Here is a 72,089-nt window from a genome sequence, read left to right on the forward strand (position 1 = left end):
TTAAATCTTGAGATGATCTTGAACCTTATGTTCGTGTGAGCAAATGATAACTCAAATGATTTTAAAAAATCTCGTGCTAAACATTGGGGCATGAATTTTTATTTCAATTGCATATGATGTTATATTACTTTATTCTATTCCATTGTTTAACAAGATTTTTTTTGTAAACTTTAACGGTTTTGTTCTGAGTCGAATATATTTTTAATAAATTTTATTTGATAATAGTAAAACGAATGTGATCCTTTTATTCACATAAGTTTCTTTATATTAATTAAATAAAATTATTTTAGTTTATTTCACATTTTTGTATGTTTTTCTTATTTATATTTATGTAGAATGTGTCACAATTATAATAATATTACCTTATGAAGAGACTCAATAAGAATCTTTTCGTCAAAAGACCAGCTGGTTGTGCGCTTCAAAGGAACTGAAGGGAGATTGAAAGATACAAGAAATCATGAGAGAGCATAACAGAAGGAATCTGAAAATTATTGTATGTACACTGTACTAGTTCTCACTCTAAAAGGTTTTGCATCTAATGTATAAAACCAATTCTAAAAGATACTGATTGTGACTCCAAATTAGAATGACTTCGATTTATGTATAAATTAACTAAACAACGTGTTTGATTCTGAAGCCGATTCAAGAAAACATGATGAAAATGTATCCCTCTTAAGTTTTGTCATTTTCTTAAATTAATGCTTCTGCCTTCTCCAGCAGAGTGTAAACAAGTAAATGAAAAATCAACAGTAATAATCATTTATCTTTGTAGATAGTTTCTTCAAGTGACCTGAATTGGTGGGATTGGTTTGCGAAGCAAGGCCACTAATATTTGAAGAGGAAGAAGCATTCCTATGGAGTGTTGGAGGATTTAAAGATACTTCAGCCCCCCTGCAAACCAAAAGCAATAATATAAAATAAACTGGAGAAAAATTTGTATTTGTTCTCACAGTCAGAACATAGTTCATCTACTCTACTTACATTGATTGGAGGTCCACTCCACTGCTAGGCCTGTTCATTTTGACTGCAAAAATACACCTAATCAGTGATGTAGTTTTTATCGCCACTTCCTTTTAATACATTGTCAACTATGGACTAGTGTCCCAATGTAGAGAATGAATGAACCACTAACCTAAATAGCAAACATGAAACAAGAAACAGTTAAAACTATGGGCATGCTATACCCTATCTAATCTTCTGCAGCATCTTTAATCAATTAAAGTAACCATTATTATTACTTCACTCCACATATAAAGTGAAACTTATTCTTGAAACCAAAACAAGGCTGAAAAACCTTGTATTAGTGATGGACCAAACTTTTGGTTGTTATGAATCTAGCTCTTATCCAAGTGTCATAAGATGTTAATCAATTTGTACCTTTAGGTTCCTCCCTTTGTGAAAAGATTGAAAATGACCCAAATAGATCAGATAGCCGCTCCAAAGTAGTCTCTGAAGTGGATCTTTTGAAAGACTACAATAAGAAGCAAAAGGAAAAAGAAAACATGCAGCTATAGGTCAAGAAAGAACAATCAATTTATCTATGTTGGTAAGCAGCAGTATTCTAGACAGGATACTGATGACAGAACACACAAGATAAATCAGGAATAGCTTACAGATTCTATGTTGGAAGAACCACCATATTTACTCTGAATCTGCACAAATGGCAAGCCAACCATTACGTAGATAAGTAAAGTAACTGAACAAAGTATAAACAAGTTATGCGAATAAAAACTTCTTACACTCACTCACCTTCAATGAAAAGTCAGTTAAATCTAACAGAAGCAACTTGGCCTCAAAGTAATGAGCTAAAGCCTTGGCAAGCATCTGTTGGTAAAGTTCTTTTAAGACATGAAAAGGGAGGTGTGTGAGATATAGTTAGCTTAATAGTAACAATAAAAACATCAAAGAATATGAAATCCCTTATCAATAGAAAATAGCAGATTCCAAGTAATTAACCTGCAGGCCCTGAAAGCAGAATAGTCCGGCTTGCAGGAGCAAGATTACGTGTATATTTAGAAACCTCAGCATGCTTTAAATGGACATAAGCCGCACTTGTCAGCAAAACCCGTGTTTGCTCACTGTTATCACATATAGGATGTGAAGAGTTATATCCCAACAGAGATTAAATTATAATATATAGTGACCACTGCAGATATATGGTCAAATCAGGCCTTCATCAAGTGAAACAATGAGGGCATCGAAAAGATCAGTATGTAATAAACCGTTTGTCAGCAACATGTTCACTTGAAGAATTTTCGAAACATTAAATATCATCGCCATATACAATATTACGTAAGGTTAATCTGGAAAATCATCTAACCTGTATGTGATATGCATGTAATTGGTCAGGAAATAGCCTTTCTAATTTGAGTTTTCGTAGTCATGTCAAATAGAAAGAAAATCACACAGATCAAATATTACGCATCCCACAAACCTCTTAGTTCTCATAAATTGTCAATTGATCTATCAAATTATGCTGATTTTCCATAATCACAGAAAAAGAAGCTAAGTTGCATACTATGAATGATTAAGTATATAATAAGACCATGCTGGTTTGCATCCACAAAACATTAGAAATTAAGGAGCAAAGGTTATTTGTGTTATGCCTGAGGTAATAAGGGAATTTGTCAAAAGTGACGTTGCTTTCTCTTCCATCAACAACTTGTCTGAGCATTTCCTGCTCCATCTTCTCAGCAGTAATAGCGTTTGAGGAGAAAGTGTTGGCTCCCCAGTTTCCAACGCTTTGTCCAGAGGCCAATCCAATCCCCACTCCCACTCCCACCCCAACACCCAAAGCCGATATCAGAATGCTTTTCTGTTCCATCACTATGAGCAAGTGAAGTTCCCAAGAAGAAGAAGAAGAAGAAGAAATAAAAATAAACTGAAGCTTATTTATAGAAAGACCGAAAGAGAAAAAGAACCCTCTCTTTTTTTCTCTCTGTCACAAACACTAAACTTATTGTTATTGGTGATGTTGTGTGTTTTGGGGTGTAACTATGTATTGTAAGTGTGATATATGGAGCAAGGGTGCAATAATAACTGATATATTGATGCAGTGTTGAATATTTCTTAAATTGTTGAAGTTTTTTGAGAGGGTGGGGTGGAAGTGGAATCTATCTATGAGTTCCCGCTTGTTTGTGATGCGGCCATGTCTTTGGAAGAGTTGAGGTTTTAAAGAACATTGGTGACTCATGTGTGTACTGTGTTACGTGTCCATGTTTGGCGGTTTCACAGTTTTGTTTATTATTTCTGCTTTGGATATACTTCTTCTTTCCTTTCTTCGTCACGAGGATCTTCTAAAATCTAACAAGAGTAATTTTCCACATATATCTATACTTTTTAACACCTAACTAACACTCATAATTTTTTTTCATTCTTCGTCTCAGATCATATTACCTATAATATTTATATTTTTTCCCTTTCTCTCACTAAATATATAATAACATATTAAGTATCCATAAATACTTTTTCATCTTAAAAATATAATAGTATGTTCAGTCTGATAAATATCAAAAAGCTAAAAGTAAAATGATATTTTTTTATGACTAGAAAAATTGTTTTTTAACCAAGTACGCCTAAATATTTTCAAATGAAATCCTTATTTTTAGTAATTAGAATACAAAACTGCCGTCCTATACATATATACATGTGTCTTGAAAATATCTCCTATAGTTATTATAAAAGTTGATAAGTTGCTGATTGAATATTAATATATAAAAAATTATTATATCAAAACATATATGATTTATCATTTAATTTTTACTTTTTAATTGTACTTTTCAGTTTTAATAATTAAAACTGATCATCAATGATATAAAAGTTTTACTGTTTAGATATTTTTCCTAGATATTTGAATACTTTTATTTCTGTCAAAATGATTGTTATTAATAGATGTAATCAAATATCAATATCATCAAGTTTTAATTTAAAGAACTATATCAAACAGTTTCTAGCTAGGCCAGCACAATTTTTGTGTTAGAAAGTCACTGGAGGCTCTTGTAATTCTGATATAATGGCTCAGTTTTTTTGGGATTATAATCTATTAATTTTTTAATATATGAAAAATAAAATTAAGATGTTTTCATTGTAAAGAACTATAATCAAACATTCTCTACTTGTATTTTAGTTAATTTTTCCATTTTAAGAACTAGTATTAGTCCCTTCTAATCTAATCTTCTTGTTGGTATTCAAATATTACCCTCTGATTACCTATTTGGATGTTTTAATTTGATTCTTTACTTTTAGCAAGTACTATATCTTTTTTTTTTCTAATCTTTTGAGCAATATGATGATTAAATATATTTAAATAATGCAGAGAAAACAGTTGCATTCATGGAAATACCATTTTGATAATAATGTAGTGAATCATAATTCAAAATTTTTGCTAATTAAAAGAGGTGTTTATATTTGTACTTACCAAAATTCAAATTTGGCTCACGTCAAGGTGGATGTGGTCAAAGTGGGCTCCTGGACTTCACACGTTAACTTTAAAAGTGACATTTTTTAAGAGGACAGAAGGGAGAACCTACAAAACAAAGAACTTCGATGCTAAGTAAATATATGAGTTAAGAGAGTAAGTATGTATATGCATATGTGGCATGTATGTGTAAGTGTAAGCTCAAGTGAGTGTCGAGAGAGTACGAGAAAACCTGATACTTATAGGATTGAGTGGGAGTTGCGGGTCCTTGTTTATAAGGGTTGTTACGACCCTTGTAGATAATAGTCTGTAGCTTATAGATAAATTTATAGATAATTACTGGCTTGTAGATAATAACTGGTAGCTTATAGATAATGTTAGAGATAATACATAGCTTAAAGATAAAAGCTAGTAGATAATTATATCTTATAGATAATGCATATCCTTGTAGATAATTGAATACCTGCTAAGTGATAAAGTGGTAACAATATATTCAAATATTAAGAGGTTAGAGATAACTTGTTAGTTGGGGAGCCCAGCTCAAAGTGCCACATAAGATGTCACATATATTTTGTGAACCCTGGATAGTACATAAGTCCCCCAAGCTCTAAGCCAACTTGTGGGCAAAAGAGATTGTTCAGTGCCGAAGGAGATTGTTCCATGTAGAGGGAGTTTTTCTGATGTCTGGGGTAGTAAGCTTGACAAGTAAGAGGGTGATGAATTTGTCGATCCCCCAAGCGTGGATGAGTGTTGTCCAGTATGGTACCCTCGGTTGATGTGGCTTGTCAAGCCCCCGAGCCTGGACAAGTGTTGTTTGGGCCGTTTCTATCAAGTTGTTTAAGATGGACATGCTTTTGGTTTTGTAGGCGAGGTCTGACATCTCAGGTGAGGGAAGTTTTTGAATTTAACAACTATGTCATTTTCTAACCATTGGAGAGTGCATTAAAAACAAATGGTACATTTTGTCTTTTGTTGCAGGTGAGTCTGGCACACGGGCAGTACTCTTGCATACATGTCACTCAAGGAGTGACATGTACTGGAGGCATGGTGCGTAAACCTATAGAACTCACCAAGGGCAGACCTTGGGTTTTACAAGCCTTTTGGAGAATTAACCAGAGAATTTTTCAACCTGGATTTTGGGTGCCATTCTCTTGCATACGTGTAACTTTGTGGAGTGACACGTACTGGAGATGTAGTGGAGTGTTCTTACATACGTGTCATCCGTGGAGTGGCACGTATTGGAGATGTGATGTCATGCTCTTGCATACATGTCACTTCGTGCAATGACATATACTAGAGACGTTATGGTGTACTCTTGTATACCTGCCACTTCATGGAGTGGCACGTACTGGAGATGTTGTGGTATGCTTTTGCATACGTGTCTCTCCACAAAGTGACACGTAGTATCGTGCTCTTGCATACGTGTCACTCGTGGAGTGACATGTACTGGAGACATAGTGTCTTGCTCTTGCATATGTGTCACTCGTGAAGTGACACGTACTGGAGATGTGGTGCATGAGCTTGTAAGACTCACCAAGGATGGACCTTGGGCTTGACGAGCTTATAAGCCTTATCAAGGGTGGACCTTCAGTTTGGGCAGCGCATGCTCTTGCATACGTGTCACTTCCTGAAGTGGCATGTATTGAAAACATAGTGCATGTGGGAGAGACTTGGATTATCTTGAGTGTTGATTGTGCATCGGGGGTGTGATTCCTTTAGAATGCCCTCTAGCAATGTATGAGCAGAGTGCTCGTTGCCCTGGGGGCTTCTGAAACGAGCCTCCAATTGATCATGGTTAGTCTTTATCTTTCTCAATTGCTCCTCATGGCGTCGCTCCATTTTCACAATGCAGTTTTGGAGTTGCTGGAAAGTACCGATGTCTAGCATGGCTACTGAAGGAGGATTGGAGCTTTTAAAAGGAATCTCGCTTCCGAGGCTAGATCATGTGCTAACTATGGGTGAAAGAGAGATATGGCAAGAGACTTCAGGGTATGTTTTATTGTGGCTCCACGGTAGGCATCAAATATACTTATCAAAATCCGAAGCTGGCTCAGGTCAAAAATGGTATTGTTAATAATCTTATAGGTACCGAAACCATTATAAGAATGCCTAATAATTTACTGGACACCGTACGAAGTCAGTTTAATTATAATAATTCTTTATAGTATTATTGTAATTATAATAATTCTTTTAGTGATCATTAACACTTAGCATAGGTGCATATCCGAGTCAGTTTAATTTATTTAACCCAATTTGTTTTGGTCCACATTTAAATGGACCAGACCATGTAATTCACTTATTAAATGGATCACATTTTTAATTAATTTGGGTTCTAATCACTAATTCTCTAAGTTAAAGGATTGGTTTTTGGGCACAATAATAAAATAATAATATTTTTGAAAAAATTATAGTATTAATTTTAGTCCGACTTAAATGTAATTTTGGTCCCCTATTTTAGTTTATCTATAATTTCGGTCTTCTATTTTTAAATTGAAACATTTGATCATCTAATTTTTTTTAAAAAAAAATTGTGATTTTAGTCTTTTTATTTCAAAATATAAACATTTAATCATTCTATTTTAGAAAATTCATAATTTTATCAAATTCTAAAATTTATCTATGTTTATTTTTCTTTTGCCTCAATTAAATCATAAACCTGACATATTATTCATTTAAAGTATCATCAAGAAATGATGTAATTAATTATAAGGTAAAAAAAATAAAAGAAATAAACATAGGCAAAATTAAAGATTAAACAAAAATTATGAATTTTTTAAAATATGAAAATCAAATTTGCAGATTTTATTTTAATGTGAGAACTAAATATTTGTATTTTGAAATAAAAAAAACAAAAATTACAAATTTCTTAAAATAAAAGGCCAAATGTATCAATTTTAAAATGAAAGGATTAAAATTACAATTCAAACAAAATAAACAACATTGCATTTAAGCCTGTTACTTAATGAAATTGTTAAATCCAAGGTTGTGTTTGGTTATAATAGTGATGAATTAAATAAAACAACAAATAGCAACAGTAATGGTTATAACAATGATAAATTAAATAAAAAGTTGTGATTATTATTAACCTTTAAATTAACTAAAAATATATAAATAGAATTTGATGTCTATTTAATTTGACCATTGACGTCATTTATTTAAAAATAAAGATAAAAAATAGAGATATCTGATGAAATAAAACAAATTTGATTGTGCTTTTATTTTTTGTTACTTTATTCCATTCAAACAATTATAACAAATATTCATTTCATTTTACTTTTCATATCTCTATCAAATCTAACATCTTCGAATACACTATTTTTCCTTAGAAGTCTCATTATGCACTTTATCATTCTTTAATTCAATTTTTCTTTATAAAATAATTCAATCATAATAACTAGTGACCATAAAAAGCAAATCCTCTGCAGTGTTCCGGAAAATCCCTTCAATAACTTTACATTAGCCTTAAAGGATGAGCCCATAAGGAATATATAATACAAACGTCCTTTAGCATCATGTTACCCAAAATGAATGTTCACAGGAAAAAAGGGAGGGGGAGTAACTCAAATTATACTACGTATTCATAGCATATATGGACAAATGAGGGGCACTGTTTTTTATAATGTACATTATAAGATTGCATCAGCTCATGTTACTCCTTCCTTGCACATACACTTGATCAGCGTACCTTAACGAGGTACTGTTCTATATGCATATGCATTTACTTCTGAAAATTGCTGATCCAAAGCACAAACCCGCATGCTAGTGCCTGAAATTCTACCTACACATTGGACTCTCTGCTTACTAGAGAACCACAACGTTCAAGAAGCTATTTCATCAAATCTAAGAAGACGAACCCATTCCAAAGACTATGCAACAGCATTGATGGCAGTAAATTCCTTGACCGTGTATATATCACACCCATCACCATCCCAAGAAATATAAGGGGCAGCATACTCTGTATGTTGAAATGTGCAAGTGCAAAGGCAATTGAACTTACCAGTATTGCACACCACACTGGCATGTATTTGGTGAGGGATGGGAGTAGAAAGCCACGGAAAACTATCTCCTCCCACACTGGAGCACAGACTGACACTACTGTTGCATACAAAAGCATTGCCACAGGATCCCTCGCCATTATTGACTGTTCAACACTTGAAAGGGTGACAGGTGTGGAGGGCAAAAGGGGTAGGAGGTCCAGGTTGAACTGTGAGAGCCGATTGACAAGTGGAAACATGAGACATCCCGTGATGACATCTAATTGCCAATACCCTTTCAGGCTAAACTTGAACCAGTCAGGTGGAAGGGGGCGAAATCGAGAAAGACAGCGAAGAAGAATTGCAACTCCAGCAAGTCCTTCTGTTACGTCAGTAACAAGGCTGAATAGTGCCTGCCCTCTAAATGTCAAAGATTCCTTGCTAAAGCCAGTTATGTGGGCGGCAAAAGGGATCATCCAAGATCCTATAAACCAAAATGCCGTCGTCCAAAGAAGCATAACCTGCATCGTATAATGTGTTGACCGTTTATTGTTTAGAATTTTAACTCTACTCAATTGGGTCAACGATAATTCTATCTCCATTCCTCTCACATCACATGTACAACAAATTTTTAACTGAGAGAAATTGATATATAAAAGAGAATTTATTCAGTCACATCTTGTTCGAAGTTTGGGAAACACTTACTTGTAATATAGTCATTGCATTCCATGGCACAACCCATCCATAACCAATTACCTTAAATACTTCATTTGCAGCCTGAAAAGAAATAAAGTATTTAGGTAAACAGATTGACACAAGATAACACTTAAAATATAAATTCTTATTTCATTGACAATATTGTATAATACTCTGTTGCCCATTTCAGTGATGCATGTTTGATGTTTCCACATGCAAAGAAAAGCTAAAGCTTCATATATTTTAAATAAGATTCCGATGCACTAAAATTAAGAAAGCGTAAGTTTACAGATGAAATCATTACAATTTTTAGTTCAGTTTCAAATTTAGGGCTAACTAATGTTATCAATGGCAGAAGGCCAAAATTCCGCCATATAAACATGCCATTGTGGCCTATTGCACCACCATAGCAGGCTTCCCTTCCCAAATTGAGTGTAGCGGTTGCAACGCAATTTAACAATGGTCAAATGGTGCTAACTGAATTATTTCATCACTTTACAAGAGCATAATCATTTAGGGGTATTTACTTAACAGTTTCAATTGTGAAGGTAATCTAGGAATTTTCATATTCCCCTAGTCTTCTGGGTTCAGATGCTGTTAGTTTTGTTTCATTGTTAATGTTTTTCTTGGTTTAGTAATCCTAGAGTCTATGGAATTTGGGTTTACTCCCATTTCTTACAGAAAAAGTTTGAGGTCTATGGAGGTCTATGCAAACAGTCTTGATGCTTTCTTAAATAGACTGATCATTTTTATGTATTATAAGCAGAAAACTACAATCTTCTTGGTTGTGAGATGCAACCAAACACTATAATTCCTAGGTATCTTTTCTGCTCATCTTCAGCCCTATCAGACATCATGACAGATTCACCACATCAAAATCTTAATTCATTCTTCCTTCAATTTTCCCTTAATTAAAAAAAAATAAAAATCCAGGTAATGCAGGTACCAGACACAGTGCTAAAGAAGTCACCATTCTGGACCCTAAAACCCACACTCAAGATTCTCTGTAAATTGCTCTTACCTCCATATACATCATCATTTCATTTAAAATCTACCATTAATCTTATTAAGCAGATATTCACCTAATAGTTAATACTTAATATATCACCCATCACATATTTCCATACCCAGTCACTTCCTCAGATTGACTACACGGCACTTGACTCTGTTCACATACTTACTAAAATACAGATACATGATGACAGAAGTATTTCTTTTAATAGACAGAAAGAACTAAACTGTGAACCAAACCTATTTCAGCCTTAGGGTCAAAGGATGATTGACACTAGAATGAAATGCATTAGGTATCATGAAATTACTAAAACTGCTTTTCGCAACAAGGGCTTACAACAGAACTTGAATACTTTTGGCAACAAATTTTGGGTACCTCTCCTGATCCTTCAAATTGAGAGGAAAGTTTACAACAATTGTTTGAGACAGGAAAGTGGTCATGACCCAGCTACACAAATTGCAACCGAGTGGGCCGTACCCAAGATCAATTTTATGTCCTTCATGGTCTTACTCCTTGATAAGAGTTAATTATGAATATATTTTGGAGTTAAATTATTAGGAATTTGTAATTTTTTCTCCTAATTATTCCTTTTTGATCAAATAATTGTTAAATTAACATCATTTAAGTTTTTGTGTAGAAAATATTAAAAGTGATGAGTTTAATATACCTAGTGAGTAAAATAAAGCAAAAAAAAAAACAGGATAGTTCAGGAAAGTAGGGTTAATTAAAAAAAGCAAGGCTAATTAAGGAAAACAGACTAATTTAAAAAAGTAAAGACGGACTTAGCGCAAGCCTGCTTAGCACTAATTTGCACCTATAAAAGAAGAAGACAGAAGAAGGAAAAAAACACACAGAAATTTCAAGAGAATACAATTCCTTATAGAAGGCAAAAGCCAGAAGAAAGAGAAGCAAGCATTGAAAGTCATTCATTCCCATCATTCTCTTTCTTATCTTCTTCCCTTTTATTAAATATTTCCCTCTTGTAATTGTAAAGTCTCAATGACAATGAGAGGTTAAACCCCCTTTTATTAAATATTTCCCTCTTGTAATTGTATACTCTTTATGTAATTTCTCTTCCTATCTATTTATGAATATTACATTTGCATTATCTTTACGAGTGAAGAAACAAAATTTAAGGTAAACTATTATAAATAATTTAGTGTGAGTGAATTTTACTTGAGATGTCATCACCATGAAACTTGATGGTAGGGATCATAAGTGCAGATTTCAATTTCGTTCAATGGCACACATTCATTTATATGATTACCAATCTTAACTTTGCCACACAACACATCAACATAGGAAATGGAAAGCCATTTGTGATAAGAGTAAACAATAGACATGTGACCTTCTGAATGGCTGATTTCCAGTCTCTTTTCGTGACACTGGAGTCATTGAATTCAGATTGCACCAATTCCTCATGAAGATAGTGCTCAATAACTTCAGGTTGGGGTGTTTCTGGATAATGATGGTCGTGCCTAAAGCACAGAATACTCAATCTCTGCAAGGAAAACCAAAAAAAATATAAAAAATGAAAACAGCAATGCAAAAAATGGTGCAGCCAATTACTCCAGGTACGCATAAAGCAATTAAGAACTTAATCTGAAATATCCCACTTGAGTAATTTAAACCCTCCACGAAACAATGAATTAAGAGGTCTCAGATTCTGAGGTTCATTTGGGTATAAAGGTAAGAACTTTTCCAAACCTTCTAGAAAAATAAATACAGTAAATAAAAATCCGTCAGAGATTTCCAACGGCAGAGTAAAAGGAGACAAGAGAAAAGAATCAGATAATGCTTACGTTCTTTGGAGACTTGGCATGAGATTCCAATATCCGAGGAAAAGGGCGAAGTGTAGCTGGTCGGGGAAAACCCTTAATTGGATTGGGGAGAAAGGAACGGGTGAAGACACAGTAAGAAGAGGTACTCAACATTTATAAACCCTAAGGCTAATAACCTAATCACCACCACCCTTCAAATTAGTTCCTTACATCAACAAAAAAAAAAAAGGTTTAATATTTGGGATTCGGTTACGAGGGTAGGGTATGTGAATGTGATTTGAAGCTTCTCTTGCCACTTCTAGTTTGTTCTATCCAGAGAGAGAGACAGCGACCAAGGTTAAGGTTGTTTTCTCGTTACAATTTTTTTTTACGTTGAAGCGCTGTCGTTGTTGTGTTCAATTCTGACCGAGAAAACTTGCTCACCAGATTTGATGTAGCATCTGGCAACAATAGCCAGTGGGAATAACTGACGAATATTAAATCTCAATGAGTTTTGGGTTAACGGTGTACAGAGCCACCAGACCTGGTGGTAGGTTTATGAGTGTCGTTCTATTCTATCACGGCATGGCATATGTATTTAATTTTTTTTTAAATAAAGATAAAAAAATATATTAGATAAGATAAAGATAAAAATAAAATATTCAAATTAAAAGATGATAAAGATAAAAAAAGGATAAGATAAAAAAAATAAAAGATTAAGATAAAAAAGATAAGTGATAATCGGCTAAAAATCTTCTTTTTTATATATTTTTTTGATCTTTTTCTTTATTAATTTATCATTTTCATATCTGAAAATCATAAATAATAAAAATATCAATTTTTATCATTTAAGCCAAAAATGATTGTTAAATAAATATTTTTAAATATATTTCAATATATTTTTATTATAAAAAATAGCTCATATCATGTTGTAGCAGGCTAAGAATATTTTTTCTCCTCACGTGTGCTTAACAAATATTGAACTAGGCTTCTTATTGACAATATATACTAAAAATTGGAAATATGCAGGGTAAATAATATGTAATAATTATTGTCTTTTAATCACTTAACTTGATTTTATTCTAATATTTATTATTATTTCGAGTTTTAGGTAAAGATGAAGATATGGAGATGGAGAAGGCTTAAGCTACTTTAAATATGAAATCATTTATTGTTGGAGATGTTTAAATTTCACATTTTAGATTTATTGCTTGGATTTTCTTTTGTTAAGACATTATTTATTTTATTGATGTAATTGACTAATTATTGAGATTTTATTTATATTTGTATTGAACTTAATTTGATTGTATTACATTTTTATTAAAATTAAAATTCTTTTAAAACTAGGTCCGCGGACCGGCCCGTTTGACCCTGTGATCCGCGGAGCGAGGACGAACCAATTTATTTGGTCCGTGTAAGAAGTGGAATGGATTGGACCAGTCCGCTACCAATACGGGTTTATGCGGACGGGCCTTACGGGCCTTACGCGGGGTGGGTCAGCCCGCTTACTCACCCCTACAAACAAATAATTATAAATCTGAACAATGGAATTAGTTTTTGCGTTATGGGATTTCTTTTAGTCTATATTATTAAAATGTAAATGTATAAATTTAAAATATTTAAAATTATAAATAAAAAATACATGTAATTGATTTAAATAGATAAAATATAAATATTTGGATTTATAAAAAAATAATAATGTAAACCAAAGGATTCGAGCAAATGTGTGGAATGGGCTAGTGTTTTGAATATTAGTTATCAACAACTACACAAGACTTGTAATATGGAACCAAATGTACAATAATAAGCTATCAACTGAATAAATATATTACCTAATTAAATTATACACCTGAAAATAATCTAACTTAATTTAAAATGTTCTTTTTTAGCTTAATTATTTTTTTAGGAATATTACCTTAATTATCTTAATTTAGAACACTAAAAAAATCTAATTTAACATTCTAATCAAATTAAGTACAATACACATTTGAGTTATTCTTTTGTTTTTTTCAAATAGTTATAACTCTTATCATATTGACAACATAATAATTTTGATGAAAAATTTATTTCTCAACCGAAATGTTATCAATACACATAATAAATTTAACTTTATTTTTTCTCAACTTCTTTCTTCATATCACACTACATCATCAATCAAATTAATTATTTATTTTTTCCTTTTTTTCAATTTCTCTCAAGTTCTAAACAATTCAAAATTATCCAACACACATAACAATTTTGATGAAAAATATACTGACCCTTCGAAATGATACCATAACAACAAAGTTAACTCTATTTTCTGTCAACCTCTTTCTTCATATCACATTACATCATCAATCAAATTAATCACTTATCTTTTTCTTTTTCATTTTTCTCTCAAGTTATAAACAACTCAAACTCAAGTTATCCAACAAACATTTTTCTTTATTTAATATATAATGGATGGTCTGATGGAAGAGATGAGAGTGAAAATGAATAATTCTTTCTTGATTCAAGCTGTACTGATTTTGCAAATATGTATCCATATTGTTAGGTTTGTAAACTAAATCTATAGTATTATTGGTTTGAACTAGTCCCGGCTTAATAATGAAGAAATGTAGATTGAACTTTTATAAAAATCTAAATGAACAAACTCCAACTAGCAAGTTGTCATGAATCAACCTTGTAGGCATTGGTGGATCTATATAGGAACAGGGTGGGGCCACGGCCGCCCAAAGTTTTTTAAAATTATAAACATATATGTCTATAATAATATGATTAATAAAAATTTAATTATTTTTAACACTTAGTTTTTTTTTACATTAACTCAATTAACGTACAATTTAGGATAAAAGTTATTTTTTTTCAACAAAAATTGAAAGTCCATCATTTGTTGCTTCTCTTTCGGTCTTTAACATTTTCAAGGATTTCTGATATTTTTTTTCTTAACACAAACATACAGATTAGTTATTTCTCTTTCTTTCTCATTTTTTATTCTCTGAACACCTAAGGTGTAGCTCAAAACACACCATGCGTTCAAACTCTTTCAAAAACTGCAGCTAGCTTCTTCTTCCCGCAATCGGTCCACGTCATGAACCTGGCGGCAGTGTAGGAAGAGCACATCATGGAGTCGAAGGGGTTCCACTCCGGCAACAGCACGAGGCGAGGCAAGTCCATATTGTCGGTGAATGTCATCGAATGGAATCGCATCGGAGGATGTGGAAGATGATTTTAAGAGTGCAGAGCGAATCCACGTCGGAAGTCGAGGGAAATATGTGTACCACAGAAGAGGAAGATGATCTTGCAAATTTGCGAAGCTTGCCATAGAACGAATCCACCCTTTGCTCTCTCATCGTAACAACTGAGTGTCTCAGTGTTGCGCACCCAGCAAGTAAATTATGAATTTTTGTAGTCTATCTTAAAATTTTCACTATTAGGCCAATCCTATCCTAATAGTATCAAAGAAAGTTATGAGTGTTTCTTATAACTGATCTAATCCGATAAATAATTCAAAAATATTGAAAAATATTTATTAGATCGAATCAAATTTTAAATATGATTTTACAATTTGAAAGAGTATATATTATTCACAACTTTTTTTTACGAAAATGTTATTTATAACTTAGTAATATTACTTATGCAAAGATAAACGGAAAGTAATTTAAAATGATTTGAAAGAAATTTTTTGGCCTGATTGTTAAATCAATTTGAATTTGAACTTAAATTTAAGATATACAATTGAAAGGAATAAAAATTAAAAATTAAATTAAATGATCAATATATATAAAATTAAGATAAAATGTGTTTTATTCATATCTCTGTTAACTTGAGAAGTCCGAGTATGGAATCCGTAATCTGAGAAGTGCGAGTGTCGAATCCACTGGAACGACTTTATTTATATTTAGATTAATGCAAACACAATTTACAAACAAGAGATAAGAAATTTAAAATAAAAAAAATAGGAGATAAGATAAAGATTTAAAGATAAAAAATAAAGATAAAGAAAGATAAATTCAATATATAATAATGGGACCTATTGTGTCTTATTTAACTAGATATATTGTTTTAGATTGTTTTTTTTTATAAATTTGGTAAATTTTTTTCTTACCCACCACAACTGTTAGAATACTTGTCCCTGGTGATAGACCTATTTTCTCTCACATGCCTTTAAGACTTACCAGATAAAATACATGAAGTTATAATTCTAGATGTTTGTTTTGGTGTTTGGGAATAATGTGTTTAGCAATGATTTTATTAAGATACATCTTCCTTTTAGTTTTATTAGAAGAAATTATCCTCTATAGAGCGACTAAGAAATTGATGATGCATGTAAGGTTGTATTTCTAGTAAGGATTACCCTTGTATCGAGCACCTAACCCCTAAAGATGATGCGATGAATAATACAGAAATTAAAATAAGAAAGGATAATAGAGGGGAAAAAACACTTGTTTGTATTGATAAATACAATACATCTTTTTATTTTTTAGGTCTCCCAGATCCTAACTAAGGGTTGACAGACCCTAACTAAGGATTTAACCTTTCATAACCATAAGGGGTCTTATACTTGAAAAGGGATTTAGAAACTGACTGATGGAAGGGATGTAAAAAGGACATAAAAAGAAAACTCCGAGTTTAGGATGTATTCATTAGAGAATTAAGTTTCTGGGGTGGTATATTTTTTCTCCTTGACTTGACTCCCTTTTAATAGTTGTTGAAGTGGATCGGCCTGATGCCAAAAATCTTTCTTATTCATATTTTTGTATTTTTTGGATCTTTTTCGCTTTTAATCCCTTCTTTTCTAAGTTATAAATAAGAAAAGTATTAATTCCTAACATTTAAGCAAAAAATAACTGCTAAATAAATATTTTTAAAGACATTTTCAATATATTTTTATTATAAAAAAGTAGAAGATAAGAAATTTAAAATAACACCTAAAGAAAGATACGAGATAAGATAAAGATTTGAAGATAAAAATAGAAGATAGAAAAGATAAACGATTTAAATTAAAAGATGATAAAGATGAAGATAAAAAAGATAAGATAAGAAAAATAAAAGATTAAGATTAATATAAAGAAAGATAAATTCAGTATGTGATGTTGTGACCTAGCCTACCTTATTTGCCTAAGATGTATTATTTTAGATTTTTCTCTATCAATTTAGTAAATTTTTTCCTACCCACATATGTTAGAATATTTGCCTATTATGTCTCACAATGACAAAAACCTATTTTACTTTTGTATCTTTTTGTATCTTTCAAATGCCTGTAAACTAGTGCATGTAAGACCTTTCTTGTATTTCTAAGAATTACCTATAAGAAAAATATCAATTTCTAACATTTAAGCAAAAAATAACTTCTAAATAAATATTTTTAAAGATATTTTTAATATATTTTTATTATAAAAAATAGCTCATATTTATTATTTATCAATCTCTAAATTGCATTTTAATAATAAAAAATTGACACCATAAAAAGATAATGGTTTGAGAAATTGTGAGAGAATTTTTTGATTAATTTCCAAAACATTGTGTGCAAGGCACATTTAAAAAGGATAAAAAAGAATATTTTGAAAACGTTAATGAAGCGAATAAGAAAAGTGGGAGTCTTGTAATTTTAAGTTGGTATTATAATTATAATATAAGAATAAACTAATTTAAGTCTATAAGATTAACCTTGTCAAAATCTTGGGAGTGTTTGCACTACATTGTAACATGTTTAATTTCTAGAACTATAAATAAATTACATAAGACAAAATAAATTTTATAGGATGAGTAATATCTTATTTTAAGATTTAAAACCTTTAAAATGAGGTAAGTAAAATGAGTTGATTCACGGTGTTTGATTAAGAAAATTTACGGCCTCATTATTATTATTATTATTATTATTATTATTATTATTATTAAAGTCAATGTTTTGTTCTTATTTAACCAATGATTTGTATCGTTGCAATTCTATACAGACATTTATAACTAAGATGTATACATTTATTATTTCTTTAATTTCTTCATAGACACTTATTGTTTCCATTTTTTCCCATTAATTATCTTAAACCTATTCTCATTTAGTTTCAAAGTTGAGTATTTATTGGAACTTGACATCTAGATAATTACAAAACACTGTTTGACAATACCAGGAAATATTCTTTTCCCAAATTGATACATGAAATTTATTTTTGTCGAATGGATCTGCCAAAATTCTTGTGTCAAACAAGATATAGATGCTTCAGAGTTTGAAATCCTGAGGAAATTAGCTTTAGATGAAGTAAAAGCAGCAAAGCAAAACTAACAAGAGAGATAAATTCACAGTAGCCAAAATTAATAAATAAATAGAAGAACTAAAATTCAAACTCGTCATCTGGACGTCGCCGAGAGACGTGACACGTTTTCAGTTCTAAATACAGTTCATTTCCTTGTTTTTTCCGAGGAAGATTGCAAGCAAAAAACAAAACAGAAGAAATTTTCGTACAAGTACCAAGGCAGCAATAGATGCTTACATACAAAGTATTCAACAAAACTAGAGCGAAACCGTTAAGACAGACGTGATTCCAAAGTGGAATTCGGGAAGCTCAAACTCAAAACAGGTACAGGACCCTGCACAAAACTCGTTTATCAACCAATTTAGTAATTTACATACCTCGCCAGGCTCATCACAAAATCAAAAGATCTTGGAAATTTGATGCTGCTCTTTCTCCAAACATGCCAATAGGAGATTCTTGAGTTAAATCCATTTAAGTGGAATCTGCCAAAGTAGCATAGTCTTGCCAGTCGTGGAAGCCCAAGGGGCATTCTTTTCTGACTTGCATAAATTACATCCCCACTCCCCAGTCAAAATATTGTCAATGACTTATGCTACACATGGTAATTCATTCCTACCTTAATCAGACTAATCTGAGGAATGTTTAGTCCTACTGCAGGTGACCGGCAATTTTTCCGGAGAAAAGAGTAGAGGTTGATAGCAAACCTCTTTAGAAATGGTGAGTTCCACTTGGCCTTTACGTGAGAATGACCTATTACATAGGCTGCTCCAGCACGCTTGGCTTCTACAAGTTCCATGAGCTCTTCTTTGACACGTGGATCTTTATATATTACATTTAGCAACTCAAATTGAATCCGTCGTCTAGTATTGAGTTCAGGTGATTCCTGTTCATACATGGCCTGCAGCTTCTTCAATGTCGGAGATTTACTGCTAGTAACAGTCAAAGCTCCAGGAAGATTAATACTGCTGCCTTCTTCAAAACCAGCAGATTCTGACATTCGCAATCTAGTCCCAAACTTCCCCGACGTCCTAACCACTGCCATCCGTCCATCCACTGAACCCTCTGCATTTCCAGAGCAACCTTCTGCTTCCAATTGAATGTATTCTGCTATGCTCATCACCAGGTCATTTTCAAAATCATTTTGATGACTATACACATCTTTGTAGCCATTTCGAACAATGCACCGATACATTCGATAAGATTTGGGTCCAATTCGGCCAATGAGGTATCGTTCTTCATGTGGCACACAAGGCACGGGTACAGTCTTAACACAAACAAAAACAACCACTTGGTAGAAAGCTGGCAGATTTGTCAAGAAATGAGTAAAACTGGCAGGGACCCCAGTAGCCAATTCAGTGTAGATAAGGCCCAATCCAGGCACCCTAACAATTCCAAGACTAGGACCTAATGTAAGGATCGACCTCATTGAAACTTTGTTAAGCATGTCAAATAAATACTTTTTCCTAGAACCATAATGCCACACATACATAACAACCATGAAGACTGCAGAAAGCACGAGTGGAATCCAGCTACCTTTAGGGATTTTCATGCAATAGGATGACAGGAAGAGAATCTCTATTGAGCCAAAGAATAAAGCAAATGCCAGAGCAACTACAAGACTTTGATTCCATACAACGTTGATAACTAGTGATGTCAAACATGTGGTCACAAACACCACAATCAGATATGCCATCCCTGAAAACAAAATGATGTTATTAGCAATCATCAGCTGAAAAACAGTAGTGAATGATAAAATGACCCAGGACATCAGTGTATTTTCACCCACAATCACTGATGTAAAATAAGTTTATTTTTTATTCACTGTTAGCGTAACTTTTACCCTAGAGTCTAATAGTGTTGACAAATCATCGAAAAAGCTCAAACTCTTAGGAAGCTAATATCATAGCCAACTCTTTTAATAACGTCGTAATACATGATTGAATGACAATTTAAAGGGTTCTTATGCTGATACTAATTTTGACTTCTAGTAAAGGTTTTACCTACTTTTGAAATAGATTGAATTGTATGGTTCATTGAGGATGTAACTTAAGTGTCAATGAATCATAATTCAATCATATTTCAATATCAAATAATATACAAGAGAATGTAACTCTGTCTTAAATTATTTTACATAATAAAGAACTAAATAGCCTATTGGATAAAAGAAATATAAGGAAACCCACGAACTAATATTAATTAGATGTTTTAAATAACATTGTTTTTACACAACTTGTGATGGGAACTGAGAGTTAGGGGCAGTGAAACAGTTATTAGCAGAGAGTCACATATCATTAAATGTGTAAAACATGTGTAATAATAAGAATCCATAACAATAGCAGTTATGTATTACGATATCTTGAACAGTAACTTTCATGTTGGCAGCTTAGCGCAGATTTTTAGAATATGTATTGTTAAATATGTGTGCAATAGGGGAATTAGGAGAAATGTGTTCTGTTTTCTGGTAATTTGGACAGAGAAATCATCTATGACTCTGGAACAACAAACTTCACTGTATTGTGTATTCTGTGATCTAATATAACTATTCTTCAATCTACCAACTGGTGTTCTATCAACTTACCATAAGCGTATCCTATATTGCTCATGTCTCCTAAACCAACTGTTGCAGCCAAGCTGATTATCATAAGAATCCAGTTTATCTCTGGTATATATGTCTGACCAGGGATCCACCTTCTGGAATGTACTGCCTTAACCCGAGGGAAACATTCAAATGCATGGCATTGTTGGACAATTGAGAACGTTGAAGCAATGACAGCCTGACTTGCCACTATTACTGCCAAAGCAGCCACCACAAATACTGGCCAAAATAGAATATCTACAAAATGACAAAAACATTCTGAAATAAATTATGGAGACTCAAAGAAGTACCGCAGTCTCATCAAAAACATATGGCAGTACATTATTACCAGCTCAACAATTTTGCTTCATTTACCATTCAAGTAAATTTTTTGCATACAGTGACCCAAATGCTAAAAGTAAGAGGTGATGTTATTCCACTAAAGACATAGTACACAGTAGACTTAAGAAACCAGATACGGTTGTCTTAGTGGTTCCTTTTATGGGGAAGAAATGATAAAAGAGTACAAAACCACAAGGAAGGAAAATAACAACAACTAACCCATTGGAGGCTTTAGCTAAAAAATGATCAACTAGTGTTAAGCTAAACCCATTGCCCATGTCTTTGATACAATGAAAAATAGGAGCAGGAACAGGGTCTACCAATTTGTTCACCAACAACTGTCATACATTAACAACAGTACAGTACAAGAAGTTTAATTTTTTCTGTTCAAAATATAGAAAATTTCCCCAGTTTTATCTCAAATTCACGAGGAACTTACATCCTATATAATAAAAGTGACATTACTTAAACTGTTGCAATTGCCAGCACTTTTTCCTAAGATCAATTATATTCTAGCCTTCTAGTTAGAGGTTGGGTTTCAGCTAGAAAAAGATAGTGTAAAACACAGTCTAATCTATAGACACTACAACAGTATAGAATCTTGAGCAAGAAATTATAGATATCACCTTTTTCAAAACCGGGAATCATAATACAATTATAAAAATTAATGTAACTATGTAAGCGAAACCAACTTAAGTTTCTAGAACATAGGGAAAAGTTTGAGTTCATTAAAAACATGCTATGAAGAAAAATGCACAGTAATACATCCACCCCAAATAGAATTCAGCACTAAAATATTTCTCTGCTAGATTAGTAAATCTCAAAGTCAAAGGTTAAAGTTATCTATCAAAACTGTCCACATAAACCGGTCGAGCATTGCCAGAACTCGTATCCAATTCTGTCAAGTTACCAGTGCTGGCATCAGTTCATAATGAACAATTTGGGATACAGGGAATAAAAAGATAATACTTCAAATTTCATATATTAGTATATTACTAGGACAGAAAAAATTTGATCATTCAAAGAACCCCAAATTATCAGCAGTTCAATATACTGCTACTTAGAAAGTCCATAGGCATCTAAAGTAATCAAATTCTTCTGAATGCAGATAACTTCAATCCATGTTTTTCTAGAACTGTACAAGAAGACCTATCAGAAATCTATTATTCTTAGCATTTACATTTAACTGACCTGGAATAGAAGCATAAAAGCTTATAGGCACTGCAGATAAATTCTTTGAAAGAAAAGCAGCCTGCCCCATGTATTGAAGAACTAGACATGGGTAAATGATACAAAAAAATGCAACCTGCATGGTAACAAGGATACAATAGCGGTTACAACAATCACTTTCAAAAACAAAATCTATCTAAAAGTTGTGGCATTCTGTTTAAAATGAGGAATCACTATTAAGGACTCAATTTATTATGTCAAGGGCCACAGGTGAAGGTAAATTATGTGAAATTGAAATACATTACCACAGGAAAATCAACTCAAAGTTTGATTTCACATATTCCATTTTAGCTAGAGTTCTTGATAACAAATCAAGAATAACTTTCTAAATGTCATTGACCTACAGTGTAACAAATCCTAAACTCCTTCAGTTGTTATGCATGTGCATCATTAATTCATTATAAACAAAGGTTTGACTTTTATGATACAATGTGTGTAATAATACAAATTAGTGTGTATCATTCCTTCTTTGTGGTAACTTTCCATCCGAAGTTCAGTTCTTTCATAGCATAAAATCATCAACAATCTTATATAATAGGCAATCTAACATGTCAAAATCTGAGAAAATTATATTACAACTAGGTACACATATTACTGACTGAAGGAAATTATCATCACCCTTACAGAAACCTGCAGTAGAATAATGTTAATCATTCTTGGTATCTATTTGGAGGGTCAGTCATGAACAGAGCATTGACAGTTAACCATGAAGTCAAAATCCAACCAAATAATTACTGGCCACACATACCCTAACAGGTGTTTGTCTGTAGTACCCAAGGTCTGCAAACATAGCATCAGTTCCTGGACATGACGATAAAAAAAGAATGAATTTGGCAACAATGAGGCTTAAACGGAACTTGAATTTTAAAAGAGATGCAGACCTGTAACACACAGAAATACTCCTCCAAGATTAGTCCAACCATCTTTTCCTGTAAGCCTAAAGAACTTGTATGTATAATATGGTGAAAGAGCCTGATATACTCTTGGATTCCACTTGATGACATTGTAAATACCAATCATTAAAATAGTCAGTAACCATAGGATGATTATGGGAGGAAACATGAATGCAACTTTGTAGGAGCCACGGTGTTGCATAACAAAGAGTCCAATCAGTAGAACACAAGAAATAAGAGACACCATACCTGTGAAATGATATATGTGTAAGTTTAGCTAGCAAAATTGTATAATATTTTTCAAGGAAGAAATATAGGGCCTTCCAAAAAAAAAAGGAAGAAATATAGGACCAGTACCACATAGCAAGCATATCAGGTGAGAATTGTTCTCAATCGTTAACATGAGAACAAATCTTTATCATACTCATACAAGATTTGAAGATACAACCATATATGAATGATCAAGATTAAAACTGAATAAAACCAATCTTGAGCATCCATGTATGATTATATAGTCAAGATCTGTTGTTCCCTAGTAATTTTGCTTATGCTGAAGAACAATGAAAAGCAAGCTTAATTCAATTTTTTTTTCTGAAAATGCTTAATCAATATATATATAAATAATGCTCAACAAGTGACAATTGAGAACCTAATCAAGAGACCATTATTTTTTAATTAACCCACGCACAATATAATGAGCTTGGGGTAAAATAGGGGAAGTTATCTAGGTTAAGGACCTTAATAAAAGTCATCGTAAATTAACAATCACATTCTCTGGAGTTACATTACATGATTTAATGTTACACTCTAAGTTACCTTCTTTCTATGTAGTCTGTATTAAATTATTAGTTGATTAATTTAATTCATTTAGATTTTCTTTTTGTGTGTGTACAATGATGGCAACAAGGTTTGAACCTAGGAGCTTGTGGCCCCCGCCTCAAAAAAAAAAAAAAAAACACTACAAGGCCAGCTCTAGTGGGTAATTCATTTAGATCATTTAAGCTTTGAGTATTACATATTATTTGGTGGAAGATTAGCATTTTCCACTTACTTTTGTTTGTAATCTTTGCTTCAATTTTCAGTCCTTCAATGGATGAACGAACTGCAAGATAGAATTCTTATCAGCAGAGGTACAAATAGAGCTAATACAATGGTAAGACATCAATCAGATAAGATGTTCCACCAGACACACTAACATATTTGTGAGGAGAAAAAAATGTCACCTTACCTGAAATGGCAGGCATGAGTGCACCAACACAAATTACCATGCAAGCACCCAGTAAAACAAAAATAAGCAAAACTGTTTTTGTACTCTTGTGTTTCTCAATGAATCTTTTCAAAGGTGAGGGTGGTATATTTCTATTTGAGGAACCAGGTTTGTGATATGTAGATAGCTCCTCATCAGAAGCTTGATGATTAGGAAGCAAACAAAATTTTGCATTTCTGCAAAGGTGTGAGTACAAAGCAACGATTCCCCCTGTAAAAGTTAAGTGTATTAGCATTACCACAATAATTTTAGTAACAAGAAAAAAAAAAGGACCTAAGTTGACAGAATAATAAAGAAAAATAGCCCTTACCTTCACCATTATCATCTGCACTTAACATGATAATGGCATACTTCAGCAAAGAAATAATTGAGAGAGTCCAAAAGATCAAAGAAAATGCACCAAATATTGCATCCTCATGTTGGACATTTTTCAGTCTTCCAGAAAATATACTTTGATAGACATAAAGAGGGGATAAGGTCAAGTCACCAAACATAAAGCCTAAACTCTGGTATGCCAAAAACAAAAGTGCTCTGTATTGAAATTTCAGTCCCACCTGTTAATAAAGAAAAAACATATATACATGTATATAAGGTCTTTAAGTTCAATAAAATAAACTTTAGGTTAAAAAGGAAATCAATGAACAAAAGAATAGATTATGCAGGTATTCAATGCTTTTCTTCTGCACAGGCATACTACTCCTGTAAGTTGCTCATTAGCCATTTGATAATAAAAGACAAAAGAGTTGCAGAAGAACACAAGTATTATGGCATAAAAAGATTCTACCAATATATTGCATATGATAAATAATAGACTATAGAGGTTTATGTTCAGGAACAGTTTCAGCTTAATTTTCTAAGCTTCTACCTACATAGCATATGTTCACCACACAATAACTCGCATTTCTTTCTCGGTTTCTGATGCAAAATACATTATATGCTGTATGTGATCGGCTCCATGCCAGTGATCCACGTTTACAATGACGATCAAATTTGAAACAACGGATCTCATTTTCACTTCGCACATTCTTTTTTTACGATAAAAATGGTGCTTATTCAATAATTACTACATCACACATTCATTCGTTAGGATTGGATCGATGCTACGGAAATCGAATCTGAAAAGACGAAAAACAAGCGCAGAAAGTTCCAGAAGCATTGCAAAACGTTTATGATCCAGTTTGTGATTAAGTTAGGGTTGGAATTGTGGGAAAAAAGAGGTGGAGATGGAGAAGAAGGGAAAACGTACCACGGTTGATGCACCTCGTTCTCTACTCGCATCTGAGCTCATAGCGAAGCCAGAAGAAAACAGAGCAAGCGGTTATGGTTTTGAGAGAAAGAGAGCGTTGTCGTTGCGCTCGTTTTTGGAAAGGAAAAAAATGGAAAAATCGACTCCAACTGTTGTATATTGGGACCGCGAAATTGCCTCGAATGTAGAACGTGTTTGATTATTTTATTAGGTCCACCATAAACTCGGTTTTTTCCCTTACTGTAGTTCATGTATCATTTATATATTCTTATAAAACTGCTATCGTAAATTTTAACTAATGAAATTCACTAGCATTTCCTAATTGTGTTTTAAAATATAAAATATTTCCTGCGGGTCATTGTTGATCGCATGTTAGTATTTTTTTCATGTTGTAGTTCTTTTTTATCTCATCAGGGATTGAATATAGCTTTTCCTTCTTCACCTGGTTATTGACTTATTGTCGTTTATTAGCATTTCTATTTTCTTCTTATTCTTTCTAGATAAGTAAAATACATAATAGTCTAAAATATAAATAAATTTTAATTAATTTCATCTTATTTAGTAAAACTATTCTTAAAATATTTTTTTATTTAATTTAGACTAAAAATAATATGATTTACTTATCCAAACTATGTAATTTGTTTTTTCCCCCATATTTTTCTCAACCAGCACTTCATCAATTACTCCTCATATGCAATTATTTTTTATCTTATCTTTTCATATATAGAAACACGTTCATCTCAACATAGATTAATTTTTTTATTTACTGCATAATGCTGCACAAGCATCCGTGGAATTTGTATGAGATGCTGCATTATGATTTGTATGGCATCGCTGAATATGCACACTGCTGCAGTGAGTAGGGGATGACAGCCTGGCGTACTCAGGGGTGTTCAGAGTTGGATTGGATCAGTTTGATTAAATCCATCCGATAAAATATTAACAGTGGTCTTTGTGCAATTCTTTTTATAAATTTGATCTAATTTCTAACTGATCATTAACGAATTGACTTGATTGAGTTTAAATATTTTTTATTTTATAAAAAATAATAATTTTTTTTACTTAAAATTTTATAAATATATAATGATTAAATATACTAAAAGATATCAAATTATAATAATATTTAATTAATAAAATTAATGATTTTAATGTTAATATAATATTTTTATTTTAAATAAAAATAAAGTATTATATTAATATAATAAAACATAAATGAAATCAATACAAAGATAAAAATAACAACTTGAAAAAAATTATAAATGATTTAATTTAATAAATTATATAAACTAAAAACTAATATGTTTTACATTTAATAATTAATTTTTATATAATAATAAATTTAATTATATGGTAAGAATTGGATTGAGTTAAAAAAAAATCTATTATCTAATCTGTTTATGATCATATCTTAATTGTATTAAATTGAATTTAACCTAAACATTTTAAAAAAAAAAAATTAACTTAATATAATTAGATGGGTCAGATTGAATCACGAGTAGGCCTGAACATGTAAACACAATTCTAAAACAACAAAATAGGTTCTATCCTTAAATCAAAATTCATCACAAAAATGTTCAAAACTTCAAATATAATCTATTTGAAAAGCTTTTAGAATAGACTTTTCCTGCATATTAATTTTAATATAAAATCCATAATTAAGACTATATATATATACAATTACATTTATAGATTTAAAATAAATTTTATTAAATTATAAACTAAACGGGTTGCAATGTGCAAGGAAAATGAAAACTGTACCTTCCTCAGGAGTGGGACGGGAGTCCGGAACCAAAAGATGAATTTATGGTCTGCCCATGCCCGTCCACGGATATGGATAAGTCATAACTGTTTATTAAGATTTGTGAGAAACAAAAAAAGAAAATCATTGTTTATAAACTAGTTTAAGAAAAGCCAAAAATGGAAAAGCCTTGCTCTTTCAACCCCAATGACCTTGACTTCAGCATAAGAGAATAATTAAAAACAAATTAAGCTAATTTGCAAGTTGTGCAATTTATCCTAGTCCATTGGCCGGCCAGCTCCAACTAATATACACGTCCAACAATACATACGAAGAAACAAAAAAGAGTAACAAGCTATACCAAGTCAATAAATTATTGGATGACAATTTGCAGATTAAATTATCTATTGGATGTGTAGTCAATTAATATACCATTAGTTAATTCTAGTTAGCCTCTTGACTTTTATTATCTATGAAGAAAGTCTTGATTCTTGACATTTTTTCACGTCTCAAAGACTGATGTTCGTATATAGCGCAGAAAGGCCAACCGCACTTGGGAGACTACAAAGAAAATCACGAGTTTATCACAGTACAGAGACTGTTTTGCATTGTCTCATTATGTTTCTCTGTACCTCTGCAGCCAAAATATGCATATCCATATTCTCACAGTACATGTCATGATTGACATATTGGTGAATTATTAGGAACGATTAATTTAATTACAATGTTAACACTCTGCATAAACCAAGAGACGAACTGAATAAAATGTGCCTCACTTGTGAAAAAAAGGATTGTTCTGTTTTTCCTTTGATTTGTACCCATTCGTGTCTGCTCAAGCAGTAGAAATAAACTTGTCCAACTAGAGTCTAGACCCACAAATATCATGCAAGTGCCTAATCAAATAGCAGGCCGTAATACTAAAACGTGTAGACACTCTGAACCCAACAAACCACAAAGCATAGCTTATTTGCGACGTCTTTGGGTTATGTGCGTTATGTCTGGGTTGCCTTTCCTCATCATGGCTACAAACTCATCATAGTTAATTCTTCCATCCTGCAAGAAATTTGAGAATTAATATTGCAAAGGATAATTAAACACTACAAACATCTACAACTTGGCACTAGGATAACCAACAATGAGAGAACTAGGATGAGACCCCATGAGATGATACGGCTTATCAAGTTAAAAAAAATACAAGTAAAGTTCTAGGCCTGGATCCTGTTTAGATAAATTTCTCCTTAAACACTTCTAAGAGAAAGAAAACAAAAAGATTAAAAAAAAATTGAGCTTCTCCTCAAGCTAAAATCAATTTATGTACCTTAACTTTTAGAGAAGTTATCTGAAAAGAACTTTCACAAAAGTTAAGTGCATAAGTTGATTTTAACTTCAATTCATTTAACCTTGTTTTCTTCTCCTATATGTGCTTATAGAAACAGTTATCAAAACAGGACATGCTCTATTTACTTTATGAAACAAGAGAGCAGCATTACCCAACAATATAATTAGCGCATTTTCTAGAATGACATTAATGTTTACAAGGGACTAAGCAAAAAAAAAAAATATATATATATATATATAGAGAGAGAGATATAAAGGAACAAAAAAATAGGTAAAAGGAAAGTAACTACATTGTCTGTATCAACTTCAGCAATGATCTCCTTTATTGTTTTCTCATCACCCATATTATATTTCTTAAGGGCAGATTCCAACTCTTCCATTGTGATGTACCTAAACGGAAGCAACAAGAAGAAAACTAACACAAAAATCAGTAAGGTGATAATGTTGCTAAACTATAAATTATCAATAACAAATAAATGAGATTACCCGCTCTTATCATTGTCAAAATATTCAAAGGCTTTATATAGGTGATCCTCTCTTTCCATTCTATTCATGTGCATGGTAGCAGTTATAAATTCAATGTAATCAATGGTTCCATTTCCATCTACATCAGCCTGAGAACCAAATAATTGTCATCATATAGTTTATGAAAGACCATGATTAAAATCAATAAGTGGAAACCTAGTAATCACAATATCATGTAGCCATAAGGATACTATCCATCTTGGCATCTCCTTTCCCCGCAATTGTTGCACACAGCACAATGATACATAAAGCATCAAGTTCTTTATAAGTGCAAAACAAGACTTGGATGCTAATGATTATCAACAAGACAGGAGATGAGATTGCAAAGAAAGAATTAAATTGTATATATGGATATACAAGGGCTCAAAGAGATACTTAGCTATAGGAAGCAAACTCCATTAGTTTAGCATCACTTCATCATAAGTGCAAACCTCGGTTTTGGATACAGATACTAATAAACAAAGACAGGATGAGCTTGCAGAGAATGAGTTTAACGGTATTTGACACACATATAAACTTAGCTATGGGGAGCCCAACTCCAGTAGTTAAGTGATGTGGCCCCAAAGCCCAAGATCACTAAGGTGTATGTAATGAGAGGCAAAAGGTGCATTCTGGCTAGGAGAGACTAGGCACTAACAAATGAGAGTAAATCTTTTGAAAGAAACACTGGACAAAAATACAACCATAAAAAGAAAACAATAACCTTACCGCTTCCATCAACTGCCTAACTTCAGATTCGGAAAGTTTAGTACCCAATTTTGGGAGACCAGCTTTCAACTCTTCGAATGTGATTGTTCCACTGTTATCTGTGTCCATGGATTTGAACATTTCTTTCAAGCCAATAATTTCTTCTTCAGAAAGGTTTTCAGCAATAACCTGTATTGAAATAAATTAATAAAATACTTTTCATAAGTCATTTAGTCAGGATATTGGATACAGAAGCTGTGTATGAAACCAAATCATTCAAGACAAGTTGATCTTATTACGAAACTAAATAATATGCTGCTTCCATTACATGATATTGTGCATGACTCATGTTATGGATGGCGGACAGATGCTACCCCAACTGTTGTTGGGTTACGATGACATGGGTTCGAGGGTGTGGGGGCTTCGCACCCCACAATATGGTACAGGGTGATTTGGTAGTATTGTATAGTAGGTTTAAGGTTTATTATTATTACAATGTAACCCTTGATTAATAAGAAAAGAAACTGCCGCTCTGCTCCCAAGGACATAGACACAGTTACCTTCCGTTGCTAACACATTAGAAGGTTACATTGACAAATGAGTAGACGGATATTAACATCAGCAAAAGCAACTATCCTTTGATCCAGTCGGCTATGAATGCCTTCTTCACATTTATTCATTTATATAGTGGAGTTTGCAGATATTTTACCAAAAGCTTGATTATGATGTTCATGATGATAAAACTTAAAAGATAATTTACCTTCAGAGCTACTTTTTTTAGCTTGTTCATTGCTCGGAATTGTTTCATTCTGGTTAAAACAGCAATATCAAGAGGCTTATCAGGTGCATCTCCATCCACTCTCATCCAGGGATGATCTGCACCATATATAAGATATAGTAATGTTATTATGACTGACTAATTCAAATAAATAAATTGCCAAGAGTTATAGTTAAATGTTCTTATGATGGGTTAGTGCTTTAGAAGAAGTGGCAATCACTTGGAAACTAAAAAATTAATCAGAGTACACTCCTGCATACTACTCTTTTAAGTACATAGTTATCATATATCAAAGGGGTGTAACAAGGGACAAAACAAGAGCACATTATACATGAGGTTAGAAGAAAATCTGAAGTTCAGGAATTTGTAGAAAGAATAGTTGGGTCTTGACCTACATTTCATTTCTTTTTTGGTTTTTTTCTTGGGAGGGGGTTGAAGTGTTTTATATGTGACAATTATTTTTCATTCTTTTTCATTTTACTGAATGAATCACACTATTCCAATGTCCTTAACAATATCACAGATCTATCAAATGACAACTATTTTGAATATCCATATCCTATTTCTTGTCTGTTATCTCAGCCTCACTGAATCATAGTGTAATGCCCATCCTACAGGTTCAGAACCTCTCTAGGAGGTTAAACTGTGGCAGACTCTTCTCCTCATTGTCAGCATGTTTAAAATAAAATATAAACCACATTTGGCATAAAAATGAAACAATTTATGTTCATGAGTAGAATTTAACTTACTAAGTACTTCAACCGCTGAAAGTCGCTCTTTAGGGTCAGCTCGTAGCATCTTCTTGACCAGATCTTTGGCACTACTTGATATGGAAGGCCAAGGATCTGATGCAAAATCAATATGTCCACGAAGAATAGCATCAAAGATACCCTGTTCATTTTCTTCACATAAAAGATTAACAAACAAAGTGAAAAACATTGGAAAGGTTCAAAACTGTATATATCAAGGTACAAGAAAAGAAAACTTCCACAGTAAAGCACCAACATGATCCTATTGAAGCTCAAAACAAAGCAGAAGGTTCAAACAGTTGTGATAGATGTTATACAAGGATGAAGCCATCTGCCTTCACTTAACAACCTAAGCTTTCTGGACAGTTAATTCATGAAACCAATAAACAAGTTTACAAGTTACAACCATTAACATCATAAATTCCATGCAAGATATATCTCATTCTCATTACCTATGTTGCATTGATATGGTTGATATGGGTACAGTAACAGCACGTGATACAGACACAGGTATGTGATATGACAATATTTAAAAATTGACACGTAAGTTTTTCTGAGTTTACGAGTTCACAGGCACGTTTCAAGTTAACTCGTTAACAAACTCTCTTTTTGGTAGACTTGGAATAGACTTGGTAAACTCGCGAGTTTAAGTTTGAGTTTGCTGGATTAAGAAATTTAACCCAAAATGTTCATGTAATGTACTGCATTTTATTGATTCTTTAAGTGGCATTGGTCCTTTTAAAGTTATTTTAAGTGTTATCATTTTAAGAAGTTTAAGAAGTTATGTTTTGTTATTGTGTGAACTTATTATGTATGTTTTATTTGGTGCAGTTTGAACTTATCATAGTGATATTCTACTAGACTTAGTTATTCTAGGATTGTGGAATTTGTGATTTAGTACTATTATGCTTTATTATGGTGTTGAGATGATTAATTGGTATGTTATTTATAGGTACGAGTCTACAAGTCGAGTTTACGGAGCTCCCATGAGTCTACGTAGACTCTCATGTTTGATAACATAGCAGGTAGGTTAACATAATTATTAACACACATAAATTTCAAAACATAACAACATAAATAGAATATATAGATTGTTGTGAACACATTTATAACAAAAGAATAAAAATTAAACTCATCTCACAGCTAAGAATGGATTTGATTGAGGGGGGAGGGGGGTCCCAAGTTTTAACTAAAAAATATCATTCCTTTTCAAGAAGTAATGATTTGCTAGTAGACAAGGTAAACCTAGCCATACCTCAAACCATACCTATTCTGCCCATTTAAAAAAATAGTAATTTTGATAAATGCTTAGGCATACTCAACACGTGTCCATGGTATTGAACTACCATGTGTATGTTATCTTGATCAATCTTCCCATGACACAACCGAATTTTTCAGTTTATGAAAAATAATTAATAAAACTCGACTAGGTGTGACGTGGATATTGACTGGAACCATAGACACGTGGGTACTCCCAGATCATACAATAAATTCTTGTCCATATTCAGCTTCGTCTCAACTCACCAAAAGAAGTTCCCAGCTTATCAACTTTAAAAAATAAAATTGAGGGTCTAAATATTTACTAGTTAAAAAGGAAGGAGTTCTACCTGCCCAAAAAGGTGGAACACCAGAAAGTAGAATGTACAATATAACTCCAGCACTCCAAATATCAGCTTCAGGTCCATAACTTCTTCTCAGCACCTCAGGAGCAACATAGTAAGCACTCCCAACAAGGTCTCTAAACACATCCCCTGTTCTCAAAAGTCAAAACCCAACTCCCCAAGTCAACCAACCCTGTCACTTGATAAACTTCTCAACAATGAACAAACACTTAAAATATATATATATATTGTTTGGATAAACTTCTAATTTTCTTCTATCCTGAATAGGTAAATGTTTGTTGCTTAATTCATTTTGACTTTCTACTTCTTTTTATCCTCCTCCTCCAAGTACTAGTTCAAAAGTTGATCCACAGCGAGTAACTAACTAAGTAACTAACCTGGCTTAAAAAAGACGGAGAGGCCAAAATCTGTGGCCTTGAGGGGGGAATCATCGTTCTTGTTGAGCAACAAGAAATTCTCGGGCTTCAAGTCCCTATGCATGACTCCCATGGAGTGGCAGTTATGGACGACGGTGACGATCTGGCGGCAGGAGTTGGCGGCGGCGCGCTCGGAGTAGTGGCCCTTGGTGATGATGCGGTCGAAGAGCTCACCGCCGGCGCAGAGCTCCATGACGAGGTTGACGGAGTGGCGGTCCTCGTAGGCGCCCTTGAGCTCGACGATGTTGCGGTGGCCGGTGAGGTGGTGCATGATCTGGACCTCGCGGCGGATGTCGTCGATGTCGTCGCGGTTGACCAGCTTCCGCGTCGCGATTGACTTGCACGCGAACTGCTCCTTCGTGGCCTTGTGGGTCACCAGGTACGTCACGCCGAACTGCCCGCGCCCCAGCTCCCGCCCGAATATGTAAATGGACCGGACATCCTCCATGGGCCGGCCCAAAACCCGGCCCAGCGAGGAGGAGGAGGAGGAGGTCGGTGGGGGCTTGGGGAGTTGGGGTGAAGGGTTTGAGTTGGGAGGGAGGACGGTTATGCCGTTGTGGTGGGGATGGTCGTCGGAGTAGGTGGTGGGGGCTCCGGCCCCGCTGCTGCAGTTTCCCATGGACTAAGGTCAAAATAGGAGGAGAACGGTAGTCGGAGGAAGAGGTTGGTTCGTTGGTCTTGGTCAGAGGAAGACCAAGTGTGTCTGTGTCGGGTCTTAAAACGATGTGGCCGGCACAAGGACTAAAATGGACTTTGCTCCATAATTCTTAACTACTACTACTAATTAAAAGACATCTAATGTTAATTAAGTTACATTTAAAGAAATATAATTTTATTTTTTTTCATTTTTTTACTGTAATTTTTATAAAAATTCAGTTCAAAAACTATCCAAAGTCACTTTTCTAAGAAGTTCAAACGCAAATATTTTAGTTTATAAAAATATTTTTAACTTCATTCTTGATTAGAGATAAAAAAAATGTTTGGTTGTTGTTTTTTAGAGATAAATTTATTTTTAAAAATGTCTTTAATTAAAATTTAAAAAATATATTTGTGTATTCGGGTGATAAAATTATATCCAAATTATTTTTAATATAAATTTTTTAAACAGTAATCACTTTAAATTTAATTTTAATACTCAAATTTAATTAAAAATATTTTTTAAGAAAACAAAATGTCGTCTACACACGGATTTTTTTTTTTTTTTGGAAAGAGTCGACACACATAATTAAAAAGCACTAAGAAAGAATGTGTTTGGAAGAAAAAAAAATGTAGGAGATAAATTTTGAATTTTCTTAATAGAACTCGCATGTTTTATACTTCAATTTAAAAATTCAACTCCTATTTTCATTCTCAGTAGACAAAACACACCTCGGAACACCATCTTACGTGTACTGTCCTAATGGAAGTCTCCATATCCGTGTCTTTGTAGTTATTGTAAGTAGCTTTGTTCGTTGATATATTTTGCATTTTTGAATTGGAAGAATCACAAACAAAGTCATTTCTGCTCACTGATTATATGCTAAATATAGTTTAATAATTTATTTTAACGAATGGTTTCTTAGATTTTCAGTATTTGATAAAATTAGATTTTAATATTAAGTTATCCTCATTTAATGCTTTTTTTTACTATAACATTCATGAAATATTCACTGATAATTAATATTCATCAAAAGATCTAATAATGTAATTGACTACTTGTGGTTTTTTAATTATATATTTTTTCATCTACAAGAATTTTAAATATTATTTTAAGAAATCAAACCCAATTTCATCCAACCAATAACTTGATCGTTAATGTCGTTCTTTAATTAATGTTTTATTTAAAAATGATTAAAGATAAAATTTATTATCTTTTATCAATGCATTCTTAAATTATATTATTTTTTATTTTAAAATTATGATTATGTTTGTTAAAAAAGAGTACGCTTTGTATTTTAATTTATTTTTAAGTAAACAAATTTATTAAGAATTATTTTCCTCTCTATAAGTCTTCATATCATCAACAATTTAAAATATTTACAATCAATTTTAAATGTGAATGTTTTTAAAAAGAATTTCTCCTCGTTTAGTCATGAAGTTTTTCGAATAAAATATTTAGTTTTTTTTATAATTTATTTATTTTAAATTCTTTTTCCCAATTTCAATTTCATTTTAATTTAATTCAAAATTTCAAATCTTGATATAACACATTAAATTTAAAATATATTTTATTTTTAAATAAAATAAATTTTAAATTAAAATTGTTATAATTTTAATCAAATTATAATTTAATTTTAAAATCATGAATTTTTACATATTATATCAACAAAAGTAATATATGTGAACTGCAATAATTTATTTTCACTATATTTGTTTTTATAATTATTTTAATCAATTTTAAAAGTCACATCTCCTTCATTTATTGATATTAAAATATCTAGTATTATTTTAAAGTTATTTTTTGTTTGTACATCTTGTTTAAATTTTATAACATCTAAATGATACACAGAAAGTTCCTCAACGTAAGAAACCTAACAAACCATACGAAGCAAAAAAAAAAAAAAACCTAACAAACCATTTATCAACTTTAAGGAGATTGACACTTTGTTTGTTTGCACCAAAATTAAAAGGAACAAATAAGAGAAGAACAAAAACTTTAATTTTTGTTTCATTCCTTCATTTGGTTGTTGTGGCAGAGGACAGGAAAAGTAAGTTTTTGTGTGAAAGGAATTGTTCATTGTAAAATGATTAAATTGTCTTTATTATTTTCAGGTATTTATATTATTTCAATTGTAATTTTTTTCTTTCGTTTTATTTTCTATACATTTAGAACTTTTTTTCATTCATTTTCTTTTCTATTAAACACTTAGCTGACGTACATTTTCCTTGTTTCTTGTTTTCTGTTTTTATTTTCAATCAAAATAGAAAATGGGATTGAAAATGTTTTTCAATTTATGTCCAATTTTTTTTTAAAAAAAAAGCAGGAAGTTGTTTCCAGCTTTCCTTTGTAAAATTTTGCAAAAATCTTGTAAATATAATAAAAAACTTCAACCTCCTTTTATTTATGTCACCGTGGTCGATCCCACTCAAACTTTCATGAACCTGAGTTGGATCAACCTCTCCTTACAACTTCATGCTTCAGCGCTCTTAGTATGAGTGAGGAAGTCTCTCTTCCAATTGTTGGGGTTGTGATTCATTTTCTGGTGGTCGTCACTACATGCAACACTGTCTCTTCCAATTACTCCTAGCATATCTGATGGAGGCTAAGGCTCATATTAAAACAAACACTTTTTCAACATGTTCCTTTTCTGAAAACAAAAAATAAAAAGCAAAAGCAAACATATTTTTCAATTTATGAAAATTGAAAATGTTTTCTCCAACCAAACACCTCGTTAGCCTCTGTTTAGAAACAGAGTATCACAAAAGAAAAATGAAAGAAGTGAAAAACATGTTTTTGATATGCTTTCTAATTCTATCCTTTGGGGCTGCAATGAACTAAGAGCTTTAACGCTGAAACTAATGCATTCGGGTCATTAATTGGCAACTCATATTTAGTTATCATTATTGATTTGTCATTCAGTGTTAGAAACTCAATTTGAGGTTCTTATTTTTTTGATAGCAAGTGACACCCAGCCTCTTACTATCCCTCATTTTCTTCCCTTTCATGTGAGCCCAATCTTCTCCCCCTCTCTCATTTTCCATGGAGAGATCTATACGACAGCCTTAGAAGCGGTACTCTCAATGCTTATTATTTTCTCATTTATCAACTATCTCTGAGATGTAGAAAAATTCTTTTTATCTTTGATAACCCAGTTCTTGGGATTCTTCTATGAGATCGAGTTTTTCATGGTGAAAGACAACCCAAAAATTTTGTATTCTCGTCTCTTTATTATTTAATATTAATATTTTAACTTATCTATGATTTAATAAAACATCTATTATCCTAAAAAACATTTATTTTCTATTTTTATTCTCTTATTCATATCATTTTTTTTATTTAAAGATATTTGTCATTTTATAAATACTTCTCTTTAGTGTATAATGATGACATTGATGTCATGCATACTACTACCTAAATCCCCCTTTTTTCTTAGTTCTGGTGGGAATGTTTCTTCGTTCCTTACCTTTCCCTCTCGCCATTTTCTTTTATTTCCTCTCATACCAAACTGCCAAACGATTATCACATTTTTTTTTTACTTCTTTTCTCTTTTTCTCGCAATGCTTTTATTTTTCTTTTTTTCATAAAATAAAATATTAAAAAATCATCTCACTTCTCACTCTTTTTCTTTCCTTTTATTTTCATTCTCAAACCAAACCGGCAAACGGTGTAAAGGAGAAAAACAGAAAAAACTGCTATCGATACAATTGCCAAATGGTACAATCTCAGACCGGTGGCCTGTAAAACTCGAGAGGGTAGCCATGTATTGAATTCAAAACAAGTACTATTATAACAAATACAATCTCAGTGAAGTTTTATTATTAAATAGAATACATGGCACACTGACGACAACCTTACACTACAGGTAGCAAACCTGTATTCACAAACTGCTAAACGTTTCATCAGATGTAATATTTACAGAGGGAGGAAGAATGGTAAAAGAACATCACCAACTACCTAATCAAAGTACAATTTTCCTACCTTGATACCCCCTCCACCACCAGATTGCCAAACGATTTGGATATTCTCTCAACTCAATTTCAACTGATGACAGAATAACTCAATTCGTCAACAACCTAACGTAGAATGGAGTAATAATGTAACATGCTGATAAAATTTGTTAACTACGGAGACCATAACAATGAAAACTAGATTTAAATCCAACTCTGGGGCATGGGGTAACCTTTGATTGGTTCAGATGGATCACTAACTAGACCTCTCCCGCTGCTTGAGCCACGGCTAGAACTCCCCGTTAGCATTGCCATCAGACTACCACCATGCACCCTGCCTTCAGGAACAACAACTGACATTGGCAAGTGACCACCTTCCTTAACCGAGACATGAGCAGTTGCAGCTTCCAACTGCTCGAAGTCAGAACAGGTTGCAGCAGCGCCTAGGCTACTCCCTATTTTCATCATATTTACATCCATGTTTTTGTCAATGAGTACCTGCTTTAGTTCATCTGCTTTACTGGAATGAGGATCCTGAACAACAGATCCCAGTGAGATGCCTCCATGAACCCTCTTGTCATGCACTAGCCCACTATGAAGTGCACACAGACCTGTTTTCCCCCTTGCAAATGAATTGCAAGGACCATCCTGTTGGATGCCATATTCTGAACCAGGATGGCCCCAAGAGCATCTCTTGCCTCCCCCATGTGCTTTGCAAAAGTCAGTGCTGCCTTGTGCACTCTTTCCACAGCCTTCGAACTTACATCTCTTGCCTCCCCCATGGCGGACACAATGATCAGTCCTTCCTCTAGCACTCTTTGTGCAGCCTGGTACAGCACACCTCTTTCCACCCCCATGTGCCACACAGAAGTTGGTACCTCCATGCACACTTTTAGTGCATACTCCACCACCCTGGTATGTACAGCGTTTTCCCCCTCCATGGCCCTTGCAATATGGGGTGCTCCCCTCAGCACCTTTGGTGCACCCTGGTGCAGTACACCGTTTTCCCCCACCATGTGCTTTGCAAAACATTGTGCTCCCCTGTGCCCCTTTTGTACATCCAGGAACTTGGCATCGACGCCCTCCACCATGTGAGATGCAAAGGCCTGATAGGCCTTCCGCACTCTTGGTACAATTTTCTCTCTGGCATCTCTTGCCCCCACCATGCCGGATGCATAATCCAGATTTCCCTCTGGCAGCCCGGGTACAACCTTCATGACTGCATCTCCGGCCACCACCATGGGCAATACAGAAATCTGTACGTCCTTCTGCACTCTTTGTGCAACCAAGGAATTCACATCGCCTGCCACCTCCATGTGCCTTGCAGTACACTGTACGACCCTCGGCTCCTTTGTGGCAACCAGGTTTCTGACACCTCCTACCCCCACCATGAGATATACAACGTCCAGAAGCACCTCTGGCACCCTTCCCACATCCCTCCACTTGACATGTTTTAGAATTACCGGGGCGATGTAGTGGCTGTTGCTGCTGTGTAAGCCCAGAAGTGCAGGTGACTGAACTTTTTGGTCCGGTTGACGAGAGGTCCACAACAATGGGACTATGATCAAACTGCTTCGATGACTGACTTAAAAGAAAATTAGTACCTGTATTTGATGACATCTTAGAAGATGGCAAAACAATCCCTGGCTGCCAGCTACATGAAGTTGATCCCTCATCTGTATTTTGTGTCCCACTGAATGTTAATGGTATCTCCATATTCAATTGAAGAGGTGATGGATTTAGATGTACGCTTGTAATATCCGACTCACAGGGCCCAGTGGAAAGGCTTAACTCCAAATCAAATTTTGGTTGCAGCTCCAATGTCTTCAAATTTGAATTAACAGGTTTCTTATGGCTTTGTACCTTCTCAGAGCCAAGATGAAGAAAAAAGTCCAGTTCAATATCCATAGATGATTCCTCATCAATATCTTTGGCTGAAGACATAGCAGTGCAAGCAGCAGCTGAACTCCCCTTGCTGTCTGAGGAACTGCTTGAACGCCCAAGCCCAAGTGACAAAGAAGAGTCAACTCTTTGACCCATACATCCATCAATTAAATCCCACTTCCTTTTTGTTCCCTTAGAAGAGGGCACAGAGGTGGGAATTGAAGAACCAGGGGAATCAAGTCGTAAGATGGTATCTGTACCATGATAATCAGCTCCCCTTCCTTCAATTTGCATTGAACTGCCCAAAATCTTGAATGCATTTGCAGAATGATTAGCAGCAAATCCTAAAAAGTTCTTGAACCTCGCATCCATGGAAGTGATGAAACCACTGCCAAAAGAATATCTAATCCTATTTATGAATTTCACAGTACAGCCTTCCTGACCTCCGGGTAAAAAAGAGATGTTTATCTACAAAGTTAGGGTTAGATTTGTCTAAAGGTGTTTAATGCACCCCCGCTGACAAATCCTGAAGTATCACGTCGATCCATCTATAAGATATAGAAAGATTAAGCTGAGGTTGAGTTTGTCAGTTGCAAGTACAAATTAACCTAACAAGATCCGACTCCTTCCAAAACACACCATGGAAGCACTCATACTGTTTGCAACGAACCACATGGTTGGAACTGAAACATCTGCCAAAATAAACATGGTTTCAGTCAGATTTGGCATGCCTATTTAAATAAAAGTGGGTAATAGATGGCATCAGATATAAGTGAAACACGCATGGATAATGGATGGCATCAGAAATAAGTGAAACACGCACAAAAGAAATTTATGATTGCCAAACACCAGATATTCAATGGCCCAAAACAAGCAAAAGACGATAAATTTTAAAAAAAACTTTTTCCAAAAACTTTATAAGAATTGTTCTCCACAAAAATTGAAAATTGAGATAAAACCAACACTACAGATAAATCTACTCATAATAGCATTTAAATATATGAACTGGGTACACAGATCTCCATTGTGTAAGGGCAACACAAAGCCAGCAAAACAAAAACTGTAGCTATAGCTGTAGTTATATAAAAAGAAAAAGGTATAGAATTACATAGCCGCGGCCGCCCTTCCAAAAAATGTTACAAATCAAACCAAATCCTAAAGAATGAAATTTTAATTTAAAAAAATGTGCTGATTAGCAAACCGGAGAGATAGCCGAGGGCCAGAGTCACTGTTCGGCCAACTACAAGTGAACGAGTAGTTGAAGTAGTCAATAGTTATTATATATATAATAATGTACATAATGCAGCATTTCATAAACAAGCACATTGTTTTGTCTGTTAGTTTGTCACGAGCACCAGAAGTGCAGGTCAGACCCTGCTGACCACCACTTTATACTATGTTTTGAACCAACTGGCTGGATCCAGTCTGCTGACCAGCTGGTCCTTAAACACAAGGAGACTTTATAATATCAAATAAAATTTAAAAAAAATATAGAGAGAACTTAGATGTCTGCCTAGCTTTAACAAATGCATCGAAATTAAAGAGTACGAGTACTTGAGCAAACCTCGACAGTTAACTGATAAGACATTTTTCCATAAAACAGCAGAAGCAGCTAGGAGAGAAAACAGCAGCCGAACACCAAATACCTAAGTGCATCAGTTGAAACAGTTCTGCTAATATTATAACACAGAAAAGGTATGCAATAGCACATAACAAGCAAAAGATAAAGACTAAGAGCAAGCAAATGCATAGATGAAAATATGAAATAACAAACATTGGATTCTTAAGTATAGCACACAGGATAACTACAGTCTTTGAATGTAATAATTTCTCAACAAGAACACAGAACATCATTAAATAAACAAGGAAGAAAAAATAACCGAACAAGAGAGCCTGGACAACGAACAAGTCTAGAACTCAGTTGCACAGTAACATATATAAATAAAAGCATTGGAGCGAAAACTGTGTCTTCTTTCTTTTAGCTACTTCTTTTTCAAGAATAAAAATCAATTAAAACTAAGCAAAAAGAGAAGAATGGCTAATTATAAACTTTCTTTGCATATAGGGTAGACCCCATGAAAAAAAAATAAACAAAATAAATCCTTTCAAATAAATCACCAAAAGAATTGACCAAAACAAGTGTAAAACAGAGAGATTTATGGAGAATTCGGATAATTTGTTGCGTTTGATCAAAGTACCTGGAGTCACAAACTCCAATAAATAAATAGAAAGAAGGAAACCAGAAACAAGGATAGAAGCGCACAAGTTGAATCAGCAAAATATTAATACTAAGTACCCCAAATATGCTGAATTTGATCACATATCGTTAAATCGGAGCTAATTCAGGAAGAAAAAAGATTGAAGTAGAAAATATTATTATTGAACTGCAGTGAATTGCAGAGGAAAGGAGGAGAAAAAACAAATATTCCAATTCAACTTTCATCGTTCTAAATTTGCTGAAATATGCTAAACTGAGAATCTTCAATCAAAATCAAAAATTCTGTTTCCACAGAGTCGAGAAGGAGAATAAAAACATCAATTCATTGGCACGCCGGTCCTTTGAATACAATTCCAGATGCCAAAGAAATAAAGTCGAAATGGAAAACGAAAGGGCACGCAAATGATGATTCCCTTTAACTCGCAGCTGAAGAGGTTCAATGAAAATTAGATTGGAGCGAGAAATAGAACAAGAATTGAGGTTGGATATCAGAGATCTGAGGAAGAGTGAGTTACCTAGCGCGTCGATTGGATTGGATTCGATTTGATTTTGATTTGCGGTTAGAGAAGCGGTTCTAGGGTTTTGAAATTTAGCGAGAGAGTGAACAGCGAAGGCCGACAAGAAACGGCGAAGAAGAAGAGAGTGAGAGAGCAATGAGGATGAAGAGGCGCGTGTTCATAGTGAGCGTACGCTACAACCAATTTTAATACTCGACGGATTCTAGGGTTACGTTTCTCTTCTTTCTTTGTTTTTCTTTTTTTATTTGACTTATACTGCAATTATTATTTTGTTTCTTCCAGAATTTTTCAACGGTTTTATCATTTAGACCACATGTGAAATCCTAGCTTCTTTACAGAGTTTCCTCTTCTTCTTCTTTTTTTTTATAAAGAGCTTCGCACGGTTTCCTTGGTTCAAAGGAAATTAGAGGAAATAGGCATTTAAATTTAGTAGTGACAAAATGGCTAGGGTAGTAGATTCACCCCCAAAAAATGGGTAGGGTAGTCGAATCGCCTCAATTTATTTAATAGTAAATAAAATGTAAGATTTAAATTTTAAATTTTGAGTTTGAATTAAATATGTTTTTTTTTAACCTGATTCGGTAGTAGTTCAATTTAAGCCTAGCTTGAAAAAAAATAGTGAAATTTTTTTTTTAAAAAAAGAAAAGACTTTCACTGAGTTTTTTTTGTTGTTTTTGAAGTTTGAATAAAATTAATACCTTTTGGTTCGATATACTATAATTCTCAACCATGTTGGATTGAGTAGTCTAGTTTGTCACAAAAGAAAAGAGAAAAAAAGGAACTTTTATTTGTTTAATTTAAAAAATCAAAATTATAAAAGAATATATTTCATAAGCAACAGAGAAGAAAACAATTAATTTTAGTTTTTATTTATTTTTATGCGCAAAATTAAGCTTTGGAAACATAAAAAATGAACAAAAACGGAGCAAAAATTCAATCTTACAAGGACTAATTGATTAAAAAATGATAAAAATTGTTAGAATGACTAAAATTAGGCATTTGAAATTTGACCAGAACTAAAAAAATCAACAAATTTTTGAAGAGAAAGTAATAAAAAGGCAAATGCAAATCTGAAAGTAGTTGAGAGAAACAACTTATTTAACCCTAACAACTTGTATTTCTGGAGACAGGCATTTGACTATCAACTCCTGGGGTATTAACACAAATAGATATTGATAAATGATACTAATGGATAGTAATTTACATACTGTGAAGTGTTGGATGCGCATGAATGAGAGATTGTAGCCAAATCGTCCAACTTCACTTCACTGTATCCGTACGTGACACATGCCTATCGTTATATCAAGCTAGATGGAAAAGAGACCACGTCTTTATGGAAGAAGACAGCACCTGATCTTGAAACCTGTTTTATTTACCTCACTGCTACGACATGGTTCTGATTCTTCATCAATGTTTTTGGTGTTTAAATATTTAAGTGACTTAAGTTTCATAAATTCAACAAGATAAAAATAAATAAAGTTCAACCTTTTAAAAGTGTCTGCAGAAATATTTTTAAATTACTATCAATTAATAAAAATATCGAATTTATATTTGAGATATAAATCCAATAAAATATATATAGCAACTAGACCAATTTTGTCGACGGGTTTTAATGAGCTTGAAGTAGAAAAAACTTTTATATATGATACTTTTCTATTTTTTCTATCCGTAAAGTTAAAATCAAATTTTTTTATCGATTCATTTTTATAGAAAATATGGATTATAACAATAAATTTAGTTTACAGGTTTGGATCCTTATCAAATTTTTGTTGCTAAACACTGAGCAAGCTGGCTGCCTAGCTTTTGCAGGCTCGAGGGCACAGTTTTGAATACACGTTTTGTTCAAAAAATAATAAATAAATAGATAAATAAACGCTTCTATAATGTAATTAAGTATATATAATGTGGACCAAAAAAATTATTTAACAGTAGAATTTGTATATTTAATATATTTGTATGTAAAAAAATTGAACTAGCGAAAGACACCAAGAGCAGAATCATCTAACCCGATGGATTGAGAGCGAGCAGTTACACTCCATCGCTTTCATAAACTACAACTAAATATATTAAATTTTTATTGAACCCACTATTAAGTAATAAACCCATATATATTTATTTTTTGCACTCTTTAAATTTATATATTGAACCCACTATTAAGTGATGAACCCATATATATATATACTTTATGATTTATATCTTTATCTTATATGTATGGTAATAATATTTATTACTTATTATTTTTTAAATAGATTGTTTTCACCGGTGATTGGTCACTATTGTATACAAAATAATATAATAAAAAAATAAATTAATCTTTCGTGAAGTAATTAATAAAATTAGTGGTGAAAATAGTAAACAAATTTAGAAAAGAAATGATGATGAATTGATATTTTGAAAAACTGATATAAAGCATATGATGACTAGATGGTGGTTTGTGTTGGGGTGGGTAAAGAATGTGAAAGGACAAAGGAAGGTTAAAGGTAACGCGGCGCGGCGTGGTGATAGGAGATTGTTGATAAGGCAACAATCGCGGACGCCTTAAGTCAACTTGACGTTAGGTAAAACGGTAGCGGCTCGTCTCGTCACTTCTCTCCTTAGACTTGGACCCCACACCAAATCTATATCAATCATCAAACTTGTATTTTTTAATGACCTTTAAGAATTACTTAATTATTTCAAATAAATATTAAATACCCTTATAGTTTTATATAATAATACTTTCAAATATTTTTAATTGAGGAACTATTTTTTTTTCTTTATTTAAACTTTAAAATTCATTTTAGAAATAAAATTCTAATAAGTACGATTTATATTTTCCTAACAAACTTTATTTTACAAAATATAAATTATATTTTTACGGTTCTAGATTTTAGCAATAGTTGTGGTCTTAAAATATTTAGTAAAGTGAGTTTTACTTTTATGAAAAAAAAAACCGAAAATTCCATTGTGTTTTAGAATTGGATAAGGATCAGAATAAGGTAAAAGGTCTCTAAATAATAATAAATGCATCATCTAATATCTGTCTAGGATAAAGGCGTTAAAGAGATAAAATTACTATAATCAAATCATCAAAATTAAAATATAAAATAATATGTATAAATACATATATAAAACTATTCAATTATATGAACTGCCAAGGTTTATTATTTTTTAAACGTAAGGTGTGCAAACTTAACAATTTTTATTTTTTATTTTTTATATTAGAACGTAGTCATGACCTAACAATTAGACAACGCAAACTGGATCTGCGATGACCTTACGAATACCAAATTGGATCACTTTCAAGTTTCAAGTGCGCCTCTTCGTCATTCACAAAATTTAGCATTTGGCCGTTTAATAATAATAACAATAAAATTAAATTAGTTTTTTTTTTCTTCTAAAATTATTTAGGTTTATTTTCATTTTTAAATTTTTAAAATCAATTTAATTTGATTTTGCTTCTAATCTAAACGGACGATAGGAAATGTGTGTTTTTTTATGATTTAAATCGTTAAGAAGTGTGATTTTTTAATATTTTAATTTAATTTAAATGGTATGACTAAATTAAATCAATTTTAAAAATTAAAATACCAAATTAAATATAAAAAATTAAAAACCAAATTAAATTTAGAAAACAAAAAAATAATTTAACCTAATAATAATCTATAACTATTGTAAAAGAAATAATCTCACTTAATGTCAATTTTTTGACATTTCTATCACCAATTATTATAAAATACTATAACATTTTATTTTAACTTATAACAATCATTACGCATTTCAAAACAACTTACATTCAACATATATATGATAACTTTTCATTTAAGTCACGAAGTGTTTTTTTGCATCTGTAATATTAATATAATCTCCAAACATTTCTTTGTGTGTGTGAAAAACAACATTGCTTTATATTTTTTTAAAACTACTGCAGAATAGAAAAATATTATAATGAATAGTGTAGATTTTGTCTTTATCTAAACGTTTATATTTTATACTGGCTTGTACTTTAACTATTATATATTTTATTGGTTATACTTTAACTATCAGTAATAGTAGTATATATTTAACGTCATTTTGTTTTTGACTTGTATTTGGTAGCACTGAGCAACAATTGTTTTAGAAAACGGGGGACCCTGGAATGGATGGACAAGAGCACGCTCTTGAGTAGAAGGTGCATATGACGCGCAAGACCTAGCTCAACTTTGGTGTTTGCATCGTAAAATATCCAAAGGGGAAAAGAGAAGTTATGTGAGTGCGTCTTTTTTATTCACTTGTCCTCTGCTGCGTTTTGTGCGTGACAGTCAGTCAGCCAAAGATAAGCCCTCGCAAAAAGAGTGGCGATCCGTTTAGCACCATCTACAACCTCCAAATTATATTCTCTACCCTCCTTATTTATAACATCTAAATTAAATTTACATTTTTTATTTTTAAATTTTTTTATTTATTATTAACAACTTTAAAATAATTGTCACTTTTTGATAGGCTATACATGGTGATGAGCTTGTAAGAAAAAGATTTGAGTTTGATTTCATGTAATAATCCTTAAAAAGAATAGATTTTTTTTTAATTGTGATTAAATTTTAACCAAAAATCAATCTCATAATTTGTCCGCAAAGTATTAAAGCTAACCAAGAAAACTTGGGTATCCATGGAGAGCTTAAGTTCCCTAATTTCAATGGTATCAAATAAAATAAGTTAATAATTTTGATGAAATGAATCTTATATAAATAAGAAGAAAAAAAAAAGATTCCCTTATCCTCTGTATCTCCCAGCCGTTCGATCTTTACACGTAATTCCATGACATGAAATTTGAGCTGTTGGATGAGATACTCTACTATATGATGGTCCCACCCGCACTCATCGTATCCTCCGCCCACCCTTTTCGCCCAAAACCGGCGAAAGCTGATTCTGGTTTGCCAGCTATCACACTGTGGGTGCTCGCATTGCAAGAGAAAAAGTCCACCGCTAGATATGCACTATGGACTTTATATTCTAACAATCTACGGTGTGTGTAATCTATGCGCAAAATTAGGAGGAGAAAGACAATTTGGATTGAATGGCCTCAGTTTTTATGTTTTTAATTTAAAATTTGGTTTTTTGGTTATTAAATTTTTTTCTTTACGAATATCAATGGAAAGATGGGGATTGCTTTCCCAGGTTTTTCAAAGAATATACCTTTTGGTATGCGGATCCTAGAATGCACGTGCCATGTTTCAGAATGAGTCATCGGCTCTCACACTAAGTCACCACTCACCAACACTGCATTTTCGAACGATGATAATATAAATTAAATACTATGTTGTTCCTGTATTATTTTTAAACAAAAATATAACGAAATAAATAGGAAAAGAAAGTAGAAGAAACAACCAATAAAAGTGGCATCGTGGATCTCGAGTCTGGACTTGGAGCATGTGTGCTTCTTTGTCCCACCAGATCTTCCCTCTATATCTTATTCTTACTACTTGCATAGTACTATCACTTTTTTAAGAAAGAAAAAAAAAATTGTGCAATTAGGTGTCTTTATACTGTGCGGTGTGGGCAGTAGTTAATTCATGACATTACATGAAAAAAATGTCTTGGATCACAATTCACACCTTTTTGTTTTATAACAAGCCTCTCTGAGATCAATTCAGCTTCAACTCTTGCTCATTTTGCTTAATATCTAAGTAAATATGAATGAAAACAAAAAAATTTAGTCATGAAAAACTGTAGAGCAATATTGGTCGGAGGATCGTCTATATATTCAAGCGTGTTATTTATTCATTTATTGGGGGTACCTCAAGGTTGAAATATGACTCCATAAACAGTTATCCCAATGTGGGAATGCCCTAGTACAATTGTGTCATCACTATTTGATCTTCAACTATCAAGATATCTAATCTTAACATTTTGTCAAACTAATCCTTCATGAACTGAATGTAGTAGCCAAGTTTTAAAGCCAACTCGATCTAAGAGGACGATTTCTGATTTTGTCGATTATTTATTTGAGGGGTGTGTATAAAATACTTTTCCAAGCAATTGACAAAAAGGGATTTGAATGTCGTGTGAAATGTTAAATGAATTGTGGAAGTGGGAAAAATAATACAAGTGGAGGTAAAGGTTTGGAGCGGTAGACTGAGAGTGACGTGTGTCCATCCCCAGTTCTCCACAAACCACAATCGTCCCTTTCACCACTTTCTCATTCAAGGACCTTTGGAATGGCCAAGCTAATGCCACGTCTGCCACTGCAAATTTCCTTTCACTCACCTCACATGCCTCTTTTTTCATCAGAAAAAATCTCCCCTCAATTGGAAGCATATTCTTAGCTTCATTATATCGAATTTCCTGAAATACTTGTGTTGCATATATATAAAAAAGTTTTAGAGTCTGTTTACAAATTACAGATGTGAATTGGTACACGTAAAGAGAAATTGTGCCACAAAAAAGAGAAAACACACGCACACAACTAGCATATATAATCACTGAGTGCGTGTGACTAGAGATGTCAATGACTAAAAAATTTGCCGTGAAATGTTATCGAAGATATACACTTTTTAATTTCAACTACATTATAAATCGGAGAAATTTATTAAAAATCACGTAATTATATGAATTTCATTAACTATTTATTAAATCTCACTCTAACTTCTTAATTTTTAATTAATACTATAAAAAAGATCTGGTTTAGATATTTAAATAAAATGTCATGTTTGAATCTTGTAAAAAAAATAATATGAATAAGAGAGAAGAACTTACTAGCAAAGATAAGTTATTTCTTAACAAAAAATAACTATTAACTAAGTCTCCTAGATATTCCACACTTATAATATGATAAAAAAATATTAAAAATTTGGTGTTAATGTTTTTCTTTTAAGGTTAACCTAATCGAGGAAAGTAAGAAAGAAAAAAAGTTATGTATTTGAATATTTCATTAAGAAAAATCAATAAACTAACGACTAATATTTGTAGTAACTATTGACATGGTGATTGAAAAGAAAATGAAAGAGAAAAAAATTATGGGTTTAAATTCCTTTTATTAATATTCTAATAAAAAAAATTAACAATTCAAATTAAAAATAACTAATATTCATTGATTAAAAAAAGAGCTAAATAAATATTTTTATTAGAAATCACAGCTGAAATACTTTAAAGATTACAATGGGATAAGTTGGTATCCTTTTTTCATAAAATCTTCTTACTTTAAATATCCTGATCTGTGTCTTTACGGCATTTATTTATATCTTCCTTAAAAAAACAGTATCCTTTCTACACTTGAGCTTATATTGCAATTATTCTCTTAGCACACAAATGAATTCAGGTTGCAGCTAGAATGAAAGACGAGCAACGAGAACGCACCCGATACATGTAGTCAACAAATTGACCTTAAGAATAGAAAGGAATAACAAGAACGTATATAGTTTCTCATCGCTGCATAAGGTATATTCCAAGACTTATACAAATGTAGTTTCTTCACGCTTCACCCATAGTGCAGTATCTACAGAATATATATATATATATATTATATTCTTATGCTTGTAATAATGTTAGCCGCCCTATAACAAGGGACACTTGAGTCTTGTATTGTCTGGTTGGAAGAACATGTTCTTTTCCAATAATGGTTCCTTTAGAGGAACGTACGTCAACCATGTCTCTACTGTTTATAGCAATTGTTCAGATTTTATACTAGGTTTCTTTGGCTGGAATTTATATACAAGAGAAGATTTCCGTAAGAATCACTTCTCCATAAACTGTCATACAAAAAAATCTTGGGCGATTTCTGAATGGGCCTTCCTCCGAGTTCAGTTTGCCCATTTTTTGGTCGAAAGTTAGCCCATATAAAAATGCCCACAATTTGTGAGATTGTCCACTTTAAAATAGTGTGTTACTTTGGGCATTCAACAATTTTGTTGGGACACCCAGAACCCTAGGTGAAAGGGCTAAAATGCCCTTCATCCTCTTAATATAAATAGGACTATAGTGTGTATCCGTACGATTCCACCATAGTGCTTCTTCTTCCTTCGTGTTGTGTTTCTTCTTCCTTGTGGTGGTCTCCTTCATTCTCCTTCTGCTTCTTCGTTCTCCTTCACGCACGTCGTGATCTCCTTCATTCTCCTCGTGATCTCCTTCATTCTCTTGGTAGTTCGTGGTTCTTCCTCGTTGTGATTCTTTTTCTTCTTGGTTGCAGTTCTTCTTCTTCCTTCACTTCCTGCGCGGCTGTGATTCTTCTTTTTCCTATTCCCTGTGTCATTTCACTCTGTTGGTGCTTCTTATTCTTCCTTCGTGAGTGGTGGATGTTGTTGATATTGGTTTGATGTTGTTGTTTGAAGCAATATCACAAACAAAAATGACATTGTTCTGGAAAAACCCTATAGGGATCATCAATCCGTATGGGTCATATGAATTGGCAATCCGTATGTGTCATACGGATTGATAGTCCGTATGGTTTTTTTTTTTTTTTGTTAAATAGTTTTTTTCTTCTATTTTTTTTTGAAATTTCTGTTTACATTGTAAATATATATTTATCAATTATTATTTAAATTGTTTTATAGTGTAATATTGTTTTGTAATATTAGTGAAATTTTATAATTTTTTTTATTTATATGTTAATTATTGATTTTATTTATAAAAAAATATATTAGTTATTACTAAGATTAGATTAGATTGTTAAAATTAAGATTAGATTGGTGAAACAATTAATTTTTAATATTTTTATATTATATTTGTTTAACTTTTGAAAAAATCAAAACAAATATTTAAAAGAATTGAATTTGTTAGTTATGAAAAATATTGAAATCATAATTAAAAATAATTTAAATTTGTTAGATGCAAAAAAATTTCAAACAAAAAATTTAAATAATTAAAATTTGTTATAAAAATATTGAAACATAATTTTTAATTGTACAATAAATCTTTTAGTTATAAAAAATTATGAAACCAAAATTTCCAATTTAAAATAGGATAAAATTGTTACTTTAAGATAATGATTGAAATAAAATTTAAAAATATATTTAATTTGGTAGTTATAAAAAATATTGAAACCATTTAAGATTTAAAATATAATAAGATTGTTAGTTTAAGATAATGATTGAAATCAAATTTAAAAATATATTAAATTTGATAGTTATAAAAAATATTGAAACCAAAATTTAAAAACTTTTAAAAAAGTTAGAAACATATGAATTATTGATCTATATGAGTCATACGGATTGACAATTCATATGTTTCTAATTTTTTTTTATGTACTTCTCTTCCTTTTTCGGCAATGAATAACCACTCAATTTCATCGTATCTTCTTGAACAACGCACATACACCATCAAAGACAATTTTTCCCTCTATATTTGATTGGAGGAAACTAAAATTAATGATAAACATAATTGAGAGACTAAGGTTAGTTAGAAAAAAGTTTAGAGTATAGTTTTGTCAATATAAATTATGTCACGCAAGTAAAGCACGAATCCCATATGCATGGATTGCCAATTTGCCATTGCAAGCTTGAATTCCTCGGTTTCCATAAGTGGTGGTTGAGGAGTAGGATTATTAAGGAGCTTAATTCCAAAATGTACATCAAGAAAATTGAGATGATGAGGGGAATGAACTAAAAAAATCCAAGAAAACAATCAATCTTTTAGGAACAAAACAATTAATCATACATGCATGTTAATCATTATTTAATAAATTCTAAATAAGCAGAATAAATAACGACGTCGTCGACCTTAAGCCGTGGAGCCGTCATATACATCTAGTAAAGTTTGATTACTAAGAGTATGACAGAACTCCCACGTCGTATGATATATCCCTCCAACACATTAGAAGAAAAAAAAACGATTACATAGATGACACAAAATAAGAAACCATGCATAAAAAGAAATTCTTCCCTGGGTTGATTTATTTATTGTTCACTAATCACCAACATTCGAACAAGTTAATATCCGCACGAAGCCTGAAATAAACTTCCCCTTCAAATGCATCCGTAGAGAGAGTGGCCACACCCCTAGTCATGAAGAAGTCACCAGTCCCTCCAATTACCGAAATGTCCCTGGTCTTATTCATCAGAGGGTCAGCACCGGCGAAGTTAATGGTACCCCTAAGCTGGGTAGAGTTGAAGACAAAGGAGAAGCCAAGCCAAGCGGTGAAAATGTCCTTCTTATCGTAAATGTAGAACCCTTGGGCACGTCCAACCGGTGGCGAGTGCAAGTTGTTGTCCAAGGTGATGGGGTCATCGAACACAACCACGTCACCGAAGTGGTTATGCCCCGCTAGTATGGTCCTGTTGCCCCATGCGGGTGTGCCCACAATTGCCGAAGTCGCATTCTTGCCGTTGTGACCGTTGTAAATTATGTCGTGGAAGTAAAACACCAACTTCTTGCACGGTTCGCCAACCCTTTTTTTTCTCCAATGGTGTGGAGAAGCGGAACATCCCACCCTGATCACTAGCAAGAACAAGATAACCGAAACGAGCCTCGTCGTGAGCTCCATTAATTGTTGTTGTTGATTACTTGCCTGACTCAATGTGTCACGAAATTGGAATTTATAAGCAGTACTCTAGACTTCAACAGTAAAGCAAAGTTACCACCATTAATTAAATATATCCGTGCCATGGCAATGTACAAGGTTAGGAATAATGCTTTTTCTATGCTTAGATAAAGTTTTTTAAGTTGACTAAATAACACAAAGTTTCTTTTTTTGGTTTGAGGTTTCTCTAAAGAACATTATCTTAGCTGGTCTTTTCTCTTTAATAGCTAAGCTTGGCTTTAAATTAAAGGTATGGTTGTTATCACCCCGAGAAGAAAATTACACAGAAAAAAAGGGCTTATTTTAGCTTGCTTTATGTGTAAGACTTGCGAAATGATTGGATGCATTAGACGTAAAAGGTCTACAGCAGGGACCGAAATGGATAAACGACTAAACGTGTTTCGATCTGGTGCAACCAGAACTGGTTCAGTTGCTGGTTGGTGCTGCGTCGGAAGCACTTAGCTAGCAAAACATCTCATCTTCAACCCCAACACTCCGATTAATCTTTATATATATATATATACCTTTTGATTTTTCACATTTTTTTCTGGGACAGTGAGAACTGGTCGTGGGACACATTTTAAACGTTGCAAAGTAAAAACGTCACTTACTGACGGTGTAAATTGGGTGTTGAATCATTGCAACATCTAGTGGAGTTGTTGCGCCGTATTTGCTCCATTAGTGATAGGTTATTATAAAATAATGAGTTATGATATTTAAATATTTTATTAATATCTCTTTTATTTTTCATATTATATCACCTATTATATTTATATTTTTCTCTTTTTTTTCATTCTCTAGGTGTCAACAAACATTTTAAGTGCCCAAATATCTTTTTCCTAAAATACTAAATCACCAAACCAGAAAGTCATTCAGATTTCATCATTAGTAGTTCTATTGTCAAATCCTTCACGTTCCTCGCTAATTGATTGATAATTGAACATGCTAATTGGAATGTGAGATAAAAAGTGAAGGTGATGACAACCTTTTCAAATTTATATTATATATCAATAGCAATAAAAAATAATTTTTTTTATTACAAACTTCGGAGAATATATAAATGATTATCCCCCCCCCCCCCCCCGGTGCTGATTTGGTTACAAGTGAAATTTAACATGTGAAATCCGAACCACATATGTTTAGTGATTGTAACTTGATAGCTTCCACGTTACATCAGTTGCAATAATCTTTGCTTCATCATGACCTTACATCATAATTCTCATCAATTACCCACAAGTTCAACATCTTGCCAAAATTACTAGCATTGTATTGTCATCAATTCAGCAAACTTATGTTTGTTGCATGATTCAAAATTCTTGAAGGTTTTATAGTAGAGGCAGATCTTTTATGTAGTTGTTCAATAATTAGTAAAATGCTTTTCGAAATCTCTTGTTCGAGTCTAGAGAGTATGTAAGTTCTTCCGTTAAAGAATGAAGTTTGTGATAGAAATATAAGATCGTTAGTATGTCTTCATTCAATGGTTTTCAGTATAGTTGGTTGATGACATAAATATGTGATAAATATATAGAAATGCTTAAGAAAAAATATCAAATGATTTTAAATTTGATGATGGTTTGTAAGGATGTTAAAGTGGCCAATGAAGTTAATTCACGGGTTGAAAAAGAGACAAATGACCTTATTAAAAAGCTTATTCAATTCCTCTTACATCAGTTAATTATGAGTGTATTGAATGAGGGAATGCATGCTGCGTGTTCAATTGAAGAGGGAATCGAAATGTGAGAGTATTTGAGAGAGTGTGGGTAGGTTGATTCGTGTAGCTGTACGTGTGCTAGTAAAATTGAGAAAAGAATAAAGCTGACTTTTTTTTTTTTTTTTTTCCGGTTTTAGTGTGTGTGTGCCAGTGGCACCACTTCATCCGTGTGTGAGAAGACATTGGTGTTCATGGGATTTGACTTGTCCTTTTTGCTTGTTGTCTCTGCTGCCCATTTAAAATAACAGAATAATATTTATGTTAATATTTAATTATGTATCCACTCCATAAAAATTATAAAAATTATATAATTTTAAAGTAACAACATAGGGACGGCTTGAAAAAAAACAATAAAAAAATCAAGTTTGTGTTCATGTACTTTGACGTGGGAGCTAGGCAAACCTAACTTCTATGGGGGCAAATCTCCCGTGCTAGGAGTAAAATAGGTAACAGCAAGGAACAAGCGAAAAGCATTTGTTTGCAATAGCCAAGATTTTTTTTTTTCTGAGTGTAAATCTCTATTTTTGCGTGTTTTTCCTTTTTCCTTCTTTTTTTTAAATTTGGCATTTTCTCAGATAATTGATCAGTGTTCACTCGAAGTAATCCGATTTTCAACTATTTGTATCCGGTAAAAATTTCCCATAAATTGAACCCAACAGTCCCAACTTGTGTGCAGCCTTATAACATACCATACTATTAATTAAATATTATTAACATAGCATGCACGTATATAATCATTAATATGGGCTCGTACGAAGAAATGGCTTAATTTGTTCTAACTTAATTAATTGATTATTGTTTATTGTATAAGTATTTATGTAATAAAGAAGTGTTTATCACGTAACCATAGTGGTGGGACAGTTCCAGTTTGTTTTTAGAGTAGAAGTATTGGCGATGTTGCATTGTTTCCATTGTATATGATATCGTGGAAGAAGAGGACCAAGTGTTTGCATGGTCTATATTGCTTCGTCTTGCCTGGGAGGGCTGAAGAACATAACTAGCTAGGGAGAGGGAGTGAGACACAACTTTGAAATCTATTGGAAACAATTGCTAGCAAGTTGGAAGAAATTTAATAAAAGAAAAACATCAAAATTAAGGATATTAGTTTTACATACCAGTGCGTCTGCAATTTATCTATCCGGCCGCGCCCGCCAAGACTTTTTGTAATAACGGTTAAGATTATATTTATTTTAGTTTAATTAAAAGTTTTGAATTTGAGTTTTAAAGTATTTTAAATATATATATTTATGTTAAATATTTAGTGAATTTTTATTATTATTTATAATAAGTTGATGTAATTCAAACGTGATTGTTTCACTAATAAGAGGGAGAAGATTAATATATAATATGTGATAAAAAATATAGAAAAATAAAAGTAAAAAATGTGTGAGAGAGAATATTTTAATGGAGGAATGTGTCCAAAACTCCACATCACTCGAATGAAAAATACATTCAAAAAAATACATTCAAGGTTACATTACTTCATTATGTTTTGTTTTAGGAAACATATTATTCTCATGATATTTTTATAATGCTATTTAATTTTTATATCTCAATTACATTAATTATCTTGTTACATGGCTTCTTTTCTTCTCATCTCGCTAATTTGTTGTATATTCTATTATATAAAAAAATACAAATACAATTTTTCTTTCTATAAAATCACATGAACATTTTTTATATACTTCTGTGCATGTGCTTGTTGTTTCTCCGTTCAGGTACCCAATTAAACAGCGTAACGTTAAAGCAAGTTTTCAACCTTTTGACAAACATGCTTCATACAGTGCATTTTTTTCCTCTTTTGAAATCAGAAACAAACAATTTATCGATGTTAATTAACCTTGGTCTAGCAAAGAAAATCATCTAACCATTTAATTATACAAATTTAGTTAGTCCTATCGTTCCTTAATTTTTTGGTCATTAGCAGAATATTTCTATATAATTATAAGACTAATCTTTAGAATGAGAATGATAATTAAATAAATTATATCTACAATAATAACTTTAAGATTAAGACTCTCACTATTGTAAGTAAAGTTTACTCAAAGTTACAAATTACGTAATTTGCACGATACACTGTTTAGTTGCATTCATCGATCCAATTATTAATGTTCGAAAAGTGATTTTATTCATGTATTTAGGTCATGTTTGGGAAGCTATTCCAATTAGTTTTTCTAACTTTTGTTTCTAATTAAAAAAATTGTTTAACTATTTGGTTGAACTAATATTTTTAAGATACTAACTTCTAACTTTTATTTTTTATCTTTAAAATATTTATTAAATTTTTATTATCTTTTTAAAATGAAATATAATTTCATTTTTTTTTACTCATTCACATTATACTTCACGAAATTGTGTAAATGTTAGATTTATTTTATTTATTTTATTATTTTTTGAATAATTTTATATTACCTGGTTTATTTTAACAATTATTGATTAACATAATAAAATAAAATGTCAACTTAAGATATAATATACAATTAATAGTAAAATACATTATATGAAATAAATGTAATAATGGAAACTAAAAAAGTAATTAAAATAATTTATCTATAAATAAAAAATTATAAGAGTTTAAAGTTAATTAAAAAAATTAAAATTATAATACCTTAAAAAATATTTTTATTCATAAAATAAAATTTATATTTATATTAAATATCATATAAATATGCTCATTTTTATCATTTTATATTTTTTTCTTATTTCAATAAAATAATTTTATCAAAGTCGGCAAGAACAACTTTCAGTTATTACCTATCATAAGCTAGTTTTGTCGAATATATAGTATTGTTTTAGTTATTTTGGGTAAATTCCATTTCTTAATTTATATTTATTCTAGGTTAATAAACTAATATTACAAACGCATGTTAAAAGAAAAAAAAAAATAGTACCCTTATTTTGCTTTTCACGTCTCATTCTGTTTTACCTCTTTTCTTTTCCATTAAGTATATATATACGTGAGCTCACCTTTATAATGCTGTAAACCACAAATTTATTCAATTCATTGGTATATTACTATACAATAATAATGATTTTTTTAAGGGATACAATAATAATGCTTGAAAAAGGAATATAGAATACAAAAAAGTACTCCATTTAGTAACTGTTTATTCCATCGTATTATTAACAAGAAGGACATATGTCATGTTATTGGTTGGTAGGAAGTTTCTTTTTAAGTTTTTCTAAAATTTTAATTAAGTTAAAATATTAAATTTTCATATTTGATAGTATTAATTTTTGAAAAGTATTTTTGAATAGTTAACATTTTAAGAAGTGCTTCTTTATGTTTCTTAACAAAACACTTTTTTATATAGGATGAGATAGGAATCTAAGATTCTAGAAAAGGTATTAAAGTTTTAATTAACCATATATTTTTTATAATATATTTTTAAAAAATATATATATAACTCATTTATCATATTCTCAACAACTATGATAATTAGAAAACATGATTACAAGAAACATAATTACTTTATAATTAAGGAAGGGAAAATAATTTATATATTAAATATTAAATAATTTATATATCCTCCTTGAATTACATAGGAATATCTGTTATTAATTTTTTTTAACTTTTATACTAATCATTTTAAAAGTCATAAGTGTAAAAATACTTATATTGTTAGTTTATAACAATTAAAATAAATTTTAATGAATATATGATAACCGACATTAGTTCAATCATATATCATATGATAACGGAAGAGATTAATCTTTCAATCTTATAATAGTTTATTCAAGAACATTTTTATCTCTAATCATATACATAAAATGAAAAACATTTTCACCTCTAAAACAGTCATAACTATGTTCCACTCTATGCTTCGATGCTGACTAGAGAATCAGTATGTTGATTGCCATTGTCGATCTGCTACCGGTGCTTCCTTCTTCATCTTCAACAATTGACGAGGAGGGAGATGCATGGTAATTGGTAAACGAGTTGTGTGAATAATAGGTAGAAAAAAGAGATAAAGAAAGTCTTGACCGATCAAAATCATATTTGTTTATGAAATAAATCATATTGCCAAGAAAATATCATTTAAGATCTCAAATGGATATTTGTCATCATTTTCAGCAATGGATAATTTCATAGCAATACCATGATAAAAAAATAAAGAATTAAAAAAATTCCTGATACCAAAATGTGCCATGGCCTCTAAAAATTCAGAGTGAGATCCATACAATTAAATAGTTCACAACACAACATTTTCCATTAACGAACACACGTGGTGATGACAGCGTGGTTGAGGTGGATATTACAACTAAACAAAGACGTTCCAAAAAGCCGCTCGCTTCAACTCAGAAGGCTTGGGCTTCACCACCAACATGTGCACTCTTTGTTGGGCCGAACTTCAAAACTTGCCCTCATGCAATGCCCAAAGTACTTCCTCTCACTCTTGCTCGCATGCCCGCCATCTATTTGATAATTTGACTTACCAACACTAACAATGACAACAATGCATTGTAACTCTTAAGCTTTATTTATCGAGTATAGTGTGCTTAAGAAATATTACCACATCACCATCCGGTGAGAAAATTTTTATCATTTCTATTCTACTCAAAACTTGGATGGTTTAAAGTGACGAAAATCAAAATTGATGATAAAGATTTTTCAAGGTATAAAAAACAAACACTAGGGATTACTCTCTTTTTAAAAGGGTAAAATAACTTATTTAATTTCAGAGTCATGCAGAAGGAATACTCCTCACTTCTATCATTTACGGTGACTGACATCAATAGCACAGTCACCAAATTAAAGGCATTAGGAGCTCAACTAGATAGTCCTATAAAATATGAGATCCATGGAAAGGTAACAATTCATTTAATTAAACATTCAAAACTACTTGTTATCAAAGCTTTTGATACCAAATGGATAAGGTCCCTTTGTGATCAGGTTGCAGCTGTGCGGTGTATTGATGGGCATATCTTGGGCCTCTATAAACCAGCATAAAAAAGGAACTGCAGTAACAGGTTCTTTTGCAATTATAATGACTTTAGGCTGCTTTAGAATCATGGTGACTTTTGAGGGGCGATAGAGAAAACATGTGAAACATCTCCTTTTTTTGGATTCCCTTCAATAATTGATAGTGTCTGTTTGTCCAGATCGATAAGGGCAGTACAAAGGGTGTGAAGTAATGGACCTGAGAATAGGAGAAAGAAAAAGTGATAATCAAGAGTATATCTACAAGAAGGGATCCAGATGTGAGATGTCTTCAATTTACCAGTCATGTAGATAGGGTATTTTTTGTCATCCATATCTCCTAGAAGTGACAGGAAATCCCCTTTTGATTCTTTTGTCAAGACAGCTGCCCTTTTATGTCTGCTGATTGAATTCTCATCTTGTACCTTTGAATTAAATCCAAATGATGCTTTAGTCATAGATACACATGTTTCACAGATAGAATTTTTTATGATATCTTGGCATGCAATTTGCTCAATAGTTCAAATATTTGATTGGTGAAGTGAATTGAGACATTTCCAAGTAGTAAAACATGCCCATGTGATTTGGTATGGGGTGGTCTGAATCAAACAAATGGAAAACAGGATTTTGTATCTGTCACTTGCCTGATTAATCGGTAGGTGGAGGTACATGTTTGCATGGAAGAAAGGTGTATTCCCCACTTCATAAACTGAAATCCGCTTCCTAGATGCGGTTTCAACATTAACAATCCTGCGCGTGCTTGTTTCAAACAAGTTATAAGAATGCCCCACAGAAATTTCTGACGATTTGATCCTCTGATGAAATAAGCACAGAAAGTGAAAACACTAATGTTATGAAAGAGTTCATTAAGATGGGAAGCAAAAGCAGGCAAAATCTAACATTCATTGCATCATCCATGCTTGTAGCTTCAAGAAGGTCTCGCGAAATGAAGTTGCGCCCAATGCCACCAGCCACAATCTCATCTTCAGCGGGGGGTACAGAATCCAGAGTGAATGCCTGCGGATCATAAAGTCAGTTGTTTTCTAATTGCATAACATTTTTTCATACAATTGGGAGGGCATTGCTAGGCTCCATGACTATGTTTGAATTTGATAGAAAAAGATGGAATCAAATGAATTAAAATTGAAGAATAATAAAATATAATAGAGAATAAAACTTTGGTTTTGTTGTTTGGATATGTTACGAAGTAACAAAGTTTTCATTCCATCTTATTTCTCCCAAATTCGGAGAGAAAAGGAAGGTAAATAATAGAATAAACTATAAAGTAGAACGGGTTTCACTTGCTTCTATTATATTCCATCCTCGTTTTACTAATTCAAACAATGGAACATGATACCATTATATTTCATTCTCCTTTGTTTTATTCCCTTCCATCAATCCATTAGACAGAATGTATGAGAATTTACATTTTAATGCATTTAATTACATGGTAAATCCTTAAATTTATCACTTATTAGATTACATTCATTACACCTTTTAAATTGAGAAATTTACTTTGAGGAGAAAAATAAAGAACCTTGATTATTGATGAATTCATCGGTGATTATATACACTAATACACATATTATATTATAATTATAAGATCAGTAATAATGTAGACAAAAAAATCAGGACAAGTGATGTATAGATTCATGGAATTTTTACCAGTCCATGGCTATTGAACCCAAATGCACAGCTTGGAAGCTCCCCGGCATATGTATAACCTACAAAGAAGAGTCCATCCGGCAAGATTCCTTTGATTATGTAGCTGCACATGTAAATGTAATTCCACACATAAATATTCGAATTCTGAAGCGAGGAGGACAAGACATGATGAATAATCAATCTATCACCAAGCATGCTTACGTGTGGCCAACAAGGGCAACATTTGCATCTTCGTTGTGCGCCGCAATAGCCATAGATTCACTGACAACAAGAACATCGGAGCAATCATCCGAGGTATCGGAGTTGGCACTTTTTGCTCCTTCTTTTTGAATAAACGCCAGAATCTCCTTCCTTAAGTTGATAAGCAATATCTGCTAACACGCACACACAAGACAGGAGATCTAAGAGGGTTGCATGGTTAAAAAAAATAAAATAAAAGATGACGAGTTCAATCCTCTCTGCTAACAAAAACTACCCTTATAATAAACTAATGTTTGCTGATAAAAAAACACACATACATAAGACACTAAATATTAATGTTGCTGCTGCATTTTAGTTATGTATAATAATATGATTTTGCAATATTTACATCAAGAAATGGCACACCGCTTCCTGCTGCTGTCCCCAAAAGTTCATCCCAATACCTTGGGAATTTGGTTTGATTGTTATAAAAAAGTGGTTTGAGAAGTGACTGTGAATGAGGGGAGTGGGCAAAGGGTCGAAGCTGGTTTTGTAGAATGAGGTCTGAGGCCACTCTACTCCTTATGGTTTCGGAGAATCTTTGGCCAATTAAGAGACCCATTTGGTAACCATCTTTGCATGGTCCAACTTCGAACACCTCAAGCCTATCCACACTGCAGCTTCCCATTTTGTTGCGCCTGCGATGCCCCCTATCCTTATTGCTTGAAAAGGCTAATATGCATAACTTCATTCAAATTCTCTTACATTTTTTTTTTTTTATATTTTCAATACTGTTATTTACTGTGTAACAAAATTAAATTAAAAATAAATATATTTTTTTTAGAAAAGGTATAAAAAATAGGAAAAACCTTGTAAAGTTAATAAGCAGTAATTACAAACACTTGGTTTTATATAGCAAAAAAATACATCAAAATAATTTGATTTTTGAAATACGTGACTTAAAAAATAGGTTCCATAAATAGAGACACGAAATGGATAAACAATTTTGGCCCAAGGAATTTTGGGCTACCAACTTTGGGATGAGATAAAAGCAATGAAAAAGAAAATTAAACTAAGGAGATTTTTTATTTCCTCAAATTATAAAATAAATTAAATCTAAATACATTATTTTATTTACAAGAAATACAATGATTATAAAAACTAGTTCACTCAGAAAGAGTTATAAGTATCAACAAATGTGTAATTTTCATAAAAAAAACTTATTTGATCATTTTTAGTATCTAAATATTTTTTAATTTAAAATCACATTATTATTAACTTTTTATACGATAAAAAAATATAATTTAGTGATTTATAATAATTTATATTTTTTATAATTTATATTATTTTATTACTTAAAATATTATATAATATGAAAAATATTAATATAATAACTTCCTGTTCGACCATAGTTTAACCATGGTTGAATCAATAAATGGTGAAATAATGCCTTTTTCTATTCAATTATGAGTCTGATTTTAAAAATATTGATATATATAACCAAATAATTAAATATTTTTTTGTCATTTTAAATTTTTTTTAGTGAAGGATACACGTAGCAGATATTTATTTACTTTGAACTTTCATTCTGTAGTCTAACTCGTGCTCAAACATGGCCTGCGCTGCGAAAGTTTGTTATTTTCTTATGCTCCTCATTGTGGAGGAAGACTCAAACAAGAACAAAAGAACCTTCGCTACTCCATATATCTAACAATTGAAAATCCATATTGAACTGAGTGGTGCTTAATTAATTTTTCCTTCAAAACAATTATTGGTTGCATATGAATCGCTTGTCTTGATGGAAGCATCTTGATTGATATGCAAGAAGACCTAGCCAATGTCATTAATTAAAACTAAATTGAAAGTTACACTCAGATACCATATCAAGTCGTATTTTACTTCCATCTGTTTCCCACTACCAATAATATTATTATTGTCACATCATTTAGATAAGCTCCTTGTATGTAGCTAGCAATACATTACATCCATGTGCATTTTCTCTCCCTATAGCTTTTGTGTGTGAGTATTCTCTTCATAGTTATTTATAAGGAGTGGAAAAGCAATTAGAGCCCTTGCATTGACTAGCTACTATTTTAGGAGGGGCAGACAGATTCGCGAGCAGCCCACACTGAAGATTTATTTATTTCAATATCTTATATAGTTTAATACCGGGCAAGGCTTTAATGATTATAGCAAACTATCCATTTCACCATTTCCAAATGGGTTGGAAACATCTAGGTCCCAGAGAATAAAGGAACATTAAACTTTAGGGCAAATCAAACAGATTTGCATTGTAACACAAAGCAATCCTTTTGTCAAATCTCAAGTACTATATATAAAATATATGCCTATGCATTAATTAATCAGTTAAGCAGTGGTCCTTTAAGTGATTGGCACGTGGAATATTATGATATTTTATTTGTTAATTGTTTTCAATTACAAACAACTTTGGTTATTGTGTTGGTTAAAGATGGGGCAATGATCAATATAAACGAAGCACGTTAAAAGGGCTGTTAGATTCGGTTCAAGTGGAAAAGAAACTCTGGGAGGGAAGATTGTATGGTGATGTATACATTCTAATCCAACAACAGTGTCTTCTGGGTTTATGGAAGTGGAAAGGCCAGACACCTGCTGCTGGCAATAACTTCCCTTCCATGGTAGGGAATGCTATGTTTCAGCTATAAGAACTTGATACGCAGGTTATTTATTTTTAAATTCTTAGCTAAGAGTTGTTGGTTTGCATTGTTTGTGTAAGCTTTTTATACAGTGGATATATATAATACTACCCAAAACGAAATTATATAAATTGATAAGAGTCCAGAAGATTGAACGGGTGAGCTATATATATATATATATAATCCACTTTTTTGTTCTATACTATAACTTAGTTTGTTATTGAGAATTGCAGCATTAATCTGACGGAGTGTCGTAAAGAGATTAAATTGATTAATATAGATAAAAATTACACTATTAATACCATTAATTACTCTATCAATACGTTGTTTAAGAATAAAAGTATCACATACTTCCTGTAAATAAAATAAGAATTTATTTTCCTGAATCCTTCTATCTTAATTATTATGCACAATTCTATTTTGCACTCATTTGATTGTAAATTATTATTCTTAGTTAAAAACGACGTTTCAAACTAAAACATTCCTCCAACTGTGAACTATTTCAAAGCTTGACATATACAGTATACCAAAGAACATTAAAACCTTGGGGATTTACACTGGTGTACAATGAAACATATACCAGATACAAACAAAAAATCATAATTTTATATGGGGAATTTCAACATAATACACCGCGCTTTAAAATTAGAGCATCAGAATAAAATATTAGTCTAGAAATCCAACTCCACCAAAGTAAACATTGTTCGCACTACTCTTTTCCACAGTCTGAATCTTGTTTGGTGGAAGAAGAAAGAAACAGTCTAAAATTCTGAAATGAAGAAGCAAGCGAAAAAGGATATGTTGGTCATTTCACTTGCGCTGTGGGAGACATGACCGTCTAGGAACTTGATACAAAGAAAGAGCGCGACCCGAGATGAGGAGTAGACTTTGTACTGTACTAGAGTATGGGCTCGAGCTATTTCTTGTCTCTCTCCCATAAGTTAGTACTCGGAACTTGAAGAACACTTACAGCATTTATTACAAATAAGCAGTTTCATCTCGGTACACAAACCCTTGTTGAGGAAAAGAAGACCTCAACAAACTGCAAACCTTAACCTAACTCTTATTGGAAAACTGTGTGAAGCATGAGCTTGTTTTGTTGGCATCACTTACCAGCAACGCCACCACAAGCACATAAATCACTTTTAATGCAAATATTATTATTGTCAAAGACCTTACATGCCATGCCAGCAGTAATATATTTGTTGAAAAGCAACAAAGTTACACCGAAAGAAGAAGAAAACTGTAATTAATCACAACCTGGGAACCGGGGGGGAACATAATTTGGGACAGCATATTAAGTTCAAAAGTTCAATTATGTACTACCTTACTTTAAAGAGAGATTAGAAATGATATGCAGTTTGTCATGTGCAAATAAAAATAGTAGAAGAAGTAAGAGACAAAAGGAAAAGGGAGCTCCCTTCAGTCCAAGTACAGGAAACTTAAGATTCAATTTGTCTCCCGCATCATTCACTCATCTGCTGAGTATATTTATTCGCTTACACTCAACATTTGGATGAATGAGTCGGCAGCTAATTGAATCTTACTGTCACCCATGAGTGGACTGAAGAAAGCTCTCTTACCTTAGGGTCTTCAACGTACTTTGGTTAGGAGCAACACCAGGGCACAGATCTGCGAGATTTTCAACAAAAACAAAGTAGAAGATGCTCATCGTTAATTAAACACGGCCACAAAGGGTGGGGTAGTACTAGTAAATATTGAGAAGGAAATATTTTACAAAAGGATCATCTTGAAAACCAAAACCATGCCTTTGAACAATCATGAATCTCTATAAACTATCTAGAGCGAGCAACTCACAGCAGCCTCCACGAAATGAAGGGCTTTTTATAAGCGCTAGAAGGGAAGGAGGGTTCTGCGTTAAGTCCCTGACGGTTAAAATTTATAAAATAAAAAATATATGAATCGGGCAACAAAAAAAAGAACAGATTTTCCTTTCACTCGATATATGTAAATTTTGAATTGCATGTATACTGTAAAGTAATGAGTGAAAAATATTAATCACTTATTTGTATGTGTCATAATTAGGAAAGAAAACAAGCTATGTTTAAAATCTATCATTTTTGTTATAAATGGTGTCCTAAAGGATTTATATGTATTATCTCATGTGTTCTCAAACATGTTGAGGCCACATAACTGACAACGTCGAAAATTCAAAATCTAACAACAATGAAGGAAAACAAAAAGAAGAGATGAGAAGTTTTTCTTGGTGTCTAAAACAAAGTCAAGAAGGATAGTATATATAGCATAGGTTGGTACCTTTGTGACCGTTTGAAATTAGAGGGTGATAAAAACATAATTAAAATAATTAATACAGTCATTAAAACGTTTAATTGCTAAAGGACACAATAAATAAATGTCCGAATCTCATGATATTCATGATCTTTTTTAATTCAAAATAATTCTAAAAAGTAATTTAATTAATTAAAATATAAAATTTTACAAAAGGAAGTAAGAAAATTTATATTATGACAAGTCCATGTAGTCGAAGCTCATATCACTAATAAAGTAGAACGTTATTCATATTCGCCTTTGCTACAACAGTAGTGTTACCGGTCAGCTCTTGCCTCAGGAGTAAAGTAACAACTTAGAATCATAAATTTAATAAAAGAATAGAAGAACTGGAGGACAATGGAAAATTCTGGATAGAGTATATTTGTATATGAACCGAGGATCAGTGCCTACGTTGTTGTGGATTCTTAATTCTTTATGTGATAAAACATGTAGATATTTTGATGTTTTTGGTGTTATTCTATATTAGAGTTATATTTTAGTAATTAATTTGTGTAATAATTGCATATATTAAATATCATATATAATTATGGAAGTAAAATTTTAATTTTAATTGAAAAAATATATTAAAAACTCTTATAAAATTATACTACTTCTTAAAAAAATTATTTTACAATTATATTAAAAACTGTATTTTAGAAAATTAAGAAGGAGAAAACCTATCCTTCTTAATTTTGTAAAATAAAGTACAGTATTTGTTTTGTATATACGTGCATATTCATTAATTCAAGAAAACATGTAATAAGTTAATGGAGTGAATCCAGGGATATTTGCTTGTTTCAGACTCGCCCTGACCTTGCTTGTAACTCCTTCAAGGAGAATGCCTCTTTTATTGATTTTTCAATAAAGTCCTAGTTCGGGTTTGGGGGTGTTTGTCCAACCCTCCAGCAAAAAAAAAAAAAAAAAGAAAAGTTATTGGAGTGAAATCAAATCACTCAATTTTTTTTTATATTTTTAAAAAATTAATACATTAACAAAGAGTTGGTTTAGTAGTTGAGAGCTCAGTAGTTGAGATTTAAATAGTATGCACCAAGTTTTAATTTTCATGTTGTCATTATTAAAAAATAATAATTAAGAGAACAAATATTATTATTTATTATTACATTCTGAATGAGAGTTTATTTTGGGGAATGCATCATGAGATTTGACAAATTATATTTTATTCTCTCATCTTTTTTTTAAAAAAAAATACAATAAAAAAATCAAAAACTATCAATACACAAGTTAAGAACCCATTAAACGATCCAAAAAACAAAATCAACTACTACCAATAAGCAAAATTTGGAAAAATAAATCCTAAGCACTAATTATAAAGAATAAATGCTCCGCTTCTCTATGTTTTCGCATTTATCCGTCCATAACATACGAGACATGCGTATCAGTACTAGATGGATCATATGTATTAAATTCTTAAAAAGAAAAAAATTGTAAAAGAAAAAAAGAAGAGTTTTACTGTTAATAATATTTCTACGGAAAAATATTTGTATGTTACTAACGCCTAAAAAGAAATTAAGAAAAAAAAATAAAAATATAGATTTTCTTCTATTTCTACGAAACATGAACAAAATTATGTTTAACAAAAAAAAATATCTAAAAAAAGAAAAAGAAAAAGAAAAAAAGACACATGGTTTCTGTATTACCATCACATCAAATTGTGGATGGGTCGCTACAGAAATGGGTCTTATCGAAAAAAGCTGAGTAGCAAATGAGGGGTGTCTCATACACTTCATTACCATTTCATTTCAATTTGTCCAATCACTCACTCCCTTCCCTTCTGACCTGTCCATCCATCCATCTCAAACCTACTCTCTTATATCAGATTCAACTGTCTATCCATCTCTTTACTTTTATTCAAACACCTACAAAAGTTGCAATTGCTATATTTCGTGTCTAGCACTAACCTACGGACCCCCAATTTGTGACCTTACTCTTCCTTCCCAAAACTCAAAAAAGAAGTTAACAATCTGAGTTTAGGTTTGCATACAGTTATTTTTTTTTTATAGTAATTTTCAGAAGTAAATATTATATGTACTCAACATATACAGTAAGTCGTTGGTTGACATGAATAGAACTGAATTCAATTTCGTTAATCAAAATCTTATATTTGAATTAATTATTTTATTTACTTTTTAAATTATTATTTATTTTACTTTGGTTAAAGTGTAAAGATGATATTACATCGTAGAAAAGTATAAAACTCTTCATATTCAAACGAAAAAGAACTGTTTTGAGGTTTTTTTTTTTTTAAATCATGCCATTTTCATGGGAAAAGGAAAAACTCAAAACTTGAAAAAAAAAATAGGCAGTTCCGAAAGACTGTAAAAAAAATTATCAAGCAAAATTTTATGAGACGTTGAATTGGTGATGCAAATAAAAAGGGCCATAGCACGTGATCAGGTGTAGAAATTATGGTGGGAAAGCACGTTGCGACTGAGTAGGAATATATTATTAGAGATAGAAAGGCAGGCAAGGCAAATTGTTGATGAAGTACTAGCTAGTGAGCTACTGAGCTACGAGGTCACTTCATGGCCATATGTCGCAGTATATAATTCAAAAGGCAGAAAACAAAATGATTTAAGTATGATTTTTATTTATGTAAAGTTAATATTTATTTTTTTGGTTGGTGTAAGTTTATCTCTTCAATTTTTATTTTGGTAAGTTGATGTTTTTTAAAATTTTAATATCTATAAAATATTTTTGTTTATTTTAGGTTTATGTTAATTTTTATTTTTTTTATTTTAATTTCTTTAATATTCTAATTTTTTTATTTATAATCCGTATAAGTTCCCGCTTACATAAATAAAAATTAAAATGAACCTAAATTTATAGAATTAAAAAAAAATCTTAAAAGAATCAAAGTAAAAAAAACACTAATGACTAAAATTAAAAAACCAAACTTACAAAAATGAAAAAATGAAAAAACACCAACTCCCAAAAAATATTTAACATAAATAAAAACTTTGATATTGAATACGTTTACATTTAATATTTAATATTTAATACAAATTTAGGCTTTTATGGTTTTGTTATTAAATTCTCAAATAAATATTTAATGTTAAAAATATTTCCAACTCAGTTTATAATTTAAAAATTTAATGACACAAATATATAAAAAAAAAAGATTATGTACTTATCTTTCCATTAATGGATGTATTTATCTTTTAAATATTGAAAAGCTAAATTATGCCCATTTGTTTAGAATGAACTATGGTAGTAATATAGATTAATTATTTACCAAATTCAAGCAATCAATTATTTATTTAAATATCGGTTTAACAACTGTTTGCATGTTTTTTTTTTAAATAAAATAGTAATAATGATGTACTTATAACAACAACAACAAAAAATCCCGCAAGGTAATACACGGAAATTTCACAAATACAAAAAAGGAGGGCTGAAATTTTAATAAAACCCTTTTTATTTACTCATTCAAAGAAATGTGTTACTTATCCGAAAGAAGTGTTTCTAGACACATGAAATTTCTAGACACTTATTTCATGAAAAATAATATTTATTTTTAGAGTTGAATAAATATATATCATCAGTATAAATTTTTTATGCTATTAATTAATCAAAAGTTATCTTTTTACGAATTTAAAAATAATTATTGTAAAAATTAACAAAATTTTCATACACAGTAGATTTATATGTATTATTTTCTCACGAAACCACTTATTACACATTTATTTTATAGTTATTGGCTCATATTTTATGATCGTTCATACTAAATTAAATTAATTCGTTATTTATAAAAATTAGATTTTTATTTTTCTTAATTTATTTTATAAGTGTTTTAATTTTTTCAGTTAATATTAGACATAATAAAATATATTTACAAATCACCAATAAAATATTTTTTTGGCAATTAAATCGATTTTTATAATTTTATAAAACTAAACATTTAAAAATATACTTCCCAAAATTTAATTTAATTTTTATTACAATAAATTATACTTAACTAAAACTATTTTAAAACATAATTAATAACTTAATTGTAATTTATTTTAAAAATATATCAATAAATTCAAAATATAAAAAATGGTGTGGCATGTTACCTGTGTATAACTATATATACTCAAATTTGATAGAACCGCATAATATAAAAATAATATAACCAAAATATAAAAAATCAGATAAAACCTGACAGAAATATGGATAAGTATTAAATTTTAAATCTATCTCTTTCATACCTCAAATTGGAATCCACTCCTTTGTTTGCCATACCTAAATGTAATCCAATAAAATGTATTTTTTTATTCAGTAACGAAGCATCTTATGAAACAAATGACTTGACGCCAGTGTTACCAGTAAAGGCAACAAAGAATATTAAAATAGCTTATAAGAAAAGGAAAGAAAACGGAAACTCCGATACAAATAGAGCAAAGTTTTGTGCTAAGAACCTAACTCACTAGAAACTTCTTTTTTCCGTATTTGATGTAACAAAAATGGACCCGTGAATATAAGGCAAATTTCTCATATGGGGTAGTTTTAGAAACTATTTATTTAGATGTGGCTGTTTTCAAATATTTTTCAGCATGAGATAGTTTTGAACGTGTTTTGGATGCACGCAGCATCCAAATCGCCAAAATCACTGGCAAGTTTGGTGTCGATGAGCAAATCGTCAGTGTCAGTGACGATATGTGCATGGTGCGTGAAGGAACCACCAGTTCGAGTGGCGATATCAATATCCATGGGAATCGCCAGTCAAACATAAATTAAGTAAAATACATAAAAAACATAAATTAAAACAAATCCAAAATACTATAAAAATTAAATTAACAAAATTATAAATTAAATTACATAAAAACATAAAATACTAACTAAAATACTATATAAATAATAAAATTATAAATTAAATTACATAAAAAACATAAAATACTAACTAAATTTCTTTATGTATCTATTTTAGTTTATTTGTGTAATATATGTAATTTATTTTAAAATATTTTAATTGGAAAAAAATTGGTAATTTATTTAAATTTATGTATGTATTTAAATTTTTAATTTTGTTATTTGTATAGAATTTTAGTTAGTATTTTATGTTTTTTATGTAATATAATTTATAATTTTGTTAGAATGTTAATATTATTTAGTTTACTTATTTTTAATTTTTATTCTAATATATGATACATTGTTAGTTATATATATTGTTTAAATTTTTGTTTCCATAGTATTTTTTGGATTTATTTTAATTTATTTGTGTAATATATGTAAGTTAATTTAAATTTTATTAATCGGGAAAAATTGGTAATTTATTTAAATTGATGTATTTATTTAAATTTATGTATGTATTTAAATTTTTAAATTTGTTATTTGTATAGTATTTTAGTTAGTATTTTATGTTTTTATGTTTTTTATGTAATTTAATTTATAATTTTGTTAATTTAATTTTTATAGTATTTTGGATTTATTTTAATTTATGTTTTTTATGTATTTTACTTAATTTACACG

The 72,089-nt window shown here is 31.7% G+C and overlaps 7 protein-coding genes across 10 annotated transcripts in view; all 7 read right to left on the reverse strand.

Moving 5' to 3' along the window:
* LOC114413422 (spastin-like) overlaps nt 1-3,125 on the reverse strand; it is an 8,669-nt gene extending 5,544 nt beyond the window's left edge. For both annotated transcript variants that reach the window (XM_028377832.1, XM_028377831.1), the window contains exons 1-8: nt 2,607-3,125; nt 1,957-2,078; nt 1,750-1,838; nt 1,614-1,652; nt 1,378-1,471; nt 982-1,024; nt 791-891; nt 363-427 (exon numbers count right to left, since the gene is read on the reverse strand). In XM_028377832.1, coding sequence (XP_028233633.1) covers nt 363-427; nt 791-891; nt 982-1,024; nt 1,378-1,471; nt 1,614-1,652; nt 1,750-1,838; nt 1,957-2,078; nt 2,607-2,824 — 771 coding nt within the window. In that variant the 5' untranslated portion in view covers nt 2,825-3,125. The remainder of the gene's footprint in view (nt 1-362; nt 428-790; nt 892-981; nt 1,025-1,377; nt 1,472-1,613; nt 1,653-1,749; nt 1,839-1,956; nt 2,079-2,606) is intronic.
* A 4,716-nt stretch (nt 3,126-7,841) lies between these two features.
* On the reverse strand, nt 7,842-12,422 carry LOC114413423. Its single transcript, XM_028377833.1, has 4 exons — nt 11,902-12,422; nt 11,448-11,600; nt 9,097-9,168; nt 7,842-8,912 (listed from the first exon to the last, which is right to left on the reverse strand). The coding sequence occupies exons 1-4, from the start codon at nt 12,031-12,033 to the stop codon at nt 8,244-8,246; spliced, it is 1,026 nt and encodes a 341-aa protein (XP_028233634.1). The 5' UTR covers nt 12,034-12,422; the 3' UTR covers nt 7,842-8,243.
* Nucleotides 12,423-18,132: 5,710 nt separating this feature from the next.
* LOC114413424 (potassium transporter 3-like) lies at nt 18,133-25,841 on the reverse strand. Its single transcript, XM_028377834.1, has 9 exons — nt 25,646-25,841; nt 24,710-24,953; nt 24,361-24,609; nt 24,184-24,234; nt 23,121-23,381; nt 22,988-23,040; nt 22,201-22,315; nt 20,671-20,925; nt 18,133-19,787 (listed from the first exon to the last, which is right to left on the reverse strand). Exons 1-9 carry the CDS (start codon nt 25,685-25,687, stop codon nt 18,685-18,687), a joined length of 2,373 nt encoding a protein of 790 aa, XP_028233635.1. The 5' UTR covers nt 25,688-25,841; the 3' UTR covers nt 18,133-18,684.
* Nucleotides 25,842-28,159: 2,318 nt separating this feature from the next.
* LOC114413425 (calcium-dependent protein kinase 1-like) lies at nt 28,160-34,262 on the reverse strand. Of its 2 annotated transcripts, XM_028377835.1 has the most exons (8): nt 33,460-34,261; nt 33,068-33,211; nt 31,461-31,613; nt 30,694-30,809; nt 29,955-30,122; nt 29,208-29,335; nt 29,012-29,111; nt 28,160-28,436 (listed from the first exon to the last, which is right to left on the reverse strand). In XM_028377835.1, the coding sequence occupies exons 1-8, from the start codon at nt 34,115-34,117 to the stop codon at nt 28,347-28,349; spliced, it is 1,557 nt and encodes a 518-aa protein (XP_028233636.1). In that variant the 5' UTR covers nt 34,118-34,261; the 3' UTR covers nt 28,160-28,346. The 2 variants fall into 2 exon arrangements, with proteins under 2 accessions (XP_028233636.1, XP_028233637.1); XM_028377836.1 differs by lacking the exon at nt 28,160-28,436 and having other exon boundaries at nt 29,011-29,136; nt 33,460-34,262.
* Nucleotides 34,263-37,876: 3,614 nt separating this feature from the next.
* On the reverse strand, nt 37,877-42,962 carry LOC114413426. Of its 2 annotated transcripts, XM_028377837.1 has the most exons (3): nt 42,703-42,962; nt 41,534-41,615; nt 37,877-40,661 (listed from the first exon to the last, which is right to left on the reverse strand). In XM_028377837.1, exon 3 carries the CDS (start codon nt 40,339-40,341, stop codon nt 38,290-38,292), a length of 2,052 nt encoding a protein of 683 aa, XP_028233638.1. In that variant the 5' UTR covers nt 40,342-40,661; nt 41,534-41,615; nt 42,703-42,962; the 3' UTR covers nt 37,877-38,289. The 2 variants fall into 2 exon arrangements, with proteins under 2 accessions (XP_028233638.1, XP_028233640.1); XM_028377839.1 differs by lacking the exon at nt 41,534-41,615.
* A 9,298-nt stretch (nt 42,963-52,260) lies between these two features.
* LOC114413428 (disease resistance response protein 206-like) lies at nt 52,261-53,214 on the reverse strand. The gene has a single exon (XM_028377841.1). It carries the CDS (start codon nt 53,138-53,140, stop codon nt 52,568-52,570), a length of 573 nt encoding a protein of 190 aa, XP_028233642.1. The 5' UTR covers nt 53,141-53,214; the 3' UTR covers nt 52,261-52,567.
* A 6,268-nt stretch (nt 53,215-59,482) lies between these two features.
* Nucleotides 59,483-62,376, reverse strand: LOC114413427. The gene is made up of 7 exons (XM_028377840.1): nt 62,063-62,376; nt 61,675-61,844; nt 61,474-61,576; nt 60,709-60,825; nt 60,453-60,623; nt 60,110-60,233; nt 59,483-60,028 (listed from the first exon to the last, which is right to left on the reverse strand). The coding sequence occupies exons 1-7, from the start codon at nt 62,339-62,341 to the stop codon at nt 59,898-59,900; spliced, it is 1,095 nt and encodes a 364-aa protein (XP_028233641.1). The 5' UTR covers nt 62,342-62,376; the 3' UTR covers nt 59,483-59,897.
* Between the last annotated feature and the right edge of the window lie 9,713 nt (nt 62,377-72,089).

Source organism: Glycine soja, chromosome 5 (assembly GCF_004193775.1).
Source record: "Glycine soja cultivar W05 chromosome 5, ASM419377v2, whole genome shotgun sequence".
NCBI classification, from domain to species: Eukaryota; Viridiplantae; Streptophyta; class Magnoliopsida; order Fabales; family Fabaceae; genus Glycine; species Glycine soja.

Coding starts and splice junctions, on each gene's coding strand:
- LOC114413428 (XM_028377841.1), bottom strand. CDS start 53,140: ATGGAGCTCACGACGAGGCTCGTTTCGGTTATCTTGTTCTTGCTAGTG.
- LOC114413424 (XM_028377834.1), bottom strand. CDS start 25,687: ATGAGCTCAGATGCGAGTAGAGAACGAGGTGCATCAACCGTG. Junction 24,954..25,645: donor AACGAGGTGCATCAACCGTG/GTACGTTTTCCC, acceptor CTTTATTAACAG/GTGGGACTGAAATTTCAATA. Junction 23,041..23,120: donor AGTATTTCTGTGTGTTACAG/GTCTGCATCTCT, acceptor CGTCATGTCCAG/GAACTGATGCTATGTTTGCA.
- LOC114413425 (XM_028377835.1), bottom strand. CDS start 34,117: ATGGGAAACTGCAGCAGCGGGGCCGGAGCCCCCACCACCTACTCCGAC. Junction 29,112..29,207: donor TTTGACAATGATAAGAGCGG/GTAATCTCATTT, acceptor GCTTCCGTTTAG/GTACATCACAATGGAAGAGT. Junction 28,437..29,011: donor CTGAAGTTGATACAGACAAT/GTAGTTACTTTC, acceptor AATTTCTTGCAG/GATGGAAGAATTAACTATGA.
- LOC114413426 (XM_028377839.1), bottom strand. CDS start 40,341: ATGGATGCGAGGTTCAAGAACTTTTTAGGATTTGCTGCTAATCATTCT.
- LOC114413427 (XM_028377840.1), bottom strand. CDS start 62,341: ATGGGAAGCTGCAGTGTGGATAGGCTTGAGGTGTTCGAAGTTGGACCA. Junction 61,845..62,062: donor GCGGTGTGCCATTTCTTGAT/GTAAATATTGCA, acceptor GCGTGTTAGCAG/ATATTGCTTATCAACTTAAG. Junction 60,826..61,473: donor GGTTCAATAGCCATGGACTG/GTAAAAATTCCA, acceptor TATGATCCGCAG/GCATTCACTCTGGATTCTGT.
- LOC114413423 (XM_028377833.1), bottom strand. CDS start 12,033: ATGTTGAGTACCTCTTCTTACTGTGTCTTCACCCGTTCCTTTCTCCCC. Junction 9,169..11,447: donor GGAAATCAGCCATTCAGAAG/GTCACATGTCTA, acceptor ATTTCTTTTCAG/GCTGCAAATGAAGTATTTAA. Junction 8,913..9,096: donor ATGCAATGACTATATTACAA/GTAAGTGTTTCC, acceptor TATACGATGCAG/GTTATGCTTCTTTGGACGAC.